Source organism: Platalea leucorodia (genome assembly GCF_965183815.1).
Source record: "Platalea leucorodia genome assembly, chromosome: Z".
Lineage (NCBI taxonomy): Eukaryota > Metazoa > Chordata > Aves > Pelecaniformes > Threskiornithidae > Platalea > Platalea leucorodia.
In genome coordinates this window covers 29,933,344-30,005,432 of record NC_138858.1, presented here as the reverse complement: position 1 = coordinate 30,005,432, position 72,089 = coordinate 29,933,344, and the positions used below count along the sequence as shown (strand labels likewise).

Genomic DNA, 72,089 nt, shown 5'->3' with positions numbered 1-72,089 from the left:
GTCTTTCGTATAACTAGTATTTTCTACTCCTGCTTTTCAGGCTAACTGCACAGATCTGTTTTATCCATAATGTTACAGAACCAATTGGTGAGGAACAAAATATTAATGTTGCTAGTACCTACCTAGTATTTTGTGTTCTGGGTGAATACCACCAAAATACTTAGATGCCTGATGAACACAAGTACACGGTCGATCCTTTAACGATGAATTGCTTTGGTTTTGCTAGGTAGTTGCACTCTGAGTATGGTTTTAGCGTGTAATGTTTGTCTCAGATTTTTTTAATGGATGTTTGGTAAGGATGACAACACATTACTGGATTTGACATCCGTTGGAGTCATGAAGGAACAGGAGACGGTTACAAACTGCCAGCAGTTCTAACACGAACCAGAGCAATCTCACTGTAAGTCTTCAGGAAATCATAGTCATTCATTTAATGTAAGTCTGGGCGTCTCTGATTTGAACCCGGCGATGATGTCAGTGACTAAACATCACTGCAGTTTGCCAGCACCTTTGGAAATAACTGTAATTAATGTTTCTGGTGAAAAAAAACCATAAGAATCACAGAATCATTTAGGTTGGAAAAGACCTTTAAGATTATCATGTCCAACCGTTAACCTAGCACTGCCAAGTTCACCACTAAACCATGGCCCTAAGCACCACATCTACACCTCTTCTAAATACCTCCAGGGATGGGGACTCAACCATTTCCCTGGCAGCCTGTTCCAGTGCCTGACTACCCTTTCAGTGAAGAAGTTTTTCCTAATATCCATCCTACACCTCCCCTGGCGCAGCTTGAGGCCATTTCCTCTTGTCCTATTAATTGTTACTTGGGAGAAGGTAGTTGTAGAGTGATAAGTTCTCCCCTCAGCCTCCTCTTCTCCAGACTAAACAATCCCAGTTCCCTCAGTGGCTCCTTGTGAGACTTGTTCTCTAGACCCTTCACCAGCTTTGTTGCCCTTCTTTGGGCTCACTCCAGCATCTCAATGTCCTTCTTGTAGTGAGGGGCCGAAAACTGAACATTTGAGGTGCGGCCTCACCAGTGCCGAGTACAGGGGGCTGATCACTTCCCTAGTGATCAGTGAAGAAGAATCAAATGACATCTTTGCTTTTTTTCTAGATAGCTGATAGTTATCGTTTAGCTTTAACTTTTTTGCATAAGTCTTTAAAGTACAAAATGTCATCTGTTAGTGAGTGACAATCTGTCCTTTGCTGATGCATGCCTTTGGCTGATCCCTTGAACCTTGCCAGAATGTTTTATATTTGCTTAGAAGATCATCATTTTGAGGGACAGATGTGAGCAAGCCATGTCCCCACCACGACATTTGGCATGACCGAGCATCTCAGTAGAGAGGTCACAAATTAAAGAGGACTCAATTCTGGCACCATTGCCTGGAAAGTGAGGACCTTTCGTTTTACAGAAGTCTGCAGGGTTGAGTGCATTTACTAAGTCCATCTTAGAGATCTGCTAGATCCGACTCTGTTTACTATTTTTTTTTTGCTGTCAGTGTGTCAAGCCAGAGGGTTGTGCCCCCTTTGTTCACAGCAGATCTTTTTGACTCTCACAGGTCATTTTATAGAGTGTATCACCAGGACTGGTTGTGGATTCCCACCAGAGCCTCAGCTGCAGGAGTGGTGAGGGACAGAAGATAAAGCATTCACACTGCTGGTCTGCATTGTTTGAAAACATCAATGTGTCCATAAACACTCTGCACATTTAGAACAAAATATCAAAGACAGCCAGAGGGAGTCAAGCAAAGGAGGGAAACGGTGCCAGCACGTTCCCCTGAGGGACTGATGGGGCTGGGAAACTCCTCACTGCCGGACTTTAGTGCTTGCCTGCAGCTTTGGGTGTCTTGGCTGCCCTACAGCCATCCAGTTAGCAGAATAAACAGGTGTACAGCTACCCCCATCTCCGGTCCTGGAGCTATGTTAGTCCACACGTGTCATTTACTCATGTGAGTATCAGCTTGATATCAGCTGGTCTGCTTGTGCGAGTAGCCTCCCATGCAAACGTAAGTATTTGCTGGAGTGACAGACACGATCATGATGGCTAAACAGATTGAAACGATATTTCAGAGAAAATCCAGTAGGTGGCATAAATAAGCCATGCATGTTTTGCAGTTTCACTTGTATACTTGTGCCATTCTCCTCTTCCTTCCATTTATTCCTTATTTTAAACCTCCTTTAACTTACAGGAAAGCTGAAGTTTTGTCCCTTGGCTCTTAAAACACAACCCCACAGGCAAAGTTTTGTATTCCAGGTGGAGAATTTTCTTGACACTTTCTGGCAGCATATAGCTTTTTTTTTTTTTTTCTCTTTTTGTGTTTGTGTTTAGGCAATTTCTGTTTTCAGGTTATACCTCTAGAACTGCCTGCACCACAACAAAAGGTAAGGGTTTCTTAGGACAGGCAGATCCAAACCCAAACCTTGCCTTGAAATGCCCAATGTTTACAAGAGTTTAAAATCAGCCCTAGAGTCGTTGACACTTCTCTGTGATACTGTCATAGAGTGTTGGCACCAGCAGCATTACTCAAGATCAATGAAATCTGATAAGCCACTGATGGCTGTTGCCAAAAGTCCATTCAATCAAGCTGAATCTTCCATTCAGACATAAGATTTCAAGTGCTTCATTCTTCCTTGCTCCAAAAAATGTTTCTAAGGCATGGGGCCTGTAGGTGTAGGGAGCCCCCTGTGCTACTTGGTCCTCTTCTCCTCAAACATTTTTTTCCTTTGCTGTCTTGGTCTCCGGGGCTCACGTTCACTGAGCTGCCACCAATCGGCTGTTTGCTGCTTTTCCTCGGTGAGAGTTAGGAGAGTCCCTGGAAAGGGTGTCCGCAGGCTCTCACCAGTGAGCTCAGGGATGTCTTTCTTCATCAGTCTGAAAAGCTGCTGTGCCCAGCTCCTCTTGCAGAGAACACTGGTTGTTGGCAAGGCGGGTCAAAATGTGTACGCTCCTCAGCACCCTCAGTTCACGTTCTCTTGTCTTGGTGCAAATCCAGGTCCCCGGGAAGATAAGGTGGGACACCCATCCAGGGGACCCTTCTCCAAAGGGTGCATGAAGGGATGTTGGCAGGGGGTGGGGAGCAGCATCAGCCGTATCCCAAATTAGAGAACAGGGCTGCCACAGCAGGTAACATGCCTTAATGGCCATTGAAGTGGGAGTTTCATTCACACTGTTTGCCCGTGTTCCCCTGACATGTGGAAAGGGAGCCTCCACATCAGTCACTTCAGATGAGCTACAGCTGAGAAAAGCCACCAGATAGATAGTCATAATCTAGAGTTTAATGGTCTAAACATCTGGATTATGGTAAAAATTATTTATGTAAAAATCTAGAAAACCTGCCTGTAACAACGGGTGGCTCTTCGCCTTCATAGTTGTGATCCCAGCCAATGACACTGGCCCACAGTGCTCAATAAAAACATTATTCACTGGAAACAAAATTCACTCTGTTACATCATGCCAAGTACAGTACAAAACCAAAGCAGTTTTCAAGTACAATGAAGCAAATAGCATGGAGATACTTAAAAAACGCATATGTTTGTCATGTCACCACTGTGACTAGTTTTACCATTAACAGGGATAAAGAAAAGAAAAAATTACCATTTTTTCCACTAACACCTACATTCACCATTTTCTCATTTGTTCATGCAAGTCAGAATCATTTCATCACAGATTTAAAGGCTGAAGAGAACACAGTGTCAGCTCCTCGGAAATCTCAATCATTGTTAATAATTGACTTGGATAGCTATTTGGAAGCATTATTAGGTCCGACTTATAAAATAGAAGTAAAAAAGTGAGTGTGGGGAAACCACTGGACTGCTTCTTCTCAGTCTTCATTGTTCATTTTAGGCACACTTAAAAATTAATTGGATCCAGTCACTTAGAACATTGAAGACTCTTGCATGACTCATTAAGCTGACATTTCTAACATTTGTAATTCACACTGTAAGAATGATAGAATCACATAAGCCATCTATACGTTCGAGCTCCTTCATCAGGGTAGGCCTACTGCAGAGAATGCCCTTAGTTTTGAATATCATCATCAATTCAGCTCTAAGACATCTGTAATGGAGCTGAGTTTGATAGAATGCCAGAGTGTGAAAAACTAAGCTCCAGCCTTTTAAAAAATAGGCAACACAATTAATTGCTACTTTTTTATTCATGGTCTTTAATCTTTTAATGGATACAGTTAAATTCCCACTTCATTGAGCAAGCCCACTGGTATTTAAAGGAACAAATAGATCATTTCAAATTATAAAGCACTTGCTTTATTACCTACGCTTTCTTTTAAATTGTGCAAGTTTTTATTATTTTACGTTCTTGATCTTCAGTAACCTAAAACTGCTGGAGATCCACGATTGTGAGGGATGGTTTTGTCTGAGGTAACTGAAGGGGCAGTTTTTGCTGTGTCGATTTATTGGCTGTCTACTTTATTTAACAATTTGTGCATTATTATTTGTTGCTCCTAATTCTGATGCTTGATAGAAGCAAAAGTATTGTTACAACAGTTCCTTCTGAATTTATTTTCTTCTTTTTTCTTTAAGTCTGAATAAACAGAAAGTATCTTTTTCACATAATATTCTGCTCTCAGGGGGGCACATTTCATTCTGTGGGACTTCCCATTAAAATCAGTCAGTGTAGCACACCTGTCTAAGAGCAAAGTTTTGTGCTGCTATTCCCCCATTTCTTCCCCCTTCCCATGTGAAGTCTTTCAAGTCCACTGAGGAGGTGCAGGGCAAGGGGGGCAGGGGTGTCAGAATTGCCTCCAGCTGCAGCTGAGATCTTCCAAATATTTAATCGAAGTCGAATGACTGTTACTTAATCAGCCATGCTGTGAAATTACTTGATGTGAGCCGCTGACTTTTCGCCTCTCCTAGGCTGAGAAAGAGAGAGAGAAATCTTCCCTGTTGGCCTGACTCTCTGCCCCGCAGCCTCTCCCATCTCCCCTTACCACCCCGGAGCCTCCAGAGCAATCAGGCAGTTCAGAGGTGGTCCCCGAATGCTGCAGAGTATTGGGTCTCCCCATCTCCAAGGGCTCATGGGCTTATCCCTCCTCCGTGCCAGGAATCCAGTTCGGGGGAAGGACCTGGGAGATCTAGGTCCCAGGGGAACTACACCTCTGAAGTGAGGCTTTCCTTAGTGCTATCAAGATACAGATAATCAGAGCACTTAGATAGTTGGCATCCTTAGGTAATAGTTTTCTTCTATCATCGCTTGCATGTCAGTCAGCGGTGTCAGGTTGATGATCTCTGTACATCTTATATGCACATTGGCTAATTAGGAGTGATTGAGTTTCTCTAATTTTGTTGGCTAGAAGGTGCTAAGGAAGATGACACATTGTTACAAATTATTTCAACTGTCAGGCTATTAATTTTAATTAGGCTGGCTTTCTCTAGACACGGAGATGCTTTGTCGGGTGATGGGAACATTGTGTGGAAACTAATTAGTCAGACATCTTAATTTTCTGTCATCCCTATGCAAACAGTGTCTCTTGCAGGTGCCAGAATAAAGGTGTTTTGAGCCCAGCTCAGCCATCCCAGCTAAGTGCATGCAAATATTCACATTGCCTGAGTGAAATCTTTTTAAATACCCTTAGAAATTGTAACAGATAACACACAGTAAGGTTGAGAACAAACGTAACTTCACTGCATGGTTGTTTAAGCTATTATTTTCTCTTACCTTTTTTTAAGAAGCTAAGGCATGGAGATTGCCTTTTCACTACTGGAAGGAAGCTTCTGTGAATTCACAATAATGAGGTCTTAGAAGGTTGTTCATTAGGCACCTGAAGGTTCAGGATGGCAACTTAGGCATCCTTGTGCTGTGTTTTTGTTTAACATCGAGATCGACACACTCAGCTCTGCTCAGTCACAGAAGAGGATCAGGTTTGCTGCCTGTGGAAGGCAATCAATCAGCTATTTCAGGTACTTTCAGGCCATCTGTGTTACATTTCGGGTGAAAGTCTTTGGGATAGCTAGTTCCTCAGCTCAAGTATTTCTGTGTTGGAGCAGCATGTCCAACCCAGCTCTTCTTCGTGTCCCTCAGTAATAAGGCATGCCAGCAGCGGACCATGGCATCCTCTGGGCAGGCCCATGGTAGATGATGATAGCCTGTTTTCCAGGTTTGTACCTGCCTTTGAAGAACCTTTTTCTTTCAGGCTTGAAGAAAATAATACACAAACCTTTCTGCAGTTGGAAGAGAGTTTCAGCCTTGATCCTCGGCTGCTCTAAGTTAGGGCAAGTGTCCCTTTTGATCTGGCTGCTGGCCAGGGGCGGGGAGTGACATGTTTGTGCGTTTATCACACTTCAGCTGGAAAAGGCACACTTGAACACCAGAAACATGTCTCCTGCACCAGGCTGCACAGCAGGTGAGTTTCTTATCCTCAGGAAAATCATCCTGTAATTTGAGGGAAACTGTAATTCCTGGAGAAGAGGTAGATCTCAGAGCCTGGGTAGCAATCCTAGTATCTCTTGCTCTTGCGTAAACCAGTTCCTCACAAGCCAAAAAATGCTACCGCTAGAGATTTCCTAGAAGGTAATGTCAGGCTCCTGAACCTCTTCCATGCTGATTTGGTAGAAGAGCTGTAGGGGTTTCGTGGTGTAGCACAAGGTTACATGGCGAGGTTCCTTTTTGTGTCTATGGAGCTTACGTTTCTGTTAGCAGGTGTTTTGCAACGCTCGTGGCTTCTTCTAAAGGCAACGCTAGGGCACAGGCCACATAAGTTTTCCATCTCCTGATCCCAGATCTCAGGAGAATACTGCTGGGTCTCCTTGTAAACGCAAAACTCGGGTAGAAAGCAGTGGGCTACTCTTTCAGTGTTAAGTTAGTTAGAGAAAATAATTACCTAAGACCAAGACTTGCATATATTGGCTCGAACATGACGGCCCTGAAATGTCAGTAGTTGAAAGGGGGGTATTAAAAGAGGAGGAAAATGAAAGAAGCAATACCAGAATGCTAAAAAGAAAAACCAAACCAAACCCCAGTAACTAACTGCTCTGCCAGAGGCTGGTGGCTTTCCTCCGCCTGCGTGCAGCGGCGCTGGGTTTATCCCGTCTGCCGGGGCCTCCCTGCTGGGCCGAGCAGGCGGCGGGAGCCCGCCGGGCCCTGCCGCGGGGCCTGGGCTCCCCGGCAGAGCAGCGGGCCCCCGCGGGCCGCCAGCGCCTGGTTTTCCTCACGCAGCTGGAAGGAGGGGTTTTCAGTCTCATCCGTGGCATGTCTGCAGAAACTCACACGCATACTTACCCATTTTCATATAGCTACGCCTGTCTCCTTTGTCTCCAATTCTTGACCCAATTCTAACTAAATACAGGTTGTCGTACGAAGGGCAGAATGGGCTATTATCTTGTGACACAACACACAGATGGTGACAAGCTCATATTCATTTAAAAACTCACCCAGGATTCCCAAGAACCAAACCCCGTTTGTTGCAGAACTTTCTCACCTTCAGCTATATCTTTTTGCTTTGCTGCCCCTTTGCAAATCATCTGTACGGCTTGTTATTTCAGCAGTCACATGCTGTGGAATGTTTTAATTCCTTATTTACAGGATTTGTCTCTGAGCAAAACAGAAGTATCCTTTTAAGCTTCTTCCTTATTTTCAGCTTCCAACTTGTAAACAGCTGTTGTTTTTTGGGTTGACGGTGGCAGCCTTTGGAGCCGTCTCCCTGGGGTCAAGTTGCATTGCATCTTCCAGGGCCAGGTGCCTCTCTGCTCCGTCTGAAGCGGACAAAAAAAATGCACAGACCATTTGCCCTCATCACCCTGCCAACTCTGGTCCATTTTTGCTCTCATTGCACTGCCAGCTCTTACTTAATTCACTCTCTGGCAAGTTCTCTTTCAGCATTACAGATTTCTAACTTTCTCTCACTCCCACAAACTTACATTATTTTTCCTCAATTGTTTCAGTCTGATTTTCCTAAACCAAATCTCATTTTATTATCATCCTGTGTTTATAATCTCTCTGAATCTCTTTGTAGAGCTATTCTGCTCACACTCCTCCCAAATCAGCATCCGCTACAGAAGGCATTAACATGCTTCTTGCTCCTCCTGCTAGGCTAGTGATGCAGATTAAACCACCACAATAAAGGGCCTCTGAGCAGATATATGTGGTTGGACTGGAAAATTCTCATGATAAATTTGCAAGAACGAGTGCACGTGGAGAGGGGGAGCCATTTCCTGGGCCAGCCCTTGCCTGCTCACGCCTCTGCAGTGCCAAGAGGTTGTAACTGCCTGGCTCTAAGTCTCGCTCACCGCTGGGACTGGAGAAAAGTTGCGCTTCTGGCCCCAGAAAATGCCCAAGAGCAATGCAGGGGCACCGCAGGACGACTGCCAGAGACAGCAGGTGGCTCTTCATGTCTCAAAGAAAGGTGTGATACCATGGCCAGGAAGTAGAAAAGGATCTTTATTAATCTGCCTCTTCATCATGGCATGCAAAAGAAATGGCATATCTTCATCTCTGTGAAGTTAATGTGGCTGAGTGAGGAAGGACAGTATTCCTGGGGGAGCTTGAGCCACTCTTTCAACTCTACAGCTAGCCAAAGCTCTTAAGGAGAATGCAGCAAGGGCTGTTTCTGCAACAGTGGCTAAAGCCATTAAGTGAAAAGCTGAAGAAAAAAATTACCAGTTTATCTCCTAGAAATATCTCTTTGCTGCTTCCATTCAGATCAGCACTTACAGATCATACAGAAGCACGTGCATAGCTTTGAAAAAATGTTAGCCCTTATGTTATCTAAGTAATAATCCTGCAAATGGCTGTAGTGGTGTTTAGAGGACATGGAGATTGACTTGTGCTATTCATGGCTCAATGTATTTAACAATTCTCTGCTTTAGAGTATAATGATGCCCTTATTTACAGGTCTGTACTGTAGAGGTCTTTCTTTGAAGGGCATTTTTGTATAGCAAGAATTATTTAAAAGGCAGTTTATCTTTGCTGGTGCTGGCTGTGTTGACTAACCAGACAGAAAACACACAGACATGGTTCCCAATGAGAAGCGGCCAAGGAGAAAGACTACCACTTGCCGAGCGGCACAGGGCGAAGGAACAAAGCGCAGGTGGGTAAAATGGTAGAGGGAAAAAAAAGGTCCATCAAGCTTGTCTCCTGTGCCCCCCCACCACCCCCTTTAAGGCCCCAGCTGAAGGGCTCACAGCAGGTACCAACTGCCTGAAGGCTCCTGTTTTCCCTGATGATCTTCTCATTCCTGAGATCTCTTCAGGGATCGTGCATGGGGTGGGTGCGTGGGTGTGAGGAAACATGCTTATCTTTTTCTTTTAGCAGGAAAAGCTGAAAGTGCATATCATTAAGGAAGCAGAACACTTACAACAGAGGTTTTGAGGCACTGAACTCATTAATCACCTATAATAAAGAACTGTCTGATATATTGACCAATGTATGCATACAGCTGTAAGGCAATACTACTTCCAGCACGATTTACTCATGCACTTTGTTCCCATTGCCTAAAAACCTGGCAGGAAAACAGATGTGCCGTTTTACAAACAACTTTAAGACATTGTTACAATCGTCTTTGCAAAAAAAAAAAAAAAAAAAAAAAAAAGTTATAGTATTTCCTGCATAGTATCTTACACAGAGGCTCCCAAATATTCTTGCAGATAGTGTCCAGTTCTGCAGCTCCTTAACAGCACTTTGCTGTCCAGAGTGTCCTCTTCTTGCTGAGAAAAGATGAGATACTGATATGTTGGATCATGTCATACCAACCAAACAGAAAGTAGTAGTGAAAGCTAATACTTTCACAGTTCCCAACTGAAAAATGAAACAAATGTGAATCTGGGTACCCCTTTCCTCTAATCTCATTGTGGCCATTTCTGAGAGGGTTCAATGCAAAATCCTCCTTGCATGTTTTCCAACATGGCTCCTTGACCTCCTACCTCTGTCCGTTTTCCCATGTCAGGCTCTCAGAGGCAGGCACAAGCATCCCCATGTGAACTGAACGTCTGAAACCTCTCTTTTTAGCGAGGAAATGCTTGTAGTTAAGCTTTCATTCGATGGACCTGGATGCAGCACAAGGGCAGGACGGGATGAAGTTTACAGACCCACATATAGACACAGAGCCCAGTGAACAGGGATGCTTGCAGCTGCAGTAAGAGCGTGAACGCTGTTTCAGCCAGCTCTGCTGCTGCCTTTCAAAGGCAGGAGAACGTCTGTAGCCTTTGGGCCGCTTCCATCCCAGCAAACAGAGCCAGTCCTGTGTGTCAGGGATCGACGCCAAGCCTTGCATTATTCACACCATAGCTGAACTGGACCCAGAGCAGCCAGACTTCTCAGCCAAAAGTATGAGACACCAGGAGAAACAGACATAAAAGCTATTTCTAGAATAACTTGAGTTCTTCCAGCTGTATCAAGAAGATAAAACCTCTGAAAGTACATCTTGCTAAAATGCCTTCTTCAGTCACTGCATTTAGATCAATATTGTGTTGGCTAATTTCCATCATTTTAAATCTTGATACCAGTAACCCTTGTCTCTTATCAGTTAGGGTGATCATAAGTGGCAGCTTCACTTAATGTATGACAGTATAACTGGAAAAAGACAGTGACGTATTTTACAGTCTTGAAGAAGTGCCAGAGCTTTTATATATTCACTGGCAGTCGGAGTTCAAAGGTGATGACAACATCATGCTTGGATATACTGAGAGTCAATCATCATCTGATCTGAACAGAAAAACAAATGCCAGGGAGAGTGTGTAGGGGGAGCTCAGTTCAGAGCTGGCATGCATGGTAAACCCCTTAATACCAGCACCTGTGATAAATGCTATCCAGCATTAGCAGGTGGAATTAAACTTGGCTTGCAGGGAGCATCAGTGGATACAAACGCTTTTGGGAACTTCTTAACTATTTCCTGGGGAAGGGCCCAACTTCCACAGTGTGAACTGCTTCAGGTGTCAACCTCTTGGAGACCTGAGGGCCATCCAAGAGAACAAAATGCAAAAGGAAGTAATTATTCTTTCTTCTTTTTTAACTTGTCTTTTTTTTTTTTTTTTTTTAAACTGCTCAATCCATTAAGTCTCCCCAGTAGGATTTTAGGCCAGAAATGACATTCACTAACTTTGGTAAAATAGTTTATTCTGTACTTTTCACCTATATCCCCCAACACATCCAAAGCTTTAGTTGGTTTTGGCAATCTTCCTGACATGGCATACCACGATGGCCTACTTCACCGTACAGCTAAAACTGGGGGCACTGTGCTTTACAAGGGATTTTAACCCAAGGCAACAAGCTTTTGGGAAGAAACTGAACATTACACAGAAATGCCAAGTCCACAGCTTCATCTAACATTTTCCAAAGCTCTAGGAGGACAATTCTGGGTCAGCCCTTCTGCTTACCAGGAAAACGGCACCTAAATAAATCCAGGAACTCTGAGTTGCATAACCTCACTCTTGCATGCAGTTGGAAGGGTCAGATTCCTTCCCAGGCTTCTGCCAGTCGAGGCCATTAGAAAGCAGTGCAATCACTTAGAAAATTTTAACCCCTAATGTGTTGGTTTCTGATATACCAGTTCTCTATGGGGGGAGGAGGGGGAGAGAAAAAAAGAAGGAATGTTTATTTCTGCATTCCTCTTCCTATGCTTTTTTCTAGGTAAAAAAAATGTATTAAAGTACATTTGGTGATGCTCCCCATGTCATTAGTCACCTAAACCACTGGACCAGTTTTTTTAAACCCTTCTAGGATAGTTGCGCGCCCAGGACTCCCACTGCGTGCAGGACTCCCACTGATTTGTGGAAGGAGACACAGGGACCTGCGCCAACCCAGAAAATAAGAGTCACGGCCTCTGCTCTGAAAAGCTAAATTCACAGGTGTTTCAAATTTTTTTTAGCCTCAGGCTGCAGTATGTACAAATACACGTGTGCAAATGAAGCACAGTAGTAATGTAGTAGTGCAGCAACAAAGATCATTGTTTAAAAAACTATTTTTGGAGCAAAGATCTATTGGACATGTTACTAATCAAGGCATCTCCTACAGCAATACAGTGGCACCACTGAAGAGGACATTATCAGACGGCTCAGCATACTCTTTAACAGAGTCAGACCGTGGAGCATATCTACAGGCTTTAAAACTGCTGTCATAGAATCACAGAATATCTCAAGTTGGAAGGGACCCATAAGGATCATCAAGTACAACTCTAGGCTCCTCGCAGGACTACCTAAAACCACTGTCATGAGATATAAGCCAAAGTTAAAGGTATGATTACTAACTTCCTTAAAAAAGCACAGCTATAGAATCACAGAATCATGGAATTGTTTAGGTTGGAAAGGACCTTTAAGATCATCAAGTCCAACTGTTAACCTAGCACTGCCAAGTCCACCACTAAACCATGTCCCTAAGCACCACATCTACATGTCTTTTAAATATCTCCAGGGATGGGACTCAACCACTTCCCTGGGCAACCTGTTCCAATCCTTGATAACCCTTTCAGTGAAGTTGTTTTTCCTAATATCCAACCTAAACCCGCCCTGGCGCAGCTTGAGGCTGTTTCCTCTCATCCTATCACTTGTTACTTGGCAGAAGAGACCAACCTCCACCACGCTATAACCTCCTTTCAGGTAGTTGTAGAGAGCGGTAAGGTCTCCCCTCAGCCTCCTCTTCTCCAGGCTAAACTAGACCGCTTTTGGTCAAACCCGTGCTAAATAAAAATTATATTCTTGGTAAAACTGAAAGTAGAAACGTGTCCCTGGTCCAGATTCTGTCCTGGCAATATAATGTCTCTCCACGAGACAAGAATTTAATCCATTAGACACGGGCAAGCATGTATGAATAAGTGAACTGGATTTTCTATAAAATTAGAACAAGTTCTGGAGAGAGATTAAAGCAGTCATCCTTTTTCTCCACTTCATCAGCTTGATTTGTTTAACTCCAGCACCGTGTGTGTTTTAAACTCATGCAGACAAGAACAGATTACCCTGACTTTGCTCTCCAGACAGGTGTTCGCACTGTGGCAAGAGGTGGCGGATCAACAGATCTGAAAATGAAACAAAAGCCACTCTTGCCATGCCCAAGGTGGGGAGATGCAACCTGCACTAATTCTACTGAACGAGAAACCCGCCTGGCTCCTAAGCGAATGAGGGATTTATTGGGAAGCCTGCGCTGGTGTCATGCACTGCATGACCAAGTGTCTGGTCATCGGGTGGGCGCACATGTGGGGCACAGCTCTGCTCCCTGCTACACAGGCCAGCCTGCACCCACTGCCTCCGACCGAGCGCAGCTGGCAAAGCGAGAGGCATTTTTTTCTGTTTAATTTTTTACAGCTCCCATTTTTTCTGTTTTTTACAGCTGCCATTCTTACTGGTGTCAGAGGGAAGACCTTATTTTGACAGTAATTTGGCAAGTTGGTGACATACCTCTTTAACTAGCAAGTAGGACCCAGGTGAGACAGCATCCACACAAAATTAGATGCTACGTGAAGACCGAGAAGAAAAGTTGGCCAGAGGTGTGCAATAGTAAAAACTGGCTGACCTCGGGGTGGGGCAGAGCTTGTTTGGAACCACTATGTTAAGACATGTGTGTCTGCCAGCAGAGACTTCACCTGCCCTTTGCCCAGGGGATGCTCCCTAGTACTGGGGTACCAGCCTGGCACTGGTATCACGCAGTACCTGCAGAGCTAGACCAAACCAGCTCTGACAGAGCTCACAGAAACTTCATGCAGTCCAAGCCACCAATCCATGTAGGCCAAGTGGGATAAAGGTGGCTTCAGTGGGTCCCCATTTGAAAGGGACTATGTAGGAAACCATAGTTCCTTTATCCAATGGGATCCTTATTATCCTATGTTTGATAAGGACTTTGGGAGGGACAGAGGAAGGACAGAGAGGAACAGAAGCGTGGGTCCCTCGAAGGAAGGCATTGAAGTGTGTTTCTGTGTCTCATCAGGTAGGTCTGAACTGACAAGGATACAGAGGCACTAGCTTAGGACTTGCTCCAGTGCCATCTAAAAAGCGTCCCCTTCACCAAGCTGCCAGGATTGTTCAGAAGATAAAGCTCAAAGGCTTTCAGGCGATAACTACTTTGCAGAGAGCTAGGTCAAACTGCTTGAACACCATCCTTTGGTGCCTCCCCGTGATGCTGCACATGGTTGAGAGAGAGGCCACTTCTCTCCCAAAGAGCAAAGGGTCCAACCTTCGCAGCACGTGCAAGACCAGCAAAGGCAGGTCATCTTGAGCAACGCTTTTTACTCTGCCAGTCAGCAGGAAAACGCTAGTTTGGGCACTGATGCTGTTCACATCAGCAACCCGCAAGGGTTGAGCTATCCAGTCCTCCCTGCCTTGACTTACCAATCTATCCTGTTTTGCCTCTGCAGTTGTAATTTGCAGTGTATCTCGATGATGACAAATCACATGTAAAACAGGAGAGGAGTAAAACAGCATAATGAAATTTTATTCTGAAAATATGGCAAGAGTCTAAGGCACTTCAAACATTTCAATACATATGACTAAAGTGAATGTGACAAGGTAATAGCATTCCATAAATATGCACCGAGAACTATGCTCGGTTCCACTCAAGGGGAATATACAGCTGGTACCTCTAATTTTACTCTCCAATAAACATGTATGGAGCTTATAGACTGACACAGTTAATAAAAATATGGTAACAGGACATGTAATTCTTCATGTAGTTTTTAATTATTAAGGAATATAAAATGTTGAAAATACTGTGCGAGTTAATTTTATAGATACTAGTATCTTTCATATAAAAAGTTATACATTATCCCCAATTAGCAACAACTTATTTAGTGAACTTCAGACCTGACAAGAGGCTCTATCCCCAATACCTACCCACTCACCCACCAGCTCAAGATCCGTGGAGCTGACTATATAAGCGACTGCAACTTCTGAATTTCAAAGTAATTAAAAACATCAAAATCATGTTGGAATGAAATTTATGAAAAGGTTACTTTGATAAAGTCTAGGCACAGTAAATATAAGTATGTTTTAGAATGATTAAAAACAAGCCACCAGGACACCCCTGCATGGATAGCTTTAGAAGTCTTAGGCTGCACATAACATAGGAAAGGATAATCTACAGCAAAGAAAAACAGGATGTATGCCAGTGTACAGAAAGACGAGCAGGTGAGCAAAAGAACAGTTCTGGCTAAGGTTCTCAGCTGAGCACTACTTAACTATACGCTTGCTTCAAGTTTACAGTTTTCTATCTTTAGCACTAGATCTCTGCTTTCACTTTGCTGGTGAGTTCAGGCACAAGACAATTACATTCAGTATCTGTCTCAGTAAAACAGTAACATTTAGCAGCTTAAAGATGGCATAGAGATTTTTTACAGATATTCATGCACTACTACTCAAACGTGGCTCTGTGGGTGGGACCAGGAGATGTCTTTCTGCTAAGCCTAGGAGTGCCCTAGAAAAGAGGAAAGAACAATTAATCGAAGAGAAAGTATTCCACCCAGCCAAATGAGAACACAGCACTCAGAAGCACTCTGTTCAATCCCTTGCCTTTAATTGCACAGATTAATCTTTCTTTTTTTTTTTTTTTTTTTTTCATTTTAGGAAGAACAGTGCCAGCTATCATACAGCCTGCTAACTGAGAGTGCATGTTGTTTAGACAGTGAAACGTTTACCAGCAGTTTATCAGAAGGGTGAGTTGGGGCTCTGAGAGCACGTGGATATTTGCCAGAACACCTAGGACAGCTGTAATTCCAGGAACAGCTGTGTTTTGGTGACCAGGTCAATAATGTGTACTAACCGGTGACTGGGTTTTGGAAAAGTTGACATGGGCATAAAGGAGAACCGCTATGTCCTTATGTCCAGCTTCCAGGGCTATTGAAAGTGCTGTGCTGCCATCCTGAGAGAAGGAAGGAAGAAAGAAGAGAATTAGTGCTTGTGTGCATTAACAGACCTCTTAAAAGCCCCATCAGCCCACTGAGAAGGGAAATTACGAAGTGGAGGCCCCACTGCTCAGACAGACAGTTGGGTTAATTTAGAGTCTTGTTTAATTTCTTTTATTATAATTAAGTGACAATAAGCCTTGCACTGCTGTTTTATGAGGCAGTCCAATTGTCAGAGGCCTCATAATTTCTCTCAATGAGGAGTCTCGATTATTGCCGAGGAAGAATGAGCACGCCATTACCACAATAACGTTACATGTAGTGCTGTGTAAGACCAGTGATTTCAGAAGATTGGTCTGTCTGAGAGGAACTACAATGTCAGTGAGGAGTGGAAGAGAAGATAAGGGAGGGATAAATGCTAATCAAATATTATGATAATTGCTGTGTTATAATGATAATGGTTGTGTCATAGCTCCCATTAACACTAAGAGCAGTTGCATTCATAATTCCAAATGCTCCTTGATGGAAGTCTAACTACAAAAAAATGGACTTTCCTGGTTGAATACTATCACCTCTGTTTCTCAGAAGATAAGCTTTCAGAAACTGTAGCTGTTGAGGCTGCTAGAAGCAAAGGCTGCTTTTGCTTGAAGGGTAATATATTGACCTGTTGTTTTCCCTTTAGACCATGTTTGGTCCAGGAAGAAGCAGACATCACACAACCTGCGATGTGAACCTCTGAGTTGTCAGAAAGGCACACTTGTACGAAGCTGCCACATCCCCAACTCTGCCCTCCTTGCTTCCTTCCCTTCCTGAAATGGGTGCATCACATGGCTACAACCCCCTGCTCTCCAATGGTGTTTAAAATTACAAGGCAGGCAGCTACAACCTCGGCACTAATCTCACAGTGGCTTGCTGGTCCACTGCCTGGCTTCTGGCTCTAATGCACAGAAGTTTCCACAATAATGCCAGTACTTGATATGTCCTCTCACAGGGTTTGCCACTTATGTTGGCTCTCTGAATGGAGCACATTTTCCAGCCACTGCCATAGCACTGATATTAGAGAGGTCGGCACCAGTTTAAGGAAACTGTAAACCCTTTTTCCAGCATGGGACACGATGGACAGCATCCAAGTGGAAAGTATTCCTATGAGACTACAAGGAGCGATTATACATAAATCTAATTGTCCTGAGCAGACGGGGAGCTAGAAGAGCTCGCCACTACAGTGCAATATAATGCACTACAAATACTCCACAGTCAACACCAGGAAAAGCCAAGTTCTTAAAGAGAGATGCTGAATCACCGTCTGAGTGGCACACATCGCTAGGATGAAGCTCAGTTTACTACTGATCATGCTGACTGGAAAAGCATCACTGTCACATTCAGGATAGCTAGGGGAATGCTAAAATCTCGCAATCTCTCAGCACAGACAAGCCCATTATAAAATAAGCAGCAGACAAGCTGTGCTTGGGAAACAGCATCAAACTGCCTACAGGAATAGTTAAGTGTCATGTCCCCATAAAGACTTTCATTATTGACTTGGTGATTAATAGTGCTACCAGCATCCAGGCTGCGGTAACCTAGATTGCCCCCAAAAGGGTTTGTTACACTGAGGTCTTCTTACATTTTCCCCTCAGGCCAGCCATTACACACTGCTGGCACCATAGGGCAACTGAGCTGGCTCCAGCAGCAGGTGAGTGAATGAACAGAAATGATGTCTCTGCCCTTCTGCAACAGCTTCAACAAATGACCACCCGCTGCCCTCCCAAATCCCAAACCCAGGCTCCATTTCAGTGCTCAGTGGGTGAAAGCAATAGGAAGAATGGAAACATACCCGAGAAGTGATGCTGTTAACGAGAACACAGTACTGGCAAGAAACCAGCTAAGTCAACATTTTCAAGTTTGAGAAGTCTACAGATCAAATTGTCTGCTGACGCTGTAGGCTGCAATGATCCTTGCAAACAAGAAACATGCAAGTGTCTCACTTGGCACTGAAGCCACAGCCTGTTTCTGTTTATTGTCAGGACAATGTAGCTTCCTGACTGAGACCAAACCTGTACTCTCAAAAGTCACGGTGTAGATACTGTGTGAACAGTGGAGAGAACTGTAGGGCTGATGTTTGCCACAGACGCAGGAATCAACACAGCAAGGCCATTAAATCACCAGATAAGGTCCTGACTGAAAACTGGAAGACTTCTGGGAAAGGGGGAAGGAATGTGAGAAGTGAAGACGTTTTACCATGAGCTAGCAACTGATTTATCTCTTCTGGCCATTGCACAGCTACAGCTTGCCACAAAAATAGCTACTGGGTAGGTCTGTTAGAAAAGCAGAGATAGCCAAATAATCACACCGCTTGCTACCACTAAGCAGAGGATTCATGCATTTGGTACTTAGGCACTGTGAGTCAGAGATTCACATAAGTAGATTTCAGCAGTTCTCCACTGCATCAAAAAAACTGCATTAGAAAAACATTGCAGAGTGGAGAAGCTATTTGATGAAGCACTATCTGGAAAGGCTACTCACATTGTCCTCCAGGGTGCCATTACACCCAGGCTGAGCCAGCAGAAGTTTGACAATCTCTACATGTCCATGTTCACTAGCACACATCAGAGCTGTAGAGCCCTCGTCGTCCTGGATATTGACGTCTGCACCACAGGCTAGTAAAGCTTTAACCATGTCTATCCGCCCATGACTCACAGCTAGCATCAGTGCGGTCTGACCAGCCTGCATGTAAAGAAGAGGAAAACCTAAATCACCACACAGACAATCAGTGACAAAGCGTGCACACTTATTTTTTTGGCACTGTCCTTCTTCTAGGGGAGGGGGGGAGTGTTATTTTGTACAGCACTTTCAATGCTCTGCATGCCATTATTTAAATACCTTTTATGCATAATATATCCCACATTCACACAGCTCTTTATTAAATTAAAGGAAGATATCGGATCTATTTCCAGACATCGGGAGTTCCTTGGAAGGAACTAAATGGTGCAGAATTTGTAAATGCCTCCTAAAATTAAGTAATTTTTCTTTCATATAATATTCAATCATCATTTTTTAAAAGAGACCCAGACCTGAGACTCAACTGTTCTTCCACAGCTCCATTTTGTATACAGCAATCAAAAACATATACACAAACATCGAAGACTGCAGAGGGTGAGAATGAACGAGTGCAAAAGCTGAACCGATGGAGCAGGGATGGGAGCGTGGAAGGAAAGACAGAAAAAGCCACAGGAGTAGCAACAGTGTCTCATGAACTGTTTGACTGACCTGGCTGGCTTTAGCATTCACATCCCCACAGCTGAACAGTTCCTCCACTATCCTCATGTCCTTCTCTGCTTCCACAGCTGCAAGCGCAGCAAGCATGATGGGGGTATAGCCGGCCTTGTTCTGATGATTTACATTACAGACATCTGCAGAGAGATGAGATAATTTCTTTGGAAAGCAGGAACCCAAAAAGCAGCAATTGTGCTAATGAACTGAATAAACTGTTAGTAGAGCAGCCTATAAAAAGAAAAGGCAGCAATTGCTCTCATAATGGAAGCAATTCGAGGGAAAGTGGAGAAGAAAAAAAATAAACAAGGGTGCTCTTGAGCCTGAGGAAGAAAAGGATTCTCTTCTACTATGTGAGCAACACAAGGGAGAGCACGAGGCCATTTTATATGTCATCATTTAGGGCTTTCTTTGTGTGTTTTTTTTCTTTTGCAAAAGCAAGCATTTTGAAATTTGACATGACCATAGGGGTCATGGGTCCGAACCCCAGGAATACCATCAGGAGAGTCTTTAAGCTCCTTTCCTGAGGGGATCCACACTGCAAAACAAAAACGGCCCAGCAATGTGCTCAGTGGAGCTGTTTCTCCTCAGCACAAACATTTTCCTGTAATTGGTGTTATTTTAAAGATCTGCAAGTGTACTTGGACGTGTTTTGGAGCTGCAGAAAAAACCTTTCAATTAAAGACTGTTTCCAGCTCTACAGAGTATTTGACTGTGAACAAAAGTACTCTGGGAACAAATACAGTCAAGTCCTCTCACTAGTGCCAGCAGCTGACAAGAGTTCTCCTTTTCATTCAAGTCTAACCTCCAGTCTGTCTCTGTTCCTAAAATTCTGCAGAAATCCAGCAGGGCTTATTAGTTTACCAGGCAGCAGGGTTTTCAGTGTGCTTATCGTATTGGAAAGCAAGGACTCAGACTTACATAAACAGTATCTCTAGACTTGGGGTTAAATTGCACCACAGATATCTTAACAAGCAAAAAATGTTTCAGGAAATTCTTCAGATTTATTGCCAAAGGCTTTTTTTTTTAAGTGAAAAGAACACTGCAGAAGCAATACAAGTGCAGATATAAGAAAATACACATTTTTTCACATTCTATAGATATCACCTGTGCCACCTTATAACCAGTAGCCCAACCTTACTTTCAGAAGCCACTTCTGGGAAGCCACTGAAGCCACAGAACATGACACTCTTCTACATGCATTACTTCACAAGTAATGCATAATTATTGGAAGTGATGCTCTCCTAACTAGACTACTTCAGCAGAGGTGTGTTTTCTGAGGTCCTATTTCAGCTCCTTTTCTACATGGCTAACGAGCAGAGCTGTTTTCCTGTTCGTCCTCTTGGTAACACTGCATGGTGATACAGAGGAGTCTCTTGTCTCATCTGCTCTTCCCGCCAGACATACAGATACGGAGTGCTTGGACCAAGAATCTGCCGGTGGTATAACCACACTGCAAAGCTGACTGTAGTGACCATTTAGACATGGTCCACAGGGAGACTGTCAAAACCTGAAGGAATTTGCCTGTTTGCAACTATCTTCCAAGTGCTGGCACGTGCAGTGTGCTCCCACACACCTGGCACTAGTCGCGGCTGTTGGATTTTACAGCTAAAACCTGCTGTCTTCATAGGAAGACACCAGCTGCTGTAAACTACAGCAGTCCTGACTTCCAGCAATAGATGAGTGTGTTCACGCTACCCTGAGATACCCAGGGAAGTGGAGGGGCAGTGTCCTCCCACCGCTGTGCTGCTGCATTTCACTGTGCTCCTGACATTCCCTGCATTCCCCCGCCATGACTCACTCTTCCCAACAGGCTGCCTTCAAACAGGACCAGAGATTTCAAAGCGCTTGCTTTCCTGCTGAGGAAGTCTTTGCAGTGACAGTCATGCTGGGTTACCAAAGCTGAGATTTGTATCATTAATATCCTTGTTTATCTTGTTTATGTGATCCTTCTGGATTTATAAATATTGCTAGGCTTACACTCCAGCCATGTTGGTAGTCTAGTTAAGCTTCACAACTAACTGTGACAGGTTTTGTAACTAGTTTAGGGAAAGACACTTCAGTCAGGGAGCAAAACTAGGCTTAAAAAGATCACATCCTGCTTGGGACCAGCTGCAACGTGTGGCACCTTCTGCTGACCGCCTTCTGGCTTAGCGCATGTCTGGAGTCTCCCCTCTGCCACTACCCTCTCTGCGTGTATGTGGCAAGGGGATTGAGAGAAGGAAGCAACAACAAAGGCAACTAAATGAAGCATCATCACATTGCTCATGGACCAGGGAAATGCTCCTATATGGCAGAATGCCATATAGCTCCAGCTCCTGAGGAGAGCAGTACAGACGTGCCAAGGTGGTGGCCAGAAAAAGCTTCTGCTCTTGTAAGATAAAGCTAGACTAATTTGGATGTGCATACCTGAATGCATCTTCCTCTACCAGCACCCTACCTTTGGCTGAGCAGCAGCTGCGCTGCCTCCAGAGAACACTGCTGGAGGCTGGTGATGCTCAACTTGGACTACAGTCCAAGAGTCAGGGATCTACCTATCCGTCCATAACACTGGTCAACCCTATATAATTTACTTGAGTGTTTTTTTAACTTCTTCAAGAACCATCACCTCCAAAGCTAGCACTAGAAATAAGGATTCTAGACTACCCAAGTGAGCCACCATGTAACTGTTAACAGCTGAACAGCTACTGGAGGAAGCCCAAACTTGACCTCTTGTTCATCAAGAATTGCACCCGTAAGGACTGCAAAACCCAAAAATAATTAAAAAAAAAAATGCAAACAAGTCAACCTACTTGCATCCAGAAGAAGCTTTACAATTTCAAAGTTAGAATGTGAGACGCTGTAATGCAGAGCCGTGTTTCCGTTTCCATCTGCCATATTGATGATATGTCTGAGGACAGCAGGAGAAATCTCTTCAAAAGCAGTTATGTAGTCTCCAACCATTTCAGGGACAGCTGACTTCTGACTTGACACACGAAACCACTCGTGCTGGATGGTATTTAAACAAAACCTCTGCCAAAACCAAGACAGAAAAATTTACGTATGGGCAATCTATTTAAAGGATTTTCCATCCCACAAGTCAGCAATGCAGGAGGTCAAGCCTTTTTTAGTCAAATGTGGGAAGAAAGCATTCAGCTCACAAACAAGATGTATGGACTGAAGCCTCCCCTCTGATTAAACCCCTCTTTAAAACATCAGTTGTTTACCTCCTTTCATTTCACCTAATTTTCAGGAATGGTTCACCTCTGAGGGCACAGAATTTTAGGATGAGATTACCTCCAGAATTAATGGGTATCAAATACTGCTGAACAGAAAGAAAAAGACTTAAGAGTAACCATTTCCATGAAATACTTAACTAAGTTCATAAATCACTGATGAACCCAAGACTAAGAGCAGTGGGAACACACATTTCTTGGGGACTTAAAACAACAGCTTGCTAAGTCAATTAGGCCCAATCCCGAGGCATGAATTACCACATGCACAAAGTACAGGAGAACTGGCTGGGCAGCAGTTCTGCAGCAGAAGAGCTAGGCATTACACAGGATCACAAGCTGAACCTGAGTCAACAACATCACACTGGCAAATGAAAAAGGCAAATACTGTTTTGGGGTGAATAAACAGATTTATAGTTTGCACGGCATCTGATGCAGTCCTTTCTCTCCACCTAGCACTGTGAAGGCAACAGCTGGACTACCTTGTTTGGTCCGATCATTGAATGACAAGAAAGATTCTCTTGAAACGGTTTCAAAGGTGAGCAGCGGGAATGATTAGAAATCAATGAAATCTACGGGACAGACAGGAAGGACCAGAGATTCTCTGCTGAAAGAACTGCTGGGAAAAGGAACACTGTGACATTTTCACAGTCCAAAAGGCTGTTGCAGTGAGAAAAGAAAGAACCTGTTCTTCACCTGCAGGAGATGGCTGGCTGTATTAGTAAGGGATTTTAGCTGCAATGAGAAGATGCACATTAGATATTCAAGATAAATTTTCCCATTGATATGGACTAAGGGTGGAGGGGTAGAAGCCTCTTAGGCCAGGTAACTGTCTATTGGGAACAATGTAGGCAGAGCAGATCTAGCTGTAAGCCAAGGGAGCTCCTGCTGTCACCACCAACTCTGACTTTCTGAGACAATTTCTCTAACCTGGAAGGACCACCGTGTCCTTCTTCTCTTCTCTTCTTATAAACTCCCACCTGCAAGGCGGCCTGTAAGTTCAAGGACAATTTTGCAGAGAAGACACTCAGCACGCTTCTCTAGCCTCTAGGGAAAACACAAAGGACCTGTTCCAGTAGTTCTAGAGGGGGCCTGTGTCTGGTAGAGGAAGAATATTCTACATGCGTCAGTACTGTGTATGTATCTGTACTACATATACATATATACAGAATATTCTATGTCAGTACTACTGTAATAAAAACTTACAAGGTCCAACCATTTGAGTTAGGAGACCACGTGTGTTGTGAACATAGAGAGTTGAAACACAAAAGTGGTCATAAAGTGACAAGATATAAATATTTTTTTTTTTTAATTTTACGCACTACTGAGTGCAAAATACCACTAAGAAATTATTTTTATGGTCACAGTATCGTATGCATTATTAAGTAAATGGTACACTTTTTTTATTCAAGTAATCCATCACATCCCAAAAGGAGCGGCCCGCAGCTCTTTCTGGTGTAAACAGCAGCTACAAGATCTGAGTATGTTGGAAGAGGTTGGGACAATTTATACAGATCCCTAGCTGTACTGAAGTTTACCCTTTTTGGACAAGACTTCTTTATCAGTAAACAGACAGAGAACAAGAGCTGATTAGTCTGCAGTTTCCAAACACAAAGCACCACTTGTGCTGGCAAACACTTTAAGCACAAGAAAGAAACATGTAAATTCAAATTACACTTCCAAGGCAGAGATTATCACCTGGTTATGCCATTTTTGACACTTTCCACTCTGACTGGGCCTGAAGCATTTGCTGTTTGAATGCCTGAACTACTCCTGAAGGACTGACACAGGACTAAGAACGACCCACCCCAACTGTATTAAACAACCTTTCAAAACATTCCCTGGACCACAAATGTCAGAACTGGACACAGACGATATGTGTGTCTGTGTCTTACAGACAATATTACTGTCTTTTAAGAAGCTGCAGATGATCTATGGTAGAGGAGACTGGCACTGGGTTGTTGCCTTTCACATCACCACACAACTGTAACAAATGCAAAATTCAATGTCATATCACTAAGCAGTGTTCCTTTGCTTTCACATCGCCCTCACAAAATAGCATGTGTAATTCCTATATGAGGCATACAGGCAATTCCTATGTGAAACAAATACAACCTTCTTTCTTGAGACTGAGTATTAACAATGAATCCTCCTTACTCCCTGCTGCACTGATAAAAACTACCAGCACAGTCAGCCAGACAGGAACAGTACCCCTATTGCTCAGAAGGAGGCCGAGCATGTTCAGTATCAGAACAGACTCTGAGCTTTTGTCATGAGAAGAAACAGGCTCCTCACTGTCTTAGTGCAAGGCCTGAGCTGTCCACAGCAGTGCTAAAGCAACACTTACAAAAATAACACAGGAATGCACGGATGTGTTGAAACTGCACTTTCACGTTACTATTTATATGTGTGTGCCTTGCGATGACAACACCCCTGCACACAAAGCGTAAGTACGTTCTCTGGACGAAAGTCTCCTGATAGAAAAGCACTTTGTGACTCTTCCAGGAAAGATGAAGTCCTCTTCTGCCTAGCCACTGCGGTGCTGGTCCTGCAAAACCAGAAGTTACCCCTCCCTGAAGTTTTTCTGTTGCAGCTCAGAGAGAATTTTGCCCTGCATTGCTTACCACATCTTTGTTGGTCAATGCCTTGGGGTCATCAATGTTGTTTCTCAGCAGGTGACAGGCAGAGAGCATCTTTTCACTTAGTTCGTATCTGAGGGAGACAGCAGAGTACATGGCACATTTAAATTTTTCTCTCGCTGTTTCAGCGTATTAACATTTACCTTTCTGAAAGTTGTGTGGGAGTGAATGTTTCCAGGCAAGCCATCAGCTGCTGCAATGCAGAAGCTGCTTGGGCAGCTCTTCTCTGCGGGGACTCCCTCCATGGCGAGCGGAGCTGCTGGCGGGGCTGCGGACCTCCGCAAGAAGGAAAAATGTCTTTCCTAGATATACGTGGGAGGAGCAGCGGGAACGGAGAGCAGGCAACACATCACTTCTGTGCTTTAGACTTGGCAACCCTTCCAGTGGAAATTCTCACCTACTGCTGTACAACTGCAGAGCATGTATTACATACTCTGTGCTTTGATTACACGATTAACAAGAGAAAATGCTGATAGTTGTGACAGAAAAGGAATTAACGGGTGGGAAAGGGCACAGGTGGTGCCTCCCTGCTGGCTCCAGTTTTATTCCGCTCACCAGAACCAGACTTTCTCATCCTGTCCACTCTGGAAATTTACTCTCTTTCTCCAGTCCCCCTTCATCTTTTCAATTCTGCCCCCTTTCAATCACAAATTTCAAAACTCAGGGAACAGCTGAAAATAAGAAGGCTCATGCCTGTGCCACATGGCACGCCAGGCTGTGGCCAATCACCTCTGCCTACAACCTGCCACAGAGGATAATGGCAATTTTCCAGGAAAATTCTCACAAAAAGTGGAGAGGCTAACACACTCAGTTGTGTAAGGCAGGCATTTTAGCCCTCCAGCGTTATGAGCCAGCTACTGGTGCTTCCAGGGCAATGAAATGCTCTACCATCGCATTGACCACGCTTGGTCCCATGTGGCCATGCGCCCTGCCTCTTCCCCTTGAAGGGGCACTGCCAGGGCAGGCAGCTTGCAAAGAACATGCTCCTCATGTACACGTGGCTATCGAAGCTGTCCTGCTGCCCCTCTTCACCATCACCGCTTGCTAGGGCAAATATAAATTAGAGAGCTCCTTTGAGAAACTGCCCATCTTTTTGTGCGACCTGTAAAATAACAGGCTACAGTACTGTTATAAATAAAGCTCAGGGCACTTTAAAACTCACAGCTCAAAGGCCTACGAATAGCCCTTAATTATGAATTTCTGCATCTCTCTTATTTAGCAGTTGATAATTACAGATAAGTTTGATGCTAAGCTGTATCTCCAGGGAAACATGACATACTAGTTTTGTCTAAGCTCTCTTACTGTTACTATTCCACTTACATAATTTTCCAAGCTAGCACACTTGTAAACATCTGCCAAACCCAGTATCTATAAAATATCCCTTCACTATCTATGTTTATACTTCCTTTTGTCCATTCACTAATCAAGAATCAGTAAAAACTCACCACACTACTGCTTTCCATGTGCCAAAAAAAAAAAGCCTTGCCTGTCAAATGCCACCTTACACAGCTCATTACCAGCAATCTGAAAAGTAACTTAGACATGAAATGCTGAACAAGTGTGTCATGGCGTCCTTAAAGTATATGATAATGTATGATCCATATGAAGTACATGATCTCAGGGCTGGACAACCTCCTTGCTGCTGTACCCCATCGTCTTACTGAGCCGTACCAGCCATGGCTGAGATGCTGTGGAAGGCGCAAATGGAAGATGTGCTCCCAGCAGGCTGCTGACCTGGTGTGCATGGTTCAAGACTCATTTGCTTGCTTGCTTGCTTACTTACTGTTTTACAGACCAGGTTGTTAATAAGGCATTGCCTGCTCCCAAATGAGTGCTGTCTGTGACCTGGTAGAGCCTCTGCTGGGGGGGGAGCTGCATGGGTCTCACTATAAATGGACCATTTAAAGCCACTGGGGTCAGCCACTGGAAAGGACACTCTCCAGGACCTTCTCCCCGCTCACACACAGTTGTTTTGCCATGAAACCGCCTCTGGTTACCCGCTTGAGGAGGAGGGAAGTGGGCAGCAGTCAAGCAGCAATGGGGGCTGGTGCTGTCTCCACCAGCACGGGCACAGCCCGCAGCTCGCGGCGTGCAACGAGGCGGCAGTAACCCCTTCGGAGGTGCTCGGGAGAGGGCGAGCAGCCTACCTCTCTCTGATTTCCACCTCCTCGGCCTCGCACTCTGGTGGGGGGCTGTCCTTCTCTGCCCCCAGGGTGCAGACCTCCGGGGCGCAGGGCACGGGCTGCCCCTCCTCTGTGTGCCGGCTGTGGGGGTATTCATGGCCCTCACACTCCTCCTCCGAATCCGAGGAAGAGCTCTCCTCAGAGCTGGAGTCATCGCTGGACGTCGTCTCGTACCTGGGGGAGAACAGGCAGGGGCAGGGGTGCTTGCTAAGCCCCATTCAGCAGCGCTCAGCACCCACCTGCACTGGTACAAGTTGAAAAATGTCTTCCAAAGGCTTAGCCCTCCTGTTTTCTGGTCAGAGACCTTTTCTACTCACTGAACTCGGTGCCACTGCCAGCTGACACTGTGGTTATTAGTGTACAGTGTACAATGAAAGAAGAACAACCTTTTTTAAACAGAAGTCGTAACACTCTGTCAGAACTTGTTTTAGCCCCAAAATGAATTACTTTGCTCAGAGTCAATCGTGTTGTTGCCTTACTAGGCAGACACAAGCAAGGAAGCTAACAAACCTATCTAAAGACAACAGCCACAATTTTAACATTTTTACTTGTAACAATCCAAAACATTTTTATATTTTAGGTGAAATATAAGTGATTTGGACAATTATAATGCTGATTCTAATGAGCTGTCTTATCTCACCAACCTTAACAGCTGATGAATTAATGTATTAAGCCTATTGTTCTAATGTACAACAGTGATTTATGAGTTATAACACTGCCCCACTGTAAGTAATAATACTTTTAGCCAATATGTTTGAAACGAAGTAATTGCAATATTTAGGCTATATACTGCACAAGCATTTGTACTAAAGAAAAACTAAGTTGAGGAAAGGCCTAGAAAAGCTATATAAAAACAATTTGGTGAAACCATTTTAAAGTTCTTTGCAATGTTCTGCAAGGGTGGTATTTTAAAAGAAGGTAATTCTCCATACTGTTTCCTGTATTTGTGTAGCAAAGTTTCTGTATTTATGTAGCACAAAGCCAGAAAAGTTAATTCTTATGCAATGCCATCTCTTGCTGTATTGTTCAATAGTACAATGCTGTGCTTGTCAGCTGCCAAATATGTACTAAAGTTTTCCTTGCTAAAATATTGCCTGAGAAATACTGCCTGGCTCTTTGAGTTTGTTTCGTTTTCCTGTGTTAAATTTGGCAGCAATCTAATCCACAGGTACTTGAGACTGATGCCACGTGTGACTTGCAAGCACAAAAGGTTCGCAGAGGATTAAGATGAGCTCAGCTGTTTCGTTCTTCCCTCCAACCCTTAAACTCAGCAGATGCACCTCAGCCTGAAGGACAGGCCAAAGCCATGCATAAGCTCCGGCGTTCCTCCTTTCTGTCCCACTGTGAAAGTGCTACAACGACAGATATTTTTGGAGACAGGTCTCTTACCCGCCATTAATGCCGACAAACTGCAGGTTCTTCTTGGTGTTGCTCAAATCCTTTTTCCCGTCCCGTTTCTTCATGATAGATTTGAGTGTGTTTTCATTATTAGTACATACTGTTGAAAAGGGAGACAAAGCGCACATAACAATACAAATTGTGGCCGGTTTTGACTGCAGCAGCTTCAGACAATTTTTCAAAACAAACAGCTTTCTGTTTAGTTTACCGACTGAAGCTGGGCTTTCTAATCTTTTTATACATACAGTCATGGTGTGAGATGCACATTGCAAATATAGAAGAACACTTCCGAAAACAACTCTGGAAACAGAAAACCAGTTTAGCCTAACTTTCCCATCTTCCAACATGCTGCTAATCTTCATGATGCTTTAGAAAAACTTTAAGAGAAGACACTTTTTTTTCCTTTGCTATTTGTGAAAGACTTCTAACATTGAAATGGGTTTCTGTTATGAAAATTTTAATTCTTGGTGTCAGATGACAGCAGCTCATTGCCAGAACTAACGCATTAGTACAGACAGCACATTTAACAATAACTTATTCAACAGGGTGGGGAGGTTCGATCAAGGCTGTTTCTTTAGATTTTAGTATTCGCTGAAACAACTTTTAAACCAATGTCTAAGCATAAGACAGGTAAAACATTACTACAAATTTAAGTCTAAAAAAAGATATTTTATTAACCCTTTCTCTCTCAGTACATTTTGCTTGTGAAGACACTAAATGGCATTTCACTGATGCGCTACAATCTGCCATTTAAAAACTAACAACTATCTGCAGACACAGGGTCTCACACTGTGACTTTCCCCGTAGCCACATCTTTCCTTGCTTTTGCAATTTTGAAAACCCTGAAAACCTCCTTTCACTGTATTTCATATTCAAACTCCATCTGCATGATGAAAGGTGAATGTGAGCCAGTTATTACCATAGAGGCCAGAGGCAAGCTGGTCATCTGTCAGGTTAATTGGAGCAAGAGTTTTGTCCTGAGAAGAAAAGGATTTCCTTCCCCGAACAGCTTCCACCAGGGGAGTCTTCCTCTCCTCCTGAGCAGGCACAATGTCCTGCTCCAATTTCAGCGTTCGCAAATTTGAAGTTAAGTGGGCGTTTGCAAGTTGACCGTGAGGTATGTACTCCAAAGTAGCACCTGCCAGAGAAGACAGTAGGCATCACAGAGGAGTCAGACCAAAACATTTCCCTCAACACTGTGATCAACAGGGGTAAAAAAAAACAAATCGGAAAAAAAAAGGGCAACACTTGTGCTCTACAATATTCTTTTCTGAGGATCCAATAGGAAAAGGGTGTGATCGCTTTCAGAAAATAAGAAAAAAATAGCTGTGAGTTTTTCTTTCCATGAAAACATACAATACAAAGAAAAACTATAAAGATATTGGCTTTAAAATGGATTAAAGGAGTGCTCCTTCCTTTTCCTTCTCTTTTGGTACGCACCGGGCTCAGGGTGGACTTGCTGAGCTGCTCCTCGCCCACTTGCCTGACAAGCAGGTTGACGGACTCTGCAGGTTCCTTCTGCAAGAGCAGTGCCCTTTTTTTCTTACTTTTTTTAAGAAATGGCATTTTCCATGAAAGCACGAACTTTTCAGGAAACTTTCCTTTTTGCCAGCATTCCACTAATTCTGAAAGTTATATACTTTATCCAGTTACTGAGACAACTGCAATACACTCCCACCCACTGCATTTCTTTCTATTTTTTTTGTCTTTCTCTTCAGGTTTGTACTGAGCTAGTAGTTGTATTCAAATCAAATTCCAAATGTTTGGGTTATAGATTTTTTTTTCTGATTTGTTGGCATCCACTCATTTTTTCCCTTTTGTGTGTTTAAAAGGCAGAGCTAATTACACACAGACTTTTACAGATTCCCCTGGAGTTCCTCCAGCTGCGCTATTACGACTGCTCTACAAAGCTGCACAAATGCTTTTGTTTGTGGAACACATTGGTTTTTCAAACACACATTCTTCCTTAAGTAATCTTGCTTGCATTTCAAGGAAAAAAAAGATAGCATTTAATTTACTTTAAACACTATCACTTCTTTCTTTCAAAACTTGCTTCAATCACTTCTGCCTCCACAGTGTTTGTCCTTTGTATTTATCAAGAATTAAGCCACAGCCTCCTCCTTCAAACAGATGAGTGCCACTGCACAGGATGCTAACATAGTGTAGTAATGTAAGTTCCAAATATTCACTTTTAGAAATACAGCTGACATCTTGATTGCTCTTGCTAGACTGCCTTTCCCCCTTCTTGCTTCACCTCATTTTTTTTTTCCTGTAACAGGACATAATGAAGCTGATTTTTCCAAATGTTGTCACTTCGCAGCAGCTTCCTCCTCTTTGCTCCCGTTCCTACCCAAGTCTCCGAGTTCCCAACCAAGTCTCACCCCACATGCACTTCCACAGCAACGAGACCTATTGCTCGCTTCCACCGTTGCTGATAGTTTCTCCAAGCTCCAGGTGGAAGCCGCCTGCTGGGAAGGGCACACGGCAGGGTACTGACAGACACGCTTCTACAGGTATAGCCAAAAAGCTTCTGCCCTCTCAGGGAAGCACAGGGTGAAGGTGGAAGCCACCCCAGTGCTCCCCGTGCAGCAGCAACCCCTCTAGAGATGCGCCTGCGTGCTTGGGACAAAATGGGCACCCGTGGAAGTCCTGCCCTCGCTCTCCCACCTCTCCTTGCTTTTTGCGGCAGTGACCGACTTCAGCTGGGTCTCCGCCCAGCAGCAAGCGCCACCCCTCATCCGCTAGCTAAGGAGAAGAGGGCTGCCAAAGCGATGGAGTGCCGAGCCAAAAACAGTGATTTTTAAATTCCCTTAGTTGAAAAACAAGGAAACTCTGCTTGCTTGGAGTGGTGACAGCTACAATTAGAGAGTACCAAACAGAGTAACTGCTTCCAAATGCAGCTGGTGGTGTCTGCCTTGGCTGGTTTTACCAAGTCACCCCTTCTGCTCCAGCCTCACCACCAAGGACATGGGGAGGGAGCAGAGGGAACCTGCTCTGAAGCAGCAGAGCTATGCAAAGCCTCCGAAGCTCCCCGGGTTTACTGTCAGCTGAAGTCTGTCTGTCTCTTCAGAGCCCTCCTCCAAAGGCAGCTGCGACAACAGCAGCATGTCCTGAGGACGTGGGTGGCCTTATGCGTGCTGGAGCCGAGGGCAGCTGGCAGGGCTCTGGCAGGGCAGAGCGGGGTCCTGCCTGACGTGAACCAACAGCACCTTGGTGAGCCCTGTCACCCCCCCTCAGCAACACTCAGCCCCCCAAAGCCAGAGTCCACGTCCTCAGGTGCCTCCCTTCTGCCTGGGGCACAGCTGGGGAGGGAGCTGCAGGGTGGGACAGAGAGAAAGGAGCAGGGCAGCAGCAGACTGCTCCCCTGCCTCACGGTCTCTCCCCTAGCTAAACCTGCCACCCATGCGACAAGGCTTGGTAGGTTCTCTCTTCTGGTTCATCCCTCGGTGCCTGAGAAGCACGACACTGAGTTCAGGATCTGGGGCATGTTGTCCATGCCTTCAAATGAAGAAGAAGGGGTGTCCTGCTCAGCCCCCAGCACCTGACAAAAGAGGGTGACATCAAGGCTTGAGGACACGCACACAACACATAAGTGTGCATTAGACAAACTGGCCAGTACACTCATTATCCCAACACAGCTGTTAGATATTTACACTTAGTCCATCTACAGTACTCAAGGTTCAAGGAAAGACAGCTTTGGGCTCAACACAGCATTAATGTTGCAAGCCATTAATTAGCCTTTAATGTCAGCTCTCAGGCCTTCCCCTTTAAAAGACAGCCAACATAAAGATGTTTGGAGAGCAGCAACCTAGTGCAAATCACTTGGAAAAAATGGATGAAGGAAGCCGCTGGGGTACCCAACACTATGGTCAATGATTTAACAGATTAATCAACTGCTGCCCAAGCCAAAAAGCTGAATGAGCCAAGTCCCTTCTTCCTCCAGCAAGGCTGCAGGGTCGCCGTCAGGGCTGGAGGCACCGCACACTCCTCAAGCGTGGAAGTGAAACCCTGGCTGAAGATCACCACCAGCCTACACAGACCTCAAAACAGGCTCTTCATCTCACCTCACGCAGATCTCAAGTATGCTTGCGCAGAATCCTTCTCGCTGACACCGGGTCGCAGTGCACAACACTGACAGTACATTAGCCAACAGGTTCAACACTTAGCCAGCCGCTGACCCCAGACAGAGCCACTTGGGTGAACTCACCCTGTTCATTTTTGTTAGTTTACTGTTGCGGGCAAATAATGCAAATTTGACATACGTTTCTAAGTATTGATATAACATAGCTAACCACAGCATGGAGCTGCCAGGAATTTCTAAATGTATTTTGTAATATAGTAGCGGGTCTTGGAAAAGTTCACAAGTAATTTAGAAGCAGAAGCATGATAAGACAAAACAAAAAACTTACAGACTTCAACTGTTCATAAACCCTTATGGAGAAAGCTACTCTCATCAATTTCAGAGGGAAACAAGTGACTGAAGCATCTTCAGTGGTTTAGCCTCAGTGGTTTGAGGGAATGAGAGCATCTGGGTTTTAATTTTTTGGAAGGAACCTCCCCTCCTAAATCACTTGTACTTCTTTTGAAAAATCTCATCCATTTAAACCAGGCTGACAGCAAAACTACTATACGTCAGCAGCAGACTACGCATGCCATTTCTGGCACCTATAAAATCCGTTTATTGTTATTAAGATGCCATTTCTCTCCCAGCTGCAGACCTTCCGTCCCATTTATGAGAGCATGAGTAGTCATGTAGTAAACTGGTTCAGGGAACTCACTGGTGAGTTTTAAACAGTATTTTTCCCTGAATTTGTGCTGAACTCGTGATAACAGAAGCTGGCCTTCACCTGCTTTTGAAAAATTCCATTTAGTCTGATGGAAGCAAACCTAAGTGTTACTATAAAAACGATTAAGCTTGACAATACTTCTATACCACTGGAAATCAAGAGAAGTGCAAACGAGGCCAGGGGAATTAAATACCATCAGGATGAGAACCTAGCTCTCTGGCTGGAACATCACAAGCTTCCAGCTAAAAAAAGGGCACGAGCTTGCTGCCTATGTGGTAGCTGCACAGAGATTTTATTTTTAACCTGTTGACCAGTGCAAGCATTTATTTGCACAATATGTTCATAACAGCCAATGACACAACTTATACACTCCCCATTAAAGACAGTGGATAAATGTTGTCTGGAACATATACAGCAAGGAAATACTTCTCTTTCACACTGCATAATTTCTTCATGGAAGAAATAAGCTTCCTATGAAATCACTGTAACTGAAGAACACAAAGTCTTCTCCAGTGGTCTTAAATCTTATTAAGTTGCTTTATCCTTAAGAAGTTATTTTTTTCATATAAGTAATTTTTAATCCACTTTCCATTTGGTCTACACACCAGAACTATTGAAGAGAAAAACCCATTCTACTAAGGTAAATAAAAAGGCAGTGATGAGCAAACATGTTATGTTTAAACATTTACAACGATTGATATTAACCCATCCATCTGATAAATGTGTTACCTTCAGAAGACTAAGCATAGTTTCATTTTAAAAGGTACTTTTGAGCCATTCCAGGTTAGAAGTCAGTGAATTTAAAATTTCAGAACAAAAAATTGCCATATGTTAACTTTTTCTACGATAAACCAACAGAAGCCAGATTCACTTGGGGCCCAGGTGTAAGTAAATGTTGCAACTACAATTTGGCCCCAGGGAAAATGCTCCTTCTAACAGGATGGCTCTTTTAATAGGATTGCATGAACAACCTCAATTTCATTTTCACTCTCACTTTCTTTGTGTTGAGAATCTGCTTTCTATCCCCAAACTAGCTTGTGAAGCCAGTTTGTTGAAACTGGAAGTCAAACCCAATTCCTTTAATTGAACAAGATTGAACACAAAAAATAACAGGTCTGTGAAGCAGCTAATCATCTTATTTATGAAATGCTCTCTTTTCCAAGACAACTGCGTGTGAAGCTCAGTGAAAGCGATCCTTAATTTCCCTGATGAGTGGTGGATCAAAGCATCTCATGATGCTGGGCACAGCAGGAAGGTCATCTCAGAGCTTTTCTTATTTCTCGTTTATGAGGAGTTGATCTTCTCAGCTGACGCTTTATTGTTATATATACACTTCCTTGGAAAAACGGGAATCTCCTGCCATTAAATATTCATAGGTGTGCCTGTTACCATGGGAGTCGAACTCTGAACAAAGCTCAGTCCCTGAACATCATGTCCCTGTGCCGCAGCATGGGGAGGGAATTGGGGTTTTACCAAGTCAGTCTAACAGACAGGCTAGCAGGCTGGAGCTTGCCACTCTCGAAGCGGCAATAGATTTGAAAGAAAAAAATATTTATACCATGGCAAATTATACTCTCTATTACTGCAGCAGAAATGAGGAAATAGAGCAGCTTTCAGATTCAAATACTCCATGTAGTGCTGCCACAGAATGAAAACAGCAAATATTATAATGATAATAATGATAATAGTAATAAGCTTCTGTTAACACATGACTAGGGATTGTACGTCCAACCTCTTTAAAGAGGTTTATGGAGTTTGACTTGAATAATGTCTTCATAGGACAATCACTGACCAGGTCTCTGCTTCTCTTCTGATATAACTGGGTGGGTACTTAAAACAGAAAAATTCCCAGCTAAATGCCTCATCTCCTAACATAGAGGTCACTACCATTTTCAAATGCCATAGGCATTTGAGCTTTATATGTTGCCACAACTAGCAGGTCAACAGATACCACCTGCCATAGGAAAAAAGCAGAGCAGGCACTGTATTCTTTAAGATGCCAGCCAGATACACCTGAATACACAGTCCTCATCTGGCACACGGATGGGACCATCTGCATGGCCGTTTTGCATCATGTACTACCTTCCAGGGAATATTAAAAATGCTTCATGTACATCAGTCACCCTCTCCCCGGCGGAGAGACGGATGGATCCTGTTTGTTACACGAACAAGCACATCTGTACAGAACTTACTAGCTGAGGGCTTCATTCACCTGCCTAGATGTAGACAACCAGTGAGGTTTGTGGCAGCCCACAGCCTTGCAGGGTCCACCGACATGCCTGCGCCTCGAATGGCACTGGCTGCTGGGCCTCAGGCAAGCCTCAAGTCTTCAGCTGCACTAGTGTGGTCCATGCTGCCAGGAGGGGGGCTACCAACCCATCAAGCTACACAGTGTTTGACAGAAAAGGCTACAAACTTTGTCAAACAGAAGAGCTGTAGAGAGAAAACAGCTTTCTTCAATTCCCTGATGGTTTTGCATTACGAACGATGACAGAGAGAGAGACAACCATGGCCACAGTACCTCTCTAGTCCTACAGACCAGCTTTGGACAACCGTAGGCTTCTTGCACCATCATCATTCCTTCGGTCTTTCCATTTACCCTCAGCCAGCCTCCCCAGCTCTGGGTGAAAGCTAGAGTTGAAAACCTTGAAAGATCTTTCCACCAGATGGCACATCATGTTTTCCCAACCCCCGAGACTTTCCGACACCACTTGCTTCCTACTTCCTTTCAATCCCTCAAGTCTTAATTCAAGAAGTTGCCTCCTTCGTGTAATGCTTCCACTGGGGTGCTCAGTCAAGATTGCTCCAAAAATTGACCATAAAACTGATACTCCAAAGATCACTGAGGCAAAATAACCATGCATTTTCAGGTCAAATATGCTCAGGTAATTTTTCAGGGCAATGGTAGAGCAGCTGTTTTTAAATACCACCCTTGTAAACTCCTTGCCTGTGAAAGACGTCCATCTAAAAGACTTGTGAAAAGTCCGTGTAATTAAAATCCCTGCAAGTGACATTAGGCCTCTGGCTGATATTTTGCAAAACGCATCTCAAATGTAACTTTCTGAAACTTCTCAAAAATTTTGTGAAAATAAACAGAGAACCTGAACGCACTCCCCTCTCTTAGTCCTCCTATATGCTGTCTGGTCTAAGAGTAAGGATCAGTTAGCGTCTAGGTTTGTCACCCACATCCATACAATCCAGTTAGACACAGACAGGGTGCCAGCCCTGGCTAACATGACTTTGCGGCATGGAAATCAGCTTGTCTGGCCAGCGGGTTTGATTTCCCTGACACCGCCAGGACTCCTGAAAGACCGTGCATATGTAAATAGGAGTTGCTTAGTTACGGAAGTGAAGGTGTTTATTTTGCAACAAGCAATATACTAATTGCTAACAGACCCAGTTCAGAGATCATCTCAGATGTCCGCCTGGCTTGCGTCTAAGGATGCCAGCTGCAGAGCCAGCCCGTGTCCTGCTCAGCAGGCTCCAGCTCTCACGCCTGTGTCTCCATCGCCTGCCACAAGCTGTGTCACGGGCTGTGAGACAGCAGACGCCCCTGCAGCACAACCCCATCTCCCCAGCACCAGCACAGAGAAAAATCTGTAAAGCTGAGAATTTGACTGATGTGCATCTCAGGTACCTGAAGCAGTATGGACCACTAATCCTCTCACATGGCAAACCAGTACCCAAACTGCACGCCTCAAAGCCAGCTCAGGTATTTTTGCCCTAAAAGGACCTGGCCTCTAAGAGGTGCTTCCTAAGGATGCTCTTTGAATTAAATATTAAAGATGACACTACTGCTGCTAATCTGAAACCAGACACTTCTGCCTCTATTTTCAGCCTGTTTTTCTAAGAAACCGAGGCTTGCAAGGTCATGCTTCTGTCAGTAACTTAAACCCCATTGCTCATTTTAACCAAACTGGACTAGAGACTCAGTGCTCTGAAGGATTTTTATATTTATACAAGCTTTAGAGAAATCAGGCTGAGATGCCAGGCCTGGACAAAGGGGTGCTGAGTTCACGCAGAAGACAGCCGAAAAGCTAAATACAAGAGACCTCAATGTCAGGAAAGACTTATTAAGAGCTCACAAGCTATCGTGAGATACTGATGCATGGAAAAAGAAGGCTTTATTAGTTCCAGTGCTTACAGAATTATTTAAGTAAGTGCTTCATTCAGCAAAAATCGCTTTACAGAAAAAATAACACATGACCCGTAAAACCACAAGGACAGGCAGCAGGACCAGCAGATAAATGTAGTAAAGACAGTATTTTTGAAATTAATAGAAAGAGAAGGGGAAACATTTCAGGCTTATGACCTCCTTCCCACTCCAATTCTCCACGGGTCTAAACTGTTATAGCCCAGAGCTTGGTTTATGCATGCAGTTCTGGCATGTAGTTCTCACCAGGGACTAAAAATAAAGAGATTTTACACTCAGCATCCACTGCTAAATAATGGCATTACAAGTTAAAATAAAATTATTCCAAAATAATTTTATCAAGATTGTGAAATCTGAATCCGCCTAAGAACATCTTTAGTAAAATATGATCCATTGCTCCACCTGTGTCTAAATACTTTCAAGTCTCTAGACTCCACATTTGATACTGTGCAGTAAAAGCCGGAAAAGGAATCGAGGATTTACAGCTAGTAAAAATTCTGGTTCACTGTTTTTAAGGACACTTCTAGTGTCTGCCAGATACTCTTTATTATTATAGTATCATTACTTATAAGAAGCTCAAAATATAAAGTGCATACCAGAAAGATAATAATATTGCATACACAGTATCATATTGCATGTATGCAGACAGGATATCATACATTTTCTTTACCGCTACATAAATGTTGCTTATTGCTTTATTATGGAAAGCTAAAATTTTTACTTCAGCTCATTTAATGGGTGGTTCGATTTAGTGCATAAACATTGAAAAAAAAGAAATTTACCAAGCTGCCTTTTAACAAAAATAGGTAAATTTTAAGACAGTAAACAAGCTGCAAGAACTTTATATAGCAGTGCACTAGCCAATAATATTACGCTGACATTAAATAGTATTTACTCAGGATTTTTTTTCCAATTCAGCACCCATGATACAGACGAATTTGCAGAAGTTCTTCACCACTTCCATAGCCTCTTGTTTCAGTCACTGTATGGTATCTAACAGTCACTGCTAGGCATTACATATTGGTTTCCAGTAAGCCAACGTTTATAAATTTAATAGTAATGTGGTTGGATTCACCAATGAGGTATTAGAAAAAATGACTAAGTTTTAAACTAGACTATCAGACAGCCAAAAATAATAATAATAAAAAAGTAAGCAACTTTACCCTAGGGAATAAAGAAATCCCTCAAATTAATTGTATAGATTTTAAAGTTAATAAATGAAATGCAAGGAGTATTTAAATCTCAATTCTTGCCTTTCCTGAGTGCCACCAAAACCTCCAGCGGTAATTACAGCTTATGCCTTTCAAACATGAGGCTGTAATTAGGGATTAGGACAAACAGTTATTGGAACAGAGAAGATGCAAGATGTGGTTTCTGTGAAGCGCTCTGGAGTCGCCTATTATAAAGCAATCAGCCCTGCTGGAATGGGGAAAGCACCCCACAGCTCTCTGGCTGACAGGCACAAGGAATGAAGGCAATGGAAGAAACACTACAAAATCCAGGGAAAGGTCCGTTGAAACAAGTCAGCTTGATACAGATGCTGAATGTGACTTTCAACTCTGTCAAATCTGACACCATAGTTTTTAAAAATTGCATGCCAAGTTTAAAGGAAGGACAAAAATCCAAACCCACAGGCATTAACCTTGAATACTCTTAAAGTTAGAAAATGGAGTCAACACCTTGCATGGCGGTCAAACCCTGCGTACTTTTAGATACCTCTCTTGCATGGCCAGAGTCATCACCATTGGCACCTTCAGAGTCTGCTGGACTGGGAGAAGTAAAACCACCTCTGGTTTTTCAGGTACCAGTGGTCGGCTGGAGAGAATACCCAACAGGCACGTCCAGCAACAACGTTACGTTCTGCCTTTCATGGGGGAGGATTACACACTTGCTTCCAGCCTAAGTGAGAGCCTAGCAGGTGACTGACCTGCAGGGCTGGCAAGGCACAGACCGAACGCGTGCCTGGACGCTGGGCTTACCTGACGCGGCGCTTCTCTCCATGCACTGCTTCTGAAGGTCCAGGCTCCGCAGCTCCTCCGTGCTGGCGTATTTCATGACGGAGTTGATGGAAGTGAGGGTGCTGATGAGCTGCGAATTGAGAGATCCAATCTGGGAGTGGGGCTCCCCAAAGGCTTCTGCCAATTCACTGTAATTTTCAGCAAGCAGCATCTGCTGTTCCTGCAGCAGCTTCTGCACACGCTCGATGTAGTGATCCAAGCCCGTCCTCAGCTCAGGCGGAGGCAGAGGGCTTTCCAACAGACCACTCACCGGCTCGCACACGGAGTCTCCACCAACACCAATGCTCCTGGTGCCAGCCGGCACAACCGGCAACGGAGGGGGTCCACAGGCAATGCTCCTCATTTTAAGACCAACCAGGTAGTTCTCATGAACATTTATCTGCCCAACACCACAGTCTTTGGTTTTTATTGCAGAGGGCTTTTCAAAGCCAGGGTGGCTAGAGAGCAAGGTGCCCACTCCAACCGAACGCATTTTAGCAGACATGTGTATGTCCTTCACACGGCCATCTCCTACTGCCACACTCCGCATCTCCACGCTCTCCGTGTTGGTCTGTTTATCGCAGCTGCTCAGAGAGGTGTTTGTCCCACAGTCTGCCAGGCAGGCTGTCTCCGTGCCGGTGCACTGGCTCACCATCTCCAAAGCGGTGCTGGTTTGCCGGCTAGCCATAGAAGGCACAGCCATCACCGTCGCCTCTGCCCTGGGCACAGCCTCTGTGGCCGTTTCGCGGGACACACGCTCCTTGGGGGTGCAAACCACCACGTCCACTGAGCAATCTCCGCAGCCCACAGACCTCACTGATCCGACTGACTGCGCCGGCCGGCCGGGGCTCGGCACGCCTGCCGGCTCCTCCGTGTTGACGCCTGTCTCACAGACGCTCGTCTCTGTTCCCACCGCCTTATCACGCAGCTCAACGGGCCGCCCCGTGGCCTGGTCTCGCACCTCTGCCCTCTCCCTCACCAGCCACCGGCTCATCAGCAGCTCGGGGCCTGCAGCCACGCTCCGCACGGCAGGTCTGCAGGAGGTGCCGACGCTGCTCGTCTGCAGGTGGTTTCCCACCGACGAATCAGCAACATCCACGTGGTCTCCCACCATTTGGTCTCTTGTTTGTACGACAGCCTCCACCATCCTGCTGATGACATGGGGCTGAGCCATCACGGCTTTATCCACTTTTTTCCTAGACCCAGCCGCCTGCAGCTCCTGTTTTAATTTGGTCATTTCCCTGTCATGGGTCGTTTCCTTTAACTGAACCTCTAGCCTGTAAATCTTCTCCTTAAGGGCTTCGATGGTCTGCTGCTGAAGCTCGATCTCTTTCTCGACCTCCGTAGACAAGCCAAGCATGGCCTCTGTCACCCCAACCCCAGACTCCCTCATTTCTTTCTCTGTCCCCACAGCTACTTCTCTGTGTTGCCTCGCAGATCTGTTGTATATAATCACATCGTTCATGTTCTCATCAGCACCTACAGCAACAGATCGGGTTTCTTTTGTCAGGCTTTCTCTGTTCACCCTAAGGTTTGCTGGACTTTCATAGTTGCTATCCTGGATTTTTTTCTCCAGGGCTTGCATCTCAGCAGTCAGCTGCCTGAACTCCTCTATCCTCTGAGAGCTCTGCTCCACGCTCTCCGCCTCTTCCTCACAATCTATATACAGTTCTCCACCTCTTCTCACCTGAGACATGTGTTCCCACTGCTCTGCATTTCCCGCACTGTAGGATCGCTTTCTGAAACCGTACGTGTCATTTTGAGTGGCTTTCCTCTGGTTTTTGAGTTCAGCCATCATGTGCCTCTTCTCTTCCTGTAACACTGAAATTTTGACCTGCAGCACAGGAATGGTCTTGACTTGCTCCTCGAGCTCCTTGAGACGCTTGAGGGCAACGGCCATTTGCTCCCTGATGTGCTGCAGGTGCACCGGGCTCACGTTGGTGACCGGCGTGGATATTCCCGAGCTCATGGGGCTGTGACGAATGGAACTGCCCAAGGAGGGGCTGAAGCAGGCACCGTAGTCGCCGTTCCCCTGATACCCATTCTGCAGCTGCTGAGACATGTGGCCGTACCCACTGGATCCCACAAAAGAGGGGAGGGAGCTCGTGGAGCCCATGCCTCCAAAGCTGGAAAGCCGGGGCCTGCGGACATCTCCAGGCGTGACCTGCATCATCCTCTCCTGCTCGAGTCGCCTCCGTGTTTCCATGAGGGTTTTTGTTACATGGAGGTTGTGCCGAGGAGGCTGGGGGGAGGGAGGAGGAAGCTGCTTGCTCTCGGGGACGGTTAAGTAGGAAGGAGATGCTTCGAAGGAAACCGAGGGTCTCGCAGCAATGGACGAGGTTACTTGACTCCTCACTGCCAGACAAGACTGCTTGTTCTCATCACTGTTCGACGAAGAGAGAGACTCCGTGGAGGTCCAGCCACTGCACTGGCCACCGGAGTTCTTGGTACCTGCCGAGGCTGGCACAGCTCTCCTCTTCTTTCGGATGTTTAGTTTCTTAATGGTATTCCCCTTTTGTATATCATCCACGTACTTCAGAAAATCCAAGTCTAGCTGGTAGCCGTAAGGTGTTTCCACAAAATAGGGGTCTTTCCGTTCTTTTTCATCTTCTCCATTTATAACAACTTCCTCTTTTTCTGGAAAAGAAGAAACAAAATCAGCATTGGAAAAGAAACTATGTCTCAGTAAACTACGCGCTGAAACACAAGAGCAGAAAGACGGCTGCTCACAGCACGCCAGAGGCAGAAACTGCTGCTGCAGCTCAGCGAGCAGACCAGCTTTCTGCTGACTGACCCTCAACACTAAATCCCGATTAACTTTTTAAAAGTTAATCAGTAGGTTTTCAAATGCTGAGAAGTGCATGCCCACATAAATATGTACACGTGCACACGCAGAGATAACGTCTGTTAACAACAGGGCACAGAAGTGGCGCAGCCAGTAGCTCAAAGCTGTCCTTGCCCGAATCCCTCCAGTCTTCCCGTGTCCAAGCTTTCGCACACACTACGCTGTCACATAAAGACCGCAGGATTACAATGTACCGCACGAATCATCCGGAGACCAACTTCTCCAGAGGGTGCATTCGAGCAGGCGACGGGAACTCCGACCCCGCTCCTTACGCAACCGATGCCATTAGACTTTACACAGACCTGCAGCTGGTTTATGGCTTCGGGACCTGCTGCCGCAAGAGCAGCAATACCAGTTCCTCTCACCTCAGCTCACGTTACTTCCACCAGCGCCTCTGCTCTTTCATTTTCAACTGCACGAAGCCCCCAGCACCAAGACAGGCAGCAGGACCCCCTTCCAGCGGGGTCCCAAATCCCACTGCTGAGGGAGACCGTCGCATCGCACCCAAGGAAAACCCGTCCGCCCTCCAGACACAGGACTGGCCTGTCCCCAAAGCAATCTGAATAACACTTCACCAGATCTGCTGGGCTTCCTTGGGCTGGGTATTTATACGCCGCGCTGCTACACAACCCGCTCCTCCCACCCCAATTGAGTGGGGTGAAGGAAAAAAAAAAAAAAAAAAGAAAAAGAAAAGGGAAAAACAACTGTTGCGAGTTATGAGCTGGAGGAATAATAAAAGCCAGCTTTCCGGTTACCTGAATTAGCCACATGCCTCTGCCCCCACGCTGCAAATTCTCCAGCCACGTTCGGCTGCCCCAGCTTCATGTGTCACGGCCCGGAGCCCTGCCTCCCTCCCGCCGCCCGCCCTCCTCGCCCCATAAGGAACAGCCGCCCGCGGCCGCGCAGCCCCGGCCGGCCGCGCACAGCGGCCCCGGCGCCGAGCTCCGGCACCGCGGCCGCCCCGTCCGTCCGTCCGCCTGCCCGTCCGTCCGTCCGTCCCTCCCTCCCTCCCTCCCGCCGTCCGGGCCGCGCCCCCCGCCGCCGCCGGTCCCGTCCCGTCCCGTCGGGCCCCGCCCCGGCCGCCGGGCGCAGCGCGCTGCTACCGCGGCTGCAGGCGACTTTCCCTCTCTCTTTCGTTTTGGAAAGGCGAGGTTTGGAAGCCGCGTTCCTCTTAAAGGAATATAAGCCTCAGGAGACGGGGGGGGTGCGAAAAAGGGGGGGGCGGGGGAAAAAAAAAAAGAAGGAAACTCTCGACTTACTGCAACTACAGGAAGTGACTTAATGTTGTACTGAAAAGGTTCAGGAGAAGGGAAAAAAAAAAAGCTCCTGTTTTTCCAGTTTCCTTGGCATGCTTAAGAAGAGCTTTGACTACAGACAGTATAACTGCTTTCATGGCGATCCTTTATGCTTTTGGCTACCACAGGACACGCCGAGGAGTAGACGGGAGGAGGATGCTGCTCAGGGAAAAGAAGAGGATGGCGACGCAGACACAGGCACATGAGAGCAACAGAAGCGGGGCTGACCTGGGCGCATTGGCATCTCGGTCCTGCGGTGTGGACAGACTGTTCGGCAGACACAAACAACCCCCCCAGACCACATGTTTCTGCTGAAAGACCAGAGTCTCAGTATGCTGTGGTATTTACTTATAGATGCACCCAAAATAGCCATCCAAATACCAGAGTGGAAGCAAAAATACATGCATACACACGTACTTTAAGCACGTAAGCGCACACAGCTCCTTCCAATAGGACTGCCTCAATGTCAGGCAGGGAGGAAGCCTCCAGGACTCCCACTGACAGGGAGAGAACGAGACAGAGCATACTCTCCAAATTACTCCTCTTCCTCCCCAAATTCAGTGCTGTTCCCAGATTCTCATCCTGGCTCCACTCCCCACAGACAGACAACTCTCCTCTCCACACCCCACAGCTCCTCACCCTAGGTTGGTCACCCCTCCTTCCCACCTGCACCCTGGGTCCATCCCTGCTCTCACACTGGCCCCCCGTCTCCTGTAGTCTCCTGGTCTCTTTCTGCCTTTTTCCCATGCTTTGGATTTCTCACCCATGTTCTCTACTTCGATCCATTTGCTTGCTCTGCTAATTCTAACCCAAAATCCGATTATACTCTTGCCCCTCATCCCGGGTTTGGTCCTAGTCACTTCACCCAGCCCATGTAAATTCAAGCTCCATCAATTTTACCTGTTCTCCCATTTTCCCCCGTTCCTTTCCTCTGCTTGTCTCGGTCCTCATCTTCCTATGCAGCAACATCTTAGATTCTCCCATCACTACGCTAGTGGACTCAGGCAGCTCCTCTAAGCTGTCCTTGGGCACAACGCGTAAGTGTTGGATGGGGGAGGGAGGAACAGACTCTTTGGAAGTCCCAGGGCTTACCAATTAATGCATCTTTGGAAAAATATTCATAAAACCTCTCAAAAGACATGCAAATCTCATGTTAAGTCATGAGAGCCAAACTGGAATCTCAGATATATTTTCTTCTCCATGGAACTGTATTAAAATTGCTCAACAGAAACCCATAAAAAATAAATAACAATAAAAAAAATCACACTGACAGTCAATGCCTCACTAAACCTCTCCACGACACCTGCAGGCAGCTCAGTGTCTTCACAATGAAACCCCTTCGGTCCTCAGCTTAAGCTGGCAGCATGACCAGGACACAGTTCATACCTGCTGCTCCACAAGCATGAGACTGTGTGCAGACCTGACTGCCTGTTACTTCTCCTTAAAACAACACAGTGAGCACTCCACCAACACAATCCCAGTATTTTGAGTTGATCTCTGGAGGCGTTTCTTGATACCTTAAGACAAATGAGAACCAGGCATGCAATCTACCGACAACAACACAACACTGCGATGCTGTGTGCAGGAGCTGCGCCAAGCCTTTGTGCCTTTTGCTGTCTCAGAGAAAGGGCCAAAATGGGTGTGCCTGTTAAGCACGGAACAAAGCAAAGTGGATGGCTGTCTTCAAGCAATAAAAATGGTTTTGTTGGTTCCAAACGGGAAAAAAAAAAATCTCATAAAAAGGAAATGAATAAAGACCTGATAAGGGTGCAGCTCTTCTCCCTTTCAGCCCTTAGGTCCCAGATGAACCACGGATGCCCTTACTCCCTAGCTTTGGTGGGCAAGTACCAAGTGCTACACAAGCAGGTACCTCAGATTAACCTCAGAGGAAGCTCTATTTATTCGCCCTTCAGCCAGAAGGCAAGCCTTCATGCCCAGAGACTTCAAGTGAGCAAAAGATTCCTACCCCATTCACCCCAACACATATAGGAGTATTGCAGCAAATACCGGGCAGCACAAGCACTCTTGTTAGGTGTCTTGTCTCATCCTTGGCCAGCTGATCATGGGCACTGCTAAAATTAGAACTGTTCCCCAGTCTCTACAGTAGCGCAGGCAAATAATCACGTCATTGTGTTACGCTAAAACAGTATGTGCAGATGCACAAACACATATACTTTTGTCTGTGAAAATGCTGCAGACACTCCTGTTTTCCTCTGAAATGTTTTTAAATGCAATGAGACACGAACACATCATGCTTTTAGGCCAGTACCCGTGAAGTAAAATACTCCATGAAGCACAGAGGCCTCATTGTGGTGCTGTCGTTATTAATGCATTTCTCCAGAAGTATGCAAAGACTTCATTTCCCTCTCCCTGCTGCAGGATAACCATGGGCAGGACACAAGCAGCATTTAAAAAATGCACTCTTCAGTTCTCACCTCCTGCACTGCTGGGACTGGGTCTGTCCAAACATTCCAGTCTTGCCAACTTCTATTAAATTATATCCTATCCAATGCACTACACAAGAACATCAGTATATTAAAATATTGAGTCAGCCCTACCCAAGTCCACACTAATCATGTCTGCTCCCAGACCAGGAGAACTGGAAAAAAATAGCACATTTAGTTGATGTGCTTCAAGACTTCTGAGGGAGAGAAAAGCAGTGAAGATGTGAGCAGACATAGAGTTTTGGTTCTGCAAGCTATTGTAGAGCCACCTTGGAGGGTCCAGGAAGAGCAAAGAGAAGCAACTGAAGATGTATTTCTGAAGCTAAAAGTCTAAGGTGCCTTGAAAAATACAGACATCACATCTAAAGCCTTCTCTCCCCATCTGGTTATGATATCTGCTCTAAGGCATTTTTATCTTGGATCTGACTGCTATTAAAGAAGTCTTTTCCATTGAAATAATGTTACGAATAACAGTCTCCTTCCAGAGTTATGGCATAAGACAATTCATAAAGAATGCTGCAGAGGAAAAAATACACGGGCAATAGCTGGCATAAATGGAGTCAAATCAGTATTTTTATATGCTCAACTTCAGTTTGAAAGGTTATCTGGGGCAGGAAAAGATGGGATAAAAAAAAAGAGTTCTGGCTTTTTGATTCTTTACTGCAACAGACAAGAAATTGACGCTTTTCCTTCCCTCCTCTCACCCCCAATACTGCTTTTGTTCTTCTCTCTTTCTGTTCTTCAGCATACATAAATGAGTATCAGCCTCGCGTTCTGAAAAGAAGCAGCACACGTAAGGCTGAGCACTTGTTCAAAAAGAAAAAGCAGAATGGAATAATTAACAATTTTTCTTTCATTCTCCTTTTCAGGTGTTGGGATTTGAATGTAAGTTAAAAAAAAAAAACAAAACAACTTGGAAAACAGACCTTAGCTTTGCAGAACACTCATTGGATCAGCTTTCTTTTGGCTAGCAATATACAGAAGATGCCACGAAATTACTAACTCTCCCAACAATTCAGCCTAGCTCTCCGGTATTTTCAAAGGTGGAGACAAAAAAGCCCCCAAACCAAACAATCAATCTATCAGATTTTTATTTTCTTTTATTCCCAGAACGGAGAGGGAAAAACTTACAAGAAACAGAAAGTTGTTTCTGTACTTTGCCAGACACAGCAGGAGCATCGAGTGTTTTCTTTTCTCCCTTTGCAGCCGAAGCGCACAGCGGTGGCGCGGAGCACGCCGCAGGTGCGGCGCGCAGGCTGCCTCCGTTGGCTGCTCGTCTCCCACAAGGAGGAGAGCCACCGCAGCACAGCAGCGCCAAGCCACGGAGCTGCCCATGACGACGCCACGGAGCTGCCCACGACGACACCCTGGTGCTGGCCCGGGCCGCCCTTCCTGCAGCACCAGGCTGGAGTGCCCGGATGACCCAGCGCAGCTTGTACAAGCAACGGCACAATCGCCCAGCACGCTACACTGTAGTGTAGACGTGGCTGACAACACCTTCCCCCCCTTTTTCTGCTACGGGAAAACAACCAATAAATAACTCCTTGTAAGAACGGTAATCTGTTTTGCTATTACTCAGCTACAGCTATGCCTAGAGCAAACGGGATTTAACTCCTGATGCATGTGAGGCTGCAGGGTATGTGGTACTACAGTCCAAACCAAAATGCCAAAGGGATGACCGACCCTGCTACCGACCCCGCAGTTACAGGTGCGGAGGATTCTCCTGTTACAGAGGAATTCCATTTACTGCACATTTTACTGAAGAAATAAATCTCCAGTGTAAAATGTTTGCTGCAAATTTAATCTCAAAGAAAAACAAGGAGCAGAAAAATGGTGAAATATTTTTATAAGGTTTTTAGATTACTTTTTAAAATTTATGTGTCAATGACCCAAGTGGGCAACTGACTTTTAAATCTGACATCTAAATACCCCTCAGTACTTTGGGTTGGGAGTTGTAATACAAAAATGGGGGATAGCCACTTCCCTAATGATAATAATAACAACAGAGAAAGGCTGAAGCTACGACACTGTGTAATAAATAGGTTTTTATTTCAAGATGTAGAAGCTCCAGCTCAGATGTTTGTAATGGCAAGCCTCACAGAAGCGAACTGAGGACACCACCTTAAGTCAACGAACATAAGCAGCAGCAATGTTGAAGAAAGATGGTTCAGAGGGCTGCTGTGTTTTGGTTGCACTGTGAATGCAAACACTAGGGCACTGGGCTGCGATGCCACATTTACCACACAACACTGGTAAAAGAAGGTATTTTAAGAATGGATCTGCTGTCTTAATACCATGCTCTTTCTAGAAGTAGGACCATGAAGGCAATAGAAGAAAAACTCAAAACAATCACAGCCACAATGCAAAGGCTATTAAAAGCATCAGAAGTCTTTCCATCGGCTTAACTGGGCTTTTCCATTGACTTGATCAACCCACAGTGAAGAGAGGCTCTCAAGCAGTTATGTTCCTTTGAACCCGAAAAATCTTCGTTGCTTAGCATTATACTAGGATTATCATTATAATAAAAACTTAATAAAAATTTATTTGCTTAGCATTATAGCAAAAACAATGAGCCAGCTCTCACCATGGTACCAGTGATCAGATGGATGCACTAGTCTGGATGTCCCCCTGTTACCTCCTCCTCAAGGGTCAATTCCTAAACCACAGAACCATTTCTTAACCTTGTAGAAGAGACTCTGGATTTTCTTATTCTTCTCCCTTTGTTGCATGTTTGCTAACTACGTGCTGGCTACTCTTCATAGCTATGAAAACCAGAACATTTTGGTATCACACAGAAAATGCTCAGAATGCTCATCAGCCTGCTACCCAAAGGCATTTATATATATTTTTATTAAATATATATAAAAATATTACATATATATTTTTATATATATATTTTTTTTTTTAAATAGCCTTTTTGGTGTTAGGAGGGGGTCTTTCAAGGTCACATTACCTTTTTTTACACCATTAGAGGTTTTCCTCCACATGGTAAAAACGAGTTACTTACTTACAGAGTTTATACCTGAACATTATATAACCACAACTAAAAATTATTCCTGTGAGCTGAAAGTAAAAACGACTTTTAAAAAAACACACCTCCTAACCCTCTCTAGTCTTTCTAATGTCTAAAACTTTTACTTCTAGAATCTCTGAACTGAAAACTTGCAGCTCAAACAGAAGTTCATTTAAAATATAAAATACAGGCTATAAGAAAGTCATGCAAATTAATTAACCCTGAATAAAGAATGACTCTTGTTTATGAGAAACCTATTTGGGGCAGTGGGGGGGGGGGCACCACCAAGTGTCCTGAGAGTGACTGCAATATGCCCCCCTTATCAAAATTCACATAATCTGCTTTATATTCTTGACAACTCCCTTATTTGAGGCTGATAACAAGTCTCCTTTTCATCTGCTCTTATTTTCTGGGAATAGCTCTAGATCTGGCAGTTCTGTGGTGGGATATCTCTGTATGTGCACCACCTCAAGGCCGCTAACCACAGAAACTCAAAACTAAGAGGCTAGTCTGTTTTGCCTCCATCCTGGTTTCTGACTCACAGGTCCCAGGGGAAATAAAACTACAGCTGGCAGGAAGCAGGGCATGGGTGGGAAGGGATAGAGTCATTAGCTTATTCTGCTAACTGCCCCACCAGCAGCAAGAGCAGAGCAGAAACCATGGTGGGGGCAGCTGCTATTATCAACAGCGCTGTCACCTCTGGGTAGAAACTACTCTAAAAACAGTGGCCACCTGGGCAAATTAATGTCACAAGTCAGCCTGTGGGTGCACTGCAGCTCCGAGCATGACCAGCAGGTCCACCATCAAGCAAGTCAGAAGCAAGTAGCAGCCTTAGTTGCATTGTACTGATGCATTTCCCAAATCATCCTCCACAAATGCCACTTTAACCAATGTGCTGTGTCAAGAAATGTAACTGAAGAAGAAAGAGCTTGCCTTACATTGAAAGCAAACCACTGAACTGGTGACAGGGGCTTAGTTGGCTCAGCCACAGAAAACGCTCTCCCCTCAAAGATGCTGATGTCCTCATAGTACAGTTAGCCTCCTGCTCTCTCAGGTGCCACTGGGAAGAGCGACAAGGTGTCAACAGTCATCCTTTACTTTTGGCCTTGAAATGGGGGGTATTTCAGTCCTGTTTACTTACGTTTGAAAACCAGATGCCAACAAGGCAAGTCCAAACCAGTATGAACTCATTCTTTCCAAGCACCTGATTCCATGTGCATTTTTTTCATCTTGTGCTATTTGTCTACTTGAGAACTACCCTTCATCATTCCCTGAAGCATTTATTTCATTCACTTTCTACTCTGTGCACACTTATTGGCTCCAGGCACATTTGTGACAAATGAAGAGCATTCCATTTAAAGACACGTTCCAAATCAGACTAATTCAGGCCTGGCAAAATAATGTCAGTTATGGCAAACAGTAGATACCAATCACAAGCTCCTCGCAGCCTGGAAGAAAGCCATAGGATGTGCTCTACCAGCCACAGTACCAGAGCAGCTCAGTTTCAGACCACCATAGCTCTCCTTTCCGAAAATACATCCCAACAGATCTGGGCTAACTGGTTCAGCCAGCGATGCTGATGAACACGAGGTTGAGCCCCAGTGTTGTAAGGCAGTTCGCTGTCCTCTGCTGCACAGGAGAAACCCCGAAGTTCCCCTGCCTCCCTTGCCAACCTTTGGAAATATGGCATGGCAGCCCCACTCTTCCAACAATGCCTCATCCCCTGTTACTTTACACCACTTCACTGCCACAAGAAAAATGACAAAGGAAAAAATAATTACAAAGACCAAGGCTTGCATCCACATACTAGGATGGGTTTCACAAAACCCAGATAGAGGGCTGGCAAAGCAGAAGAGGACTAAACTCCCAAATATTTCTCTTCCTTCCTCACTCACCCAAATCATCTCCTGACTCTCCATGGGGGCCAAAAGGAGTCATAGATGCAAGCCAGCTGTTTGCCTGAAAACGTCTTTGAACACAACTGTGCACCAGCGTTACCTGCTGAAGCCCAAGCGAAGAAGGCTGTTTGCTTTCTAGCCAAGAACAACTGAATCACAAACCCAAAATATTTAGATTTATAATGTCATTACCCTTCTGTGCCTATAAATTTCTTAGGTGAGAAGCGGAGAACAGATACATAGGGCTATTGTAACAGGAGTAACCATCGGGAAAGAACCTGGACTCCTGGGATATAAACCTGCCATGGAATATTAAAACTGATTTACAGTTTCAGTTTGGTCTTACAGCTGTGCACAGGGTGGAAAAAATGGAAGAATTGTCTTCTGCAAGAATGGTTCTACCAATATTTGTATTTATGAGTCCCGGAAGGACATTATTTTGTCACATGCTTACCTCCATAAGGAATATGGTTTATGCTGCATAATCAGTATGATATTTCAAATACCAGGAATTGTTCCCTCCTACCCCTTTTTATATTAATCTGATTCCTTGTGTGAGATAAGATGTGTGTTGCCTTACAAACTTCAAAAACATAAGCAATTTGCATTTTCCAAAAACACTGAAAGCTTTTTCCCTGCACTTAAAATAGTTCAGACCGATAAACTGATTTTCTCCCAAAAAGTTTAAAAAGTGATCATCAGAGAAAATATGGAAAAGGTCATTATTAGAAGTAATTCTTTACGCACATTCTAAATAGCTAAAAAAAGTGGCTTATAATTGAAAGTCTATGAACAGTATTCAAAATGAGCAACTTTAGGGGTAACAGCTACCCTTCTGCTGTTGAAACGATGCCTTACAGTAAATAGGTACAGTGCTCCCTTCACTTTCTCCCACTAGAAAACCTGCATTTGTTGAAGGAAACAAACTACTCCGTATGCAACAACAAAAACAAAGAGGCTACCAGAGGTGTGTGAAACCGCAAGTGCAAACTCCCGTCAGACAGCAGCACTTGTGAGACAACCCAGCTAACCGGCCACTGTTAAAAACCGAAAAAAACCCCTTCCCAACTTAATATCCTAAAAGAACATCAAGGGCTGGTTTCAGCTGTGCTAGCCTGGGGTGCCCCCCATCCCTCTTCTCAGCTGGCCCGCAGCGCTAGCAGAGCCAGCCGCTCGCATCTCACCTCTCCCCCCACCCCGTCCGAGGGTCTCACTCACCGATCCACCCAGAAGCAAACCCTTGGACATTGCCGCGTTTAGTTTTTCAGGAAATTAAGTCTGAAGCACACTTTCCTTTGCCTTAAAGGGAGTGCGTATTCCTGACACATCAGCAGGCAGGGAGCCCAGAGGTTGCTACAGAGCATTTATTTATACTCATTTGGAATTTCCTGAGACAGTCCCAGCCTGGCAGCCAGCCCAGCGCAGCGCCAGTGCTCTCCTTTATGGCACTTCAGATGCGGCGCGACGCCTCTGGCTCCCCAAGGGTTAAAATGCATGAAACGGGCAGCAGGACAAAAGGAACTGTACCAAATGACACACTAAAAAGATATATTTTTTTTCTCTGACAACAGATTTAATTCTCAAGAGGGAATTAAAAGTTCAGGTGACTTCTCTTCCACCCGCTCTCCCTTCTTCCCCAAGCCCTTCACCCCCATCCCCCTCATTTCTCACTCCCACATGTGGACTGAGAGCACAGAAAGGTTCATTGATATAATTTGGGCAGAACAATTACCTCTGTTGTAACCACCACTGCCTGCAATTCTGCCTGCATTACATTCAATCTTGTTTTGTTTACTCTTCTCAAATGCAACTTATAATTTGAGGGATAAAAATAAAACTTCTAGCATAAAGTTACAGACACAAACAGTTGTGGTTTTTTTTTTCTGGAATGCAGCCAAAATACATGAGACATCCTTCATGGTAGTACACGCACTTTTGAAATGATGCACAAACGTGTTTTATTTTTCCATATTCAATTTTCTTGTTTCCACATAACAGCAGGTATTAACTCAAAGACAACTGGGATTCCAGATGCAAAAAGTGTCACTTCTCAGCATCATAAAGAGGCTCTCAAAGGCCTCAGTTCCATCTCTCTTCACGTCTGCTTACAATAGCAGTTGCTGTAGTATAACCGAACAGGGACTTCAAAAGTAAATGGGCAAGGGGAGAGGCTGATTTAACAAGGGTAACAGTCCTAAGAGACTTCACAGGACTAAAGGAAAAGAGTTTTATTACCATGCCTTCCATCCAGATTCCCAAGAACACTTAAAATGAAAGAAAAAGAGAGACATGAATTGTTGAAATAATTTCCAAGATCACTGCAGATTGGAAGAGTTGTGCTTCGAACAGAAGTGGGATCTTGTGCTGAAATGACAGGTGAGAGATCCAAGTACTCCACAGCGCCTTCAGCTAAAATGGCACAGACTTCCAATAAAAGTGTTTCCTGAACATGTCTAGTGGCTTCAGTGGTATTTAATATGAAGCAAAGTAATATTTAATACTTACAGGCATCAGCTTTTGGACTATAAACTAGGTCCTGCCCTCTAGGTAATTTTACATTTATTTTCTTGAATTACAAGTCATTGATGCATACACTATAAAACATGAGCTCCCCAAAAAAGTCCAAAGAAGCTCTCTAGATGTAGCCAACTTGTTGCATCTATGGGCCATGAAGGTACTGAATTTTAAGTGAACTTGGTTTGGTTTGGTCTCTGCTCTAACCGCCCCATCCATAAAGAAAAGCAGCTTTCCACAAACAGCGCTTTGGGAACAGCTTCTAACCATACTTTGAAGTTTCTCCTAGAAGACAGAAAAACTCTAGGGCAGCTGAAACCTGACTCACGCTTTCTGTTCAGGGAGACAAAAGCAAAAATTCAGCCCTCGAAACACTGCCTGGACCCAGTGCAACCACTGCTTGCGCTCGCTGCCCTTCAAGCCCCGTCTTTCGACCTGCAGAGCAAGTGACCAGCCAGGTGAGGACAAGCAGTATGCAGCAGCACTGGGTGTTCCTGGTGGGCATCTCCAGCTCCATCAGCAGGTTCTTCACACCAGGGAGGGGAGAACATGAAAATACCCATCTGGTTTTCTGCTGTGAAAAAAAAAAACGTGACACCCAGGATAAAGTATGAGAATAGAAGGTGTGGCCAAAACGTCCTTCTCAAGAGTTAGGATTCCGCTCAGAGGAAAATAAAAATCTCTTAACATTACATTATTTCATTTTTCTAAAAAAAGACAGCATGATATCCTGTTTAGAGAAGAACAAATTTTAGCAGCTGTCTCCACATGCTCCATCTGTTTATCATTACTCTGCGGTTTCAAGGGCTTGACATCTGAACGAGCTCTGCATCAAGTCACGCACCTTCAGTGGACTCTCCTCAAAACTCAGTCAACTCAGTAGGCTGAAAAAGACCTGCCACAAGTGCAAGCAATAACCCATAACGTGTATCAGCACTTCGTGCCTTGTCCAGCAAGTCAAATATGGAGGCATATGTCTGGCTTGGCACCAGTAAAACCTAAAGGCAAAGAGCACACATGTATTTATTCTCTTGGCCTTTGAGACCATTATGGTGCCAAATAAACTCATTCAGCTACTGTTTACAGTAGAAACAAAACTGAGGTCAGAACACAGCTCCCCAGTGACCAAAAAACCTGACTTGGTCTGCAGCAGAGTGAATGTAAGATTTGGTGTATGGGCAGCCATCCATCCGGTAAATTCTTATCTGAAGAGCCGGTTATTTCACACCCCTTTTAAAAACAAAAGGCAGAAAGGGCACAATGGATCTGTGAAAGGTGAAGGATGAAACGCAGCTCTTTAAAACATTTGCCTGCAACAGACCATTTCCTCAGCACTGAAGTGGCTCTGCTTGGAAAGAATGAAGTAATCTGCCCAACTAACACGATCCTGTCCACGGGAACGCAGAGCTTGGCCCGGTCCACAACTGTCAGTTTTATGTTCCTACCCCCAAAAACACGGCTGTTGCATTTTGGCGAAGGTTGGATATGGGGTTCTTTGTGGTTTTGTTTTGGTGGATTTTGTTTTGGGAGAAAAGGGTGGCATTGCTGTAGGTTTGATTTTTTTTCTTTACAGCCTTTCAGAATTTGGCATCTGGTTTCCATAGAATGATTTAAAACGCGCTAGCCATTTAGGTCAGACCTGAGACTGATCTGGCCTACCCACCTTCTCCCCCCTAGCAGATGCCTCTGGAAGTGCATAAGAAGAAAGCAAACATACAGCAACATTTCTCCTCTCGGCTTCCAGAAACCTGCGACCCAGAGACTTCCCGGGCCAGGGGTGGTCCAGGATGGGTTTTAAGTTACAGTGTCAAATGTTTATTATCAGGGTAGCTGGGAGCTATTCAATAACTGGGTTCAACATGTCCGACTGCAGCTGATGTCTTAGTACTGTAAGGAGATCTACCAGTCACGTGCCTGGAGATACAGTTATGGATGATTAATCTGACCCAGTGACTACGTAACACTCCAAACTTCCATATGAGAGACTTTGCACGCTACAGTTAGGTCCCTCACTAGTTAGCATCTACCCACAGAGACGATACAACTGAAAAATGCGTCCTGTATCATCATTAAGTGTCCACCTGGTTGAGCTTTGCACAGAATGAACTTCAACTACTTGGTATTTTGTGTGTCATGAGGCAAGTCATGATCTCTACAGTTCTCCCAACATAACTGCTTGGAAAAGCTTATGGTAAGAAGTCTTGTGGTGGGAGAGAGTAGACCATTCCAGCCTTCAAATTTGGTGAAATTTTTTTCTTCTTCTTCTTTTATGTTTAGACAGTCAGACATATTTGCCTGCTTCTATTCAGACACGAGAACTGCATGAGCTAGCAACTCAGCTTGCAGCTCCCGGCAGGGCTTTACGGGTCAGCTTTGCTTTCCCATTTTGCAGAGATGAAAAGTGAATGACACCGAACATGAATACAAGAGACAGGCAAAATCCATGGCTGTTAAAGAAAAATATGCATTCTTAAATCTGGAAATACATGTACAGGCTTCTTATGCCACAGACAAGGATGCAAACTGAACTTCTTCCTGTTGGGAACTCAAGTGGAGGTGTCAGCCCAGCGACTGTCTCCTCATGCATTTGGAAGAAGCACATTGAGTCATTCGGGGTTAGGTGGTGGATCCTGCCAGCATGGAAGGCATCCCATGTCCATCACTCGTCACCCCCCGCCTCCCCAGCTGAGCAGAGGCAGAGGGTGCAGGAGGGAACTCATGGCTTTGCCACAGAGACAGTATAGGCTATGGTTTTAAGCATCTCTTTCCTACTTGGATCAAGACTCTGCAATCAAACACCATGGATTAACCCAGAAATACTGCACTTCTACCTACATAATCTACTTGATTATGCAAAACGCCAAGGCAAGGAAAAGTGCCACACAAACTGGGGAAAAAAGCAAGCGCCACGCATAACTAATGGGACACATGGGCAAGACTATGCATGTTCATTATTAATGTGCCATGATAAACAGTGCGTGCAGTACATCACGCAGCAGCAGGACTGGAGAAGGACGGTAAAGCTGGAGTGGAGCAGGAGATGCTACACGCAGTTTCGCACAAAGATGTCTCTCCTGCTGCTGTGGTCTTGGCTGTACCCGGTGTCTTGTCCTACAGTGATACGGGCTGAGATGGTCTGGCTGAGCCATGCACGTGCTTGTAGAGTTGTAGCCTTACAACTTTTCTCTGCAAAGGGAGAAGGAAGTAATTTTCCCGGAGTCCTCAACAGTGCATTTTCCACAGCACTGAAGATGGGTTGCGAGGAAGCCTTTGAGCGTTAAAGGTAGAGCCGGGGGGCAGAGGAGGGTTGGTTATCAGGGGGGAGGCGCAGGCTGCGCTCCCCAGGGACTGCACCCGGGGAGAAGTCCCTGCGTGTCCTCAGGGAGAGCTGGGGTGAGACCAAGCACTGGAGAAAGGGGCCAAGATGAATATCGGGGAACAAAAAGGAACAGATGAGCATCCTGGATGGAAGACATGCTGTCTGAGAGCAGAGGAAGAGAACAGGACTGTAACTAATGATGGCAAGGGAGGATGGTGAAAGTCTAAAGGGCGATGCAGTGGATGCACAGCCTTGTGAGCACATTCAAGTACTGGCAAGCTTAAAAGCTATTTAACAGCCATCTGTCTCCATGTAGAAGAACAGAGTACAGGAGCAGAAGAGAATGATTCTAAAATACACTTTTTTTAAAACTTCTTAACTTAAGGTATGGAAAAACATATCTAAAATTTAAGAATCACAATTTCTGCTGGAGGGAGGGGAAAAAGGGGGAGAAAGGGCTTAGCCATGGACTTCTTGAAGTGAAAAAACACTGCTGACCCTCATAATCCCTTGAAACGTGACTGCTCTGATCTTGTCTTTGTGCCTCTATCACATGCAAATGTCAGTCCACGTTTTCAACCACAACCATGCATTTTATTGTGTTTTCTTACACTGTACTTTCTTTTTTGAAAGCTACACACTTTAGATTTATCAAGCAGTGTACATGAAATGTTAAAACATGACCTGTTTCCTAGGATTAGACCTGAAATTCCCGTAACAGCAGCTAAGTTGCACAAGTGTTTTCATTTTATTATTAGATCTTCTGCAACCCATACGATGGTGCTCCAGGCACAGGGGTTGGTTGTGTGAAGAGAGGGTAGGGAAGGGGCTAGGAGTACATCAACAAACATGCCCCTCAGCAATAAGAGACTACTCCAGACCAGCGATGTCTGGTTTACACAGGGAGAACAATCTGTTCCCAATTATCAGTTAATTTGATCCTCATGCCAATCTGACCAAACCTTCAAACCCAGCTGTTAAAAACAGTTTCCACCCGCTCCCTCCATCCCTCCCTCTCCTGCTTTCAAGCAAATACCGAAGGGCAATACAGAAATATCACAGACATGTATGTCCTGCATGTTGAAGGAAAGCAGCATATTCTTATGAAGAAAAAACATACAGGAATATATTAATAAAAAAAGAGACAACAATTACGTAGAACACTCATTACAGTGTGAGGTAACTAGGGAGGAGAAATTGAGCAAGAAAAAGGGATGGGCTGTGAGAGGGGGTAAGGGTCACTTTACCTACTTGTACAGGGAAAAAGGCTTCGCAAGTGGGGAACGATGGACCAAAAGCATGAAAGAATATGAGGGGATCTCACACTCACCTACCTCTCCGAGCGTCTGAGCACTTAGTTTTGTCAAAGTCTGTGTGAAGAGTCAGGTGAAGAAAAATCTCAGGAGACTGTACCTAACGCAGACTGAGTATAGGCTATGAAGAGTTTTAAAGAGTTAGAGACAAGGGAGGGGGAGATCCCTATTTGGACCTGGCTGACCTGCTAACCCCCAGACACTGCAAGCTGCAACGTGCGTCCCACAGCGGAGGCCAGCCATCACTTTCACCCAATATGGCAAGTGTGATCTCCGGATGAAATCAGAGGAGGGAATGGAAGAAAGGGGAGCACAAGCACACTTCTGTCCCGAAGCTGGTCACAGAGGGACATCCTGGCAGGAATCTGTACTCTGCCACCAAGGGGAGTCATGTTTCCAGAGGAAGGAAACAGAGATACAGCAGCAATGCCTCCGTGGGCAGCCCGAACGCTCCCTCAGCCTCTAAAACTGCTGTGAAAACATGATATGGGAAGGGCTGCCCTTCTGTCATCTCTAATCCAAGGCCTTACAAATGGCACGAAAGGGGGGGAGAAGAGAGGCGGCCATTACAAGAAGCTTCCCAAGGACTTCTGCTCCAGCAGTAACCCTTCTGCAAGGAACACGTCTAAATGCAGGCACTCAGTGTTCACCCACAGAAGACAACCAGCTGTAATCAGGCTATTTCCATCCAAGCCATTTCCCTGGGGGACCGTATCCTTTTAAAGGCAACAAAATTCCCTCCCTTCCCACAGGGAGAAGATTCATATGCATTATTCATAAACTGCTTTCTGCAGGAGAATCTGGGAAGGGAGTGAGGAATACTGTAGAATAGTTTTGGCGAAAAATACACACTTTTAGGTTAAATGGCCACAGGAATATTTGCTGATTTGCTGAGCGAAGGAAGAAGATGCAGAGAGCATAATTTTTCATGTCTGGAAAAAGTTTGTTCTTGGTGTTTTTCCCGTTAATACGTGCCTGCCCCGTTACTGGTGCTTGCTCCTCACGCAGCCCCACAGGCTGCTCCTCCACACAGCCACCTCTCACCCGACCACCACCAGATCAGTGCAAAGCAGTGACTTCCATCACAAGACCCAAGGGCTTTTATCACTATTAATTGCCACCAGTTCAGTGAGGTTGCAAGGTACCATAAACAGCAAGGCATGCCTGTTTAGTCCCTAGAGCATTATTGGCTTTAAAATACAAGATCAGGACCCTTCGCTGCCTCCAAGGGTGTAGAGGGCATGTATTTCCACAGGGAGCAGCAGCTGGCCACATGAGAAGGTCCAGGTGCTGCCCATACAAGTGCATCTCAACAGCTCAGACAAGGAAAGCATGCATTACTCCATGAGCAAGCCTGCGTCAGACAGGAATGAACACAGCCCTCTGTCCAGGTGAGATGTAAGAAGCTTCTGGGCAGCTGCAGAAGATAATCCAGAACAAGACACAACTGCAGTAATCTCCAAACAAAAGACAGAACAATGAAATCTGTTCTGTTTCTCATGGTCCGTTGTCCTTCTGCAAAGCATCTGCATCTTATATGGCTTTGTGTCTTGGGCCATCTGCTTCCCACCACATCCAATTTCCATTTCTAAGGACTGGGCTATCTGGGCCTGTCCTCAGCTCCTAATGACACTGTATTTACTGTATCCTTTCTAACTCCTTCCTGCCCCTTCCCTTTCCAGTAGATTCCAAAATCAGGCCTGAATGGCATTCTTCAGGCAACAAGTCCGATGTAAAAGAAGGTGCACGATCCCTGATCCTCTGCAGTCTGATAAATACCTCCAGGTTGGGTAAATGCAAGTCCATGTGTTTTCAAGCTTTCTGTTGCAGCAGCAAATGCACCCTTGGATTACAGGTATCAACTAGCAATTGCAGAAGAAACAAGTATCAATTCAAGTAGAAAGCTGGCATTGGCTGTGAGATGATGTGCTCCATCTCCAGCCATCTGTCCTTAAGGCAGATCTGGCATCACTGAGTATACTACAGCATACTGATGGCAATTTTGATATGCCTTATGATAGAGCTGATGTGAAATCACTGGAGACTCACTCACTCTTCACCCCACAGATTTCAGGGTCCCACCCTAGCTTGTTTTTAAATACTGGGCACCACCAGAGTGACTCACTAGATCACTTGTGGGTGAGGCAGGAGCAGGATCCCAGTGACAGCCCTGCATGCCATCTGCCCATCCAGAAAGCACAAGACTAAATGCCAGTTCAGCAGGCTCTCCCGATGGCAAGAGCCTCCCACCAGCTGCCAAAGCATACCTTTGGCATACATCCGTCCCCATTAACTCTGATGGTTATCGGGTGCAGGCTTGGAGCAGGGAGCATGGTAGGGGAGCAAGCCCAGGCTTAAATAGCCTCTCATCACACAGCCCTGACTCAACCAAATTACCATTGCTTGCATGGCTGATTTGATAAAAATACAAACTCACCTGCACCTTGGTCATTTGCATCTGCTAAGCCAAGGAAACTCAGTGCATTTAAGGCTCCTAAGCTCAGAGCTCGGGGTGTCAGTAGCACCGCAACGATACCTGGGTGACACCAGCCCTGCCGGAAAGCAGCGGAGAGCGGCTGTCAGCTGGGGTCTTATGGCAGGCACCTGCAATACTCAGGACTAAAGGATCTATCGGACTGACTACTACCTAGCAATCAAACACTTCCAGTTGCTAACTTCTTCATGTCTGTAAGTGCCCGTGTATTGGCTGAGGGTCAGTAATGAAAACCGGTGGATATTCTGCTGAAATTAGTAATAGTGGTAATGTTCTGGTGCACAGCATTTTCTTCTTGGACTACACTCCAGATCATTAGTCTGGAAATCATGCAAAACTCCATGCATATTGCCTAAGATGATACACATCCGGAAAATCAAATCATAGGAGAGACTCTAACTCAAATAATCCAGTAACTGAAAGGAAAATGCGTCTACAAATGTTTGGTAAGAGTTGTTACAAATCAATGAGGAGGACGTGTATGATAAAAACATTTACTCTAAGCAAGCGTGTGTTCTATTTACTGGCTTCAATAAAAAGGGTTAATAAATCAGCAGGGGTTTTCATAACACTTTATAACAGTTGCTTAAGCATTTATATACCAGCAGATGGAAAACACATTTATTAAACATTTGGTCTTTGAGTCACGCTGACGTTAATATCTCAAACAACACTAATTCAGGCAACAGCCTCTTGTAATGGCCTCATTCTCCGACTAACTGGTGCATAGTTGTAACTTCACTTAGGAGTCAAGAAAACTGCTCAGATGATACAAATAAAATCTAACCAGAGGCCCACGGGGTGCTGCTGAGCAACTGTGCATACATAAAATAACCGGAGGGACACCAGGCTGCTGCAGGGGAACCAGCGCTCCAACACGGTTCGTGTCTGCCACCAAACCATGCGCGGTCCCGCAGCCCCTGGCGCGCTCTCCAGAGCAGAGGTGGATGCCCAAGTCTGCTGGGGGTGACATCTCCCTGCCCACGGCAGGCTGAAAGTGAAAGGAGTAAACTGGGAGCAAAGACACTTGATGCCTGCACTCTGGTTGTTACAGCAGCAGTTCCTTGCTTTACAGGTGCAAAGAGACCAACAGTAAAAATGATGGTGAGTTGCTACGATGCCACTGCTTTAAGAACTGTGTAGGAATCTGAAGGAGGTAAAGCACGTAGCTGAGTTGAACACACAGAGAAATAGCTCAAATGAACCCCTGTAACATGTAGTACTCCTGTAAGTAGAAGCACATTAAAAGCAGGATGGGAAGGCATGGAAACAGAAATCCTTAAACAAGAGTGTGGGAGAAGGCACAGACAGAGGGGAGAAAAGAGAAAGGATCAGGGAAATCTCAGACACTATGTACAGAAAACAGTGTGCATTTGCTTCACAGCAAAGAAAGGGTTTGTGCAACAGCCTTACTATACTGACCCCTGCAGCCCGTCCTACTCAGGAAAACTGGAAAAGCTTTTCTTCTGTTAAAACGCTTTTTTATGTCCCTGTTAAAGAGATGACTGACAATTCTGCGGTCTCTGGATACAGAGCATGAGGTGCTTAGGGAAGTCAAATAAAACAGATGTTTTCATTATGGTTAGAAACAAATACAGTTTTTAATCCTTTATCTTTTTAAATCAGTCTTCTATGTTTGTTCTGCTGCTTCCTTGTTTTCTACATCAGAATAAACAGAATTGGACTGGAATTTCACACCATTCGGTGCCTTTCAGAACATGTGTTTTGAAAACAAAGTTTCAGCTAATTAGGTATTAGTGAAAGGAATGAAAATCCAGCCAGAAGTATTTCCAAGCTGCCCGGTAAATTTTAGGCTTGTGCGCACTGTGCTTTTTGTAGCTGACTGGAGGATCTTTCTACAGATACCACTACGGAAATGTTTGCAGAGCCTCATTAAATAGAGGATTTATGCATCAGTCCTAGCAAGCACAAAAGCTAACAATTACTGGAAGTTTCACCCAGCAGTTAATGAAGACACTAATACTATTTCAAGAAACAATCACCTCACTTTTTTTTTCTTGTACTATGCAAAGAGAAATTAATTTGTATCATGCACCAAAACAAGTCCAGCCTCTCAATAGCTCCCCACAGATGCAGGGTATTTCCCTGCTCCTGCTGCGGCTCCTTGGATGAGTACATGACATGCTCTGGACTTCCATTGCCCTCCTTAACGCTGCTGAGCTTACCCGACTGAGCAGTAGGCTCACATGCCACCAGAGCAGACTCGATGCAGCAGTTGTGACTACCCAGCTCCCAACCGATAAAATAAAGCAAATTTTTCTGCAAGCACCAATCTATCACTAGTGTTAAGAGACTTCAGCTGTTTTCTGAGCAGATGGCACAACTTTGACAGAGCCTAGTCCAAAATCAGTACCAAGTCTCTAAACCAACTTCCAAAATGTACAAAGATGAACAAATAAGCTTGCAGCTTACAGAAATACAGTTCACTACTGTGCAATGAAACCAGGAACAGTGATAAAACTTTAAGTCAGCAGCAAACAAAACTATTGACAAACAGTACTGAAGATTAAATCACAGCCTGTTATTTATTCGCCACATTTAAAGTTCACGGCTTTACCGAGATATGCAAGAGGCAGAGAAATTTATGATAGGTGGTTTCATGATAAAGTCATCGTTTGCTTTGTAGCTTATCTCGCATACACACTCACTGAAAATATTTACAGAAAATGTACTTCCCATAAACATCCTTAAAAAATTAATCTCTATAGAAATGCAAAAAAGCTTGATCCTTCCTCGAAACAAGTTCCAAATTCAAGCATTCCACTACAGATTTTATCTGCGGCAGCAGCAGTCCATACAGGCTTGTATACCAAAAAAATTGACCGAAATGGCACATAGGCATAATCATTAACAGTGCAAGTACTCACATTCTCGAGTTAACCAAAGCAAACCACTGCTCCTTAGTCACCTCGTACTTGAACGCAGCTGAACATGTGGTCAAACTTGCCAAAATATTCAAGTAACATAAACGCAGCTTAGTAGTCCGTAACAAGTCTTTCTAGTTCTTTTTCCTGTTGCTGATTGATTCAGAGGGTGCAGAAAACACCACCCCTGAAGTTTGCCTTTCCACTCTTAGAGCTCCATGCAATTAAGAAACTTGCTTCAATACCTCCAACGCCCAGATCAGTTCCTGCTCATCCAAAGGCTTTCTCTCCCAGGCAGCACGGCAGGATAACAAATCACAGGTATTTGCAGCCCAATACTCTGTCCATTATGAACTGCTGAGGATTTGGAGACACGGGCGTACATAGCTGCATGTTAGAACGCCGGCCTGAAGGGTTTGCAAAGCCAACAAGTCCTGACAGTCTCTGCAAAATGTTGTCCAATTTAGCTCTGAACTAAATACTTGCAATTCATTATAGCGTCTTTCTATGAATAAGGGAACAAACAGCTTCTACCCTGCAAGAAGCCTTGTTTGCATAACAATCTTGCAACTAAAACTTCATCTTGCATTAACACATCCCCAGTAAAACCATTTAGCTTCTTTTAGACTTTTATGTCAGCTTATCAACTTTTTCAATAGACAATTCTACTGCAGGGAGAGCAGAAAATTAGTAAACCAATCAGTAACAGCCCATGCACAATTTTTCTTTCCTTGTAAACTGAGGAAATTGTTCTGCATGACTTAAGTTAAAAGTGTATTACTGAAAAAAAGTCAAGTTAAGTGGGATGTTTAGGCAGTAAACAGCAACAGGTAAGTCACACAGCAGAGGTTTTGAAGTTTGCCTTCTCAAAAGGATTACAAAAGGTTACAAAAGGGTATAGTTTCTTTCTTAGAGAATATACTTTTAACGGTATAAAAATGGGGGAGGGGAGAATATCCTTTTTCAGAGGTCTCGGGATTTAACAAAATTGGTAAATTTAGCCTTAAATCATCAACAGATAAAAGCAACTCCAATGTTTTCATGTAACTTCCACTAGCCTTTAAAAAAAGCCTTCTTTTGCATAAACTGCAGATAATGACACTCCATATTTGTAATTTCCTGCACACAAAATGCTTTAATCCCTTGCACTAATTAGAACAATTCTACAGTGAGCACAGTGAGTAGTTCAGGATTTGTTTCCATACCAGAACATGCTTTCAAAGGAGGTTGGTGCTAAAATCCACCAGGTTAAGCCAATTCTCAATATGTGTGTGTTGTGATCTAGCGAGTAACATTTGAACACTGAGTGCATGAGCCTTAGGGGGAAAAAAAAGCTGAAATGTCTATTTACACGCATAACAAAAAAGATACTTAATGTTCCTTCCCAGGATATTCAAAGTGGTCCCAGCCACCCCAGCCTTCATTGATAAATCCATTTCCCATCATACCTACATTAGGAGGTCTCAAAAGAGCACCCACAAGCTCCTGCCATGCACTTGAAATTTTCCGTATAATCCCACTGTAGCACCCTCAGCTGTAGTGGGCTAAAGCTATGTTTGTGCAGTGATCAGGAGAACAGGAAAATATTGACACAACCACAGGAGGAACGCTGCTGCTGTGCTGTTGTCAATCGTTCTGCAATCTCTGCCCCCTCCTGACCCGTCAGTCCTCCTCAGCAACCTTTGAACATGCCAAGCTATCTATTTCAAAGAGTATCACCCAACCAAAATAGACATCTTGGGAGCTTCTTAAAATAACGAAAAAGTGAGATGAGATGAACTGAACACCTCCTCTTGATGTTGCTGGGGAAATGCTTTTATGTTTTGGTGAGAAGCAAGAAACAAAAATTAGCCTGACCCATAAAAGTGACCAGGAAGGGCTGGGGATTCGATGTGTAAGAGCTGGTTAATCTCACAAGTTAATTACAGACACAGGATAACAACCACATGACTTTTTGCAGCAAACCCCTAGGCCTCTCAGAGCCTCGTATAAGCCAGTGCAGGTCCGTGAAAGCGGACAGCGCTGCATGCTGAACAACCGAGTGCCAGCCCTTACATCTTTGCAAACAACTTTCCACACTTTAAATATTTAAAAGATTATCAGGGGAGGTGGTAGGGGAACAGACAGGCTCTGATCTACCAGGATATTAATTTTCGGTATTTAGTTTTAGCTGCTGTTACTTCCCTTTTCTGCTACTTTCAAAATTTAAGAAAAAAGTTTTTTTTTTTAAAACAATATTAATAATCCAAAGGGAGAAAAGTATTCCCAATGAGTTACCTGCAGCACTGCTGTTAGTATTTGCTGGGTAGGCCATGTTTGCTCAGTGACACATCCAGAGCTAGGCTGTTAGGTGTCATGCAAATGCCATGCATCAAGTCCAACCAGACATGCAACCTGAAACAGAGGAGAAAAAGGCAGTTAAAAACGTACAATTTTAAGAAGTTAGGTACATTGAGCAGTAGGCAATTCTGAGTGTTTGCAGTCTCATCTTCAGTGCACACTTCAGCGTCACAGTAAATATATTCCTCTTAATCAGCATCTTAGCTATCACAAATCCCATCGCTGTCCTGGTGGCTGAAGTCGAATTGCGGCGCTCTGACAACCTCCAAGAAGGACTGCTGCTTCATATCTGTCCTCGGTGAGGATGTAACCAGCTGAATTTGCAATTGGCCTTGGTTTTTTTGGTCTACCCTGAGCTTTTTTGCAGTTTGCCGCTAGGCTACCTTGTACCACAGCAGCTTCGTCACATTTGCTGGCACCTATGTAAGTTGTAAACTACCCAAAGGTTTATGTAGGCCGGGTTAGAAGATTTTTAGGTGAAGAGCACCTATAGAAGAGCCATACCAGCAAGCGGGGGACCAGTTGCGATTTCCGAGCTCCGATGTCCCCCCGGGAAGCGAGGGCAGTCGGACGCAGCCACAGCAAGCACGTGCATCCCCACCGCCTGACAAACCCGGCGGGCGACGGCTGCTGCGTGGAAGCCTGCGGGGTGGGGGACCAGAGCTGGCACGGACCCCGGGCTGGGACGGTGCACGGCTGACTGTGAGACCAGTCCCCTGCAGGTCCCAGCGGTGACAGGTTTTCTGGGTGTGAGGTTTTCTTTCAACCCACATGTGGCAGATTCAACCAAGAAGCAGTGCTTGCCTGAAGCCCAGGCTGTCGGTACAGACAAAGGGCGTTGTTACCCTGGGCAGGTGGCTGCCAAGCAGAAGCCAAGTGAGAGGCAGAAGCAAAACCAGCAACAGTTTTGTGGCTAGCTGGCTGCTGGCTGGCTCTGCAACGGGGCTCCTGGTCCTCCTTCCCTGCCCACCATGGGGGCAGCCTGATCACAACCCTCATCCTCAGAGCAACAGATTTGACTCGTCCGGGGCTGCAGAGACACCTCCTCTTGGCTCGGCTTCAAGTTTTCTACAATCCAAACAGCATTTCATTTTGTTGACTCATATAGGTGGAGCTTAGGTGTATGAAGAATACCCTGCTTCGCCGACCCCAGTCTGACTTAGGCTGATAGCTCCTCAACAAACCGGTCACATTTTTCCAATTATATTTGATTTGGCTCTGACAGTATGTGCATGGAAGTATGTAAAAGCTAAGCAGATTAGCAAAGGAAAAGAAAAAACAGAAATGAATTAGTGCAAGCACCATGTGAATCTGAGTCAAAGGTATACTGACTGATAGAGAAGCTGGCCGTCTCTTACAACTGACGGAGCTCCATCACACAGGCTAATATAGCTTAGCCTTCCCCTTCAAGGAACACAAGCACAAATCACTTCATTTTTAGTACAATCCTGACATCAGTTTTCCAAGAATGCAGAAAGACCTCCATTGCAACTCCTCCTCCCCAAGCTCTGCCATATACTCTTAAATTTATGATCCTGTGTTCAACAGAGGGCAGGACATGAAGCTGTCATAAAGACTGTACAAGCAAAAGGCTACAAACAACAAAATAAAGCAGGCATCCAACACAGACCATGATGCAGAGAGGCCCATCACAAGATTCCAGGCATAACAATAATTACCAGATTTCTGAAACAATGAAGCATGACAAATAAAACCAGAAATAGACTGAAGTTTGAAATCTGTGAGCTTTTACGAAAATATTAACTACTTCCTTTCAAAGGGAGAAATTTTAAAGCATCACTCCCATGTCTGCCATTGGCATCAGGATATAAAGCTATGCTTTAAGTTCAAGAAAGGCAATTTTTACTGATTCACAACAAATGCTTACTGAAAAATTATCATCTGTCTCCATGTTAAGTTTCTCAGGACAGCCACTGTCTCAGGGCAGGCTGCACGTAGCTGGACATCAGACTCTACCAGCAGTGCACCCAAGGGTAAACAGGGCTGAATTTAGTTCACCCACTTCTAATTTGTTCAGCCCAGCTCTGTGCTTCTCACTAGCACTGTAACAGGCATGCTTTTCTGCTTTCACTAGATACGTTTGTTGTACACTGCTGCAGCAGAAGTCTTGCACCACTGTAAATCTAACCAACAAAACACAGTAAAATACACACGCTGTCTAACACAGCCCTTGCTTTATCAGGCAACTCATGTTCTGCCAACCTGCAGCTTCCTATCCCACTTGAAGCAAAGAAAGCTCAAGGGAGGCTGCTCAGGAAACCTGACACAAGATTTGCATCCGTCTGGCCAAAGTCCTTCAGGGTCCTGTCTCAGTGCTTCTGCTGGGATGGATGTTAGCTAGTTGCCTGAGCTTGCTTGGCTCACACCACCAGCTGCACCACTACTAATGCTTGTACTAGGGGAGATGTCAGAGCATGCACCCAGGGATGGGTATGGGCAGATGGGTGGGAGGGGGCCCTGTGGGGGACCCACCTCTTTTAGGTGCAGTGCAGTCCCAAATGAGAGCAGGTCAACCACAAAAGTGAGCCTTGACTTAAAACCCATGCTGCGGCGTGCCTGGAAACTTGTAATGGGTTTAAAAATAAAATCTGTTAAGCTTCATCCCATCAGTTTTAAAAACTAGTTACCATCATGGGCATGTATGAGGAGAGCTTCCTAATAGCAAGAAGCAAATGCAATTGAGGTAAGAATTGACATAAAATTAATAAAGACACTGCTGAAAGCCAAAACAGGGCCTCAGGTGTACGTTTTGTTGTGGCTTAAAGAGATGTAATTGACCTGGTACAAACTCCCTTCTGGGTACACTTCTGTTGGTTTCAAAGCTGTGCAGGCTTAAGTACCTTCATTAGGAAACAAACTCACCTTTAGTTAAAACAATGATGCTTCTGAGCTTAAATGAGAATTAATAAAATAATTTAGGAAGCAAATTCAGTCCAACAGATAGGACAAAAAAAAAAAAAAAGAGAGAGAGAAACATAAGGGTCTAACAATTTGCTACCGAAGATAAGTGGAAGAATTGGTTCCTTTCTTTTTTTTTTTTTTAGATTAAATGTAACTGCAGCTGACAACCTTCCTGTTAAACAGCTGTTGGAAGTATGGAAAAAATCTGATCCAGCTCAGCAGACTCATGGAGGAAGGGAATTCATACTGCTTTGAGCCACAACAATACATCGGGAACTGAATTTTTGAAATTGCACCAACACGTACATGGACTGTTTTTAGAAAGGTACTGCATGTGATTCCCCAGCAACACACACCCCAATAGCTGCACTTTGACAGAAGTCTCTCATGTGGGCAAGGCACAGGACAACACCGGAGGCCAGCTAGAATGCACAGAGGAGGAAAACAGCCTGCTCTACAGCAAAGCATGTTCTCCAGTACAGACATCTTACAAAAGAAAATTAGTAGAGGAGCTTACATATTCCATTTCCAACTCTTCAACTTTCTGCCCATGTGTTTTTACATGCTCACCCCATGCCTGCCTGTGAATACTGTGATTTACAGACCCTAGGGCAAATGCAAAACAAGCAGAGACTAGCTATATGAAGTACTATTGCTCAATGAAGCAGTTGTTTATAAAGTGTTTTGAATTAGATATTAAAACTCTCTTCTGCCCTGAGGTTCAATAGCAGAAACCTTAAACACATATGATCCTCAGTTTCTACAAACTATCACGACACCCCAGCTTTTACAGGTTTTTCCAGAATGGTGATTCTTTAGGCAGAACATAAAAGCTATGTCCTAATCCTGTCCTAATCACAAGAGACAAGAACCTTGCTCCTCCTTTGTGCTGCATTGTGTCAGGTCACCTACACCTATGCTAGTATTTCTGCACCAGAAATCTCTGAGTATATATACATCAGGCCTGGCATCCACACAGCAGAATTGTAGACTCAAGGGGCATAGACCTTGCAGAAAATCCAGGCTCCCACTTTAGTCTGATGTTTGCAAGAGAGGCTTAAGACAGAAAACAACTGAGGTTTGATCTAAGACTGGTTGTAGAATGGCATGTTGGCAACACAGTAATTAGAAGAGAAATATAACTCAGCTCTTAACCCAGAAAAGCAATCATGAAAGCCCTCCTGTCCAGAGGCCACAGTCACATGTGGGAAATGGTGATGCTTGTGGGATTAAAGAAGACAGGCCTTGGCTTCCCAGGCAACGGGGCTTTAGGCTAAGCAGATATGCATATAACTTTTCTTTTTTTCTCATAGCATGCACAGACTGTTATGACTGACCGGTCATCTCAAGCTCCAGATCTGCAGATATCTTGAACCGCTCACAGGGTGAGTGTAGCTGAGACACTAAGATGATATTGCGTAAGATCAGGACTAAAAGTGGGAGCATGTGGATCAGAGCAGTGCAGGATTCAAAGGTGCTGGCTCCCAGCTGTTCAGACAGATGCAGTCAGATGATGGTCCCAGGAGGGAAACCAGCTCTGCAAGCCTGTCCAGCAAGTGCAAAGCAGTGGTTAAGTAGGCCTGGGATAGAGGGGTTTAACAGAGCAAGTCGACTCACGAGATGCAACACTCGAGGAAGAACTGGTACTGCTCCATTCCTGCTATACATCAGTGCAACAAGACTTCTGCCTGACACTTCCCTCTCACATGTGGGTCGTCTCGGCAGTAGAACTTGCCCGGTTTCATTCTGCAAGATACTGATAACATTTGCAAACAAGAGCCAAGATACATGCAAAACCCATCTAAACACACAGGTGGTAATTTCTCTAGCTGCAAGAAGAAATTGGCACTGGAAATCCCTCCTCCTGCTCAGCCAGAGGGGCAAGCACTTTCCAGACTTGTGCGGCTCTACAGGAAACAGGAATGTCTGCAGCCTAATTCGTATCCTCAACCAAATATGCCAGGTGCTATTTAAATGAAGCAAGGGCTGAAGCCAGCAACAGCAAAAGAGAAAGTATGTGGGGAGTTGCTCTGTGGTTGGTATCTACCCTGGGAGAATGACTGTGTATCTCACTGATATTTTCTTTTCAATCTTACCCCTGCTGTGGTTGTGTTCTTATCCATGTGCTTATCAAAACAGGTGGCCAATAAACTGAGACAAAGTTTGTAAGGGAGAAAGAAATTTTTTTTGTTGATGTTTTATAATTAAAGTTAAAAACCAAGTAAGAATGGAAGCATATGAGGATTTTTTTCAGGTCAGACACAGAGCAGTCAACTTTGAGATAAGGGTAAACTGTGAACGATTTTAAATTGCACTTAATTATTTAATCATGTAACAATTCACCCATTCACATACCTTCTAGAGCGAATGTCTTTTTAATGTTGCATCCAAATCACAAGCAAAACTATGCAAGTTCAGTTGCTGCTTAAGTCTCACTAACTGAACAAAATAAATCACTAGCACAGACTGTTTGCCTAGGCCACCCTAGAATGCAAAAGTAAAAATTCCCTGGGATCAGTGTTTCCTGCAGCCTTTCTCAGGCAGCTGTCTGTTGTGATTCAGCCTCCTCCATCAACAGAGATGATCCAGAGATGATTCTTACCATATGCAATATGACAGGCAATTTATTTTGGACTATATTTAAGCAGGCAACCAAAAAAAGCCACTTCTCGCTATGGTATGTTTTTTTCTGCAGGATCTGCAGTACGATGGGAGCAAAAGAAGCCTTGTAAATCCTTTCAACAGGCGAGTTAATTAACAAGATATGGCTATGGTCAGCATGAATTTACCTGCCTGCCTTCCTCACTCCCTCCACTTATGGCATTGGCCTGTAAAAGGTCTCTCTTTACAGCAGAGCTCCAGGCAAAAGCTGAGCTAAGCTCTGTTAAGAAGAGAGTGATGGCTCAGAAACTCTGGGACCTGAGTCAGCAAGCTGAAGAACAGAATAGTCATGGTGCTCCCAGCCAGGGCATGCAGTTCCCTTCTGCCACAAAACAAAAAAAAAATTAGACCTGACTCTGAGCTTCGTTGCTTTTCAACCACAAACTCCCAACTACTGCAATGCCAGGCTCTAATTCTCAAGTTATGTTGGAATTAACCATTAGTCACGTTCATGGGGATGTCCTAAACTGTCTCTCCCCCCCCCGCCCCATCTTCAGCAGACTTGCATTAAGTTGTCTGCCTGCCTTGTTATTTCTGCAGGCAGAGAATAAATGTACAACCTTCAGTAACATAAGGATCTGAGGGGTTTTCTTCTGCTTATTTGAAGATGGTCTCCTCACCTCCTGAGCTGAGCTTCTACAAAGCTTCACTCTCCCAAGCCACCTACCTACTGCACAGGAGCTGGGCTTTACTGGGAAGCTTTTGGTACAGAAAATGCCTCAGAAAATGGA

General features: G+C 44.7%; 1 protein-coding gene across 1 annotated transcript; it reads right to left on the bottom strand.

Annotated features, from left to right (window-relative positions):
- Positions 1-14,409: 14,409 nt before the first annotated feature.
- Positions 14,410-65,749, bottom strand: KANK1 (KN motif and ankyrin repeat domains 1; the record flags this gene model as incomplete). Its single annotated transcript, XM_082335537.1, has 11 exons — positions 14,410-15,352; positions 15,698-15,796; positions 18,300-18,500; positions 19,044-19,186; positions 21,839-22,058; positions 24,883-24,970; positions 27,045-27,254; positions 28,470-28,578; positions 29,398-29,616; positions 39,398-42,052; positions 65,713-65,749. 11 exons carry the CDS (start codon positions 65,747-65,749, stop codon positions 15,290-15,292), a joined length of 4,044 nt encoding a protein of 1,347 aa, XP_082191663.1. The 3' UTR covers positions 14,410-15,289.
- Between the last annotated feature and the right edge of the window lie 6,340 nt (positions 65,750-72,089).